General features: G+C 41.3%; 2 protein-coding genes and 1 long non-coding RNA gene across 8 annotated transcripts; 2 read left to right on the top strand and 1 right to left on the bottom strand.

Moving 5' to 3' along the window:
- Nucleotides 1-8,674: 8,674 nt before the first annotated feature.
- On the top strand, nt 8,675-31,413 carry dnm3b (dynamin 3b). Of its 4 annotated transcripts, none has more exons than XM_080293331.1 (22): nt 8,675-9,012; nt 9,531-9,857; nt 11,715-11,788; nt 12,081-12,230; nt 13,200-13,403; nt 15,520-15,618; nt 15,846-16,006; nt 16,386-16,528; nt 16,675-16,810; nt 17,443-17,510; nt 18,151-18,289; nt 18,438-18,524; nt 19,666-19,736; nt 19,929-19,983; nt 20,776-20,805; nt 21,557-21,670; nt 25,524-25,633; nt 27,065-27,179; nt 27,779-27,943; nt 28,093-28,328; nt 28,430-28,603; nt 29,716-31,413. In XM_080293331.1, exons 2-22 carry the CDS (start codon nt 9,697-9,699, stop codon nt 29,756-29,758), a joined length of 2,535 nt encoding a protein of 844 aa, XP_080149457.1. In that variant the 5' UTR covers nt 8,675-9,012; nt 9,531-9,696; the 3' UTR covers nt 29,759-31,413. The 4 variants fall into 4 exon arrangements, with proteins under 4 accessions (XP_080149457.1, XP_080149459.1, XP_026005195.1 ...); XM_080293333.1 differs by having other exon boundaries at nt 29,743-29,961; XM_080293332.1 differs by having other exon boundaries at nt 8,886-9,012; nt 9,692-9,857.
- LOC145422062 (uncharacterized) lies at nt 18,521-24,781 on the bottom strand. The gene is made up of 3 exons (XR_013903440.1): nt 24,615-24,781; nt 19,854-20,063; nt 18,521-18,977 (listed from the first exon to the last, which is right to left on the bottom strand). It is a non-coding gene; the product is annotated as an uncharacterized LOC145422062 (long non-coding RNA).
- Nucleotides 31,414-34,134: 2,721 nt separating the features above from the next.
- Nucleotides 34,135-48,385, top strand: LOC113010863 (SUN domain-containing ossification factor). Of its 3 annotated transcripts, none has more exons than XM_026150105.2 (24): nt 34,135-34,377; nt 37,485-37,590; nt 37,852-37,971; nt 38,270-38,490; nt 38,575-38,676; nt 38,799-38,940; nt 39,028-39,145; nt 39,263-39,387; nt 39,499-39,566; nt 39,672-39,779; nt 39,972-40,077; nt 40,483-40,503; nt 40,925-40,980; nt 42,102-42,184; nt 42,457-42,510; nt 42,617-42,682; nt 43,400-43,487; nt 43,967-45,307; nt 45,436-45,523; nt 46,344-46,448; nt 46,725-46,882; nt 47,088-47,182; nt 47,286-47,341; nt 47,690-48,385. In XM_026150105.2, the coding sequence occupies exons 1-24, from the start codon at nt 34,319-34,321 to the stop codon at nt 48,140-48,142; spliced, it is 3,939 nt and encodes a 1,312-aa protein (XP_026005890.1). In that variant the 5' UTR covers nt 34,135-34,318; the 3' UTR covers nt 48,143-48,385. The 3 variants fall into 3 exon arrangements, with proteins under 3 accessions (XP_026005890.1, XP_026005891.1, XP_026005892.1); XM_026150106.2 differs by having other exon boundaries at nt 47,091-47,182; XM_026150107.2 differs by lacking the exon at nt 40,483-40,503.
- Nucleotides 48,386-71,492: the final 23,107 nt, after the last annotated feature.

Genomic DNA, 71,492 nt, shown 5'->3' on the forward strand with positions numbered 1-71,492 from the left:
AGTGTGACAGCTTTAAATTGCTAAAATCAACGGTCACATCTTTAGTGTTTCTTAGCTAAAGTGTTCCTTTATCTGAGTTTCCTTAGATTTTGGAGGAATGAGTTAAAAAAAATAATTAAGTAACAGTTCAGTAACAGTTGAAGTAACAGTTCACAGGTTGGCTTGTAACAATGCTGAAACTGAAACATCTGCAATATTAAGTTGCGTTTCCATCTTACCATACTGTGACACCCACGTGAAGCTGCTGATGAGCAGTTAAAGCATGCTGGTCTGGTGAAAGTTGGAATCGTTGTACATCGTTCATGTAACATAAACTGGAAATACATACATCAGAATAATGGAGTTTTGTTCGTGACACAATCATGATCACGTGATCAGGCCTGTGGTACAAACAGTTTGTTTTCCTGTTTTTATTTTTTACTTTTATTTGTTGTTAATACCAAATATTGAAGCACCAACAAATGCCGTGGCCCCAGCGTCAATGTATTAACCAAACTATGATTTTGGAGAACTGTTACACCCCTAATATCCACTGTCTGAAATATAAAAGTATATTTTAAGTGAACGAGTGATACTTCATTGTGGATATTATGTGCAAACAGGGCATGCACACTGAAAGTTAAAGTGTATATATATATATGTATATATATATGCATACATTTTAATTTCATCTTCAGCAGTTAAATGTTTTACATACACTCAAGTTTTACAAACAGTTAACTAGGCTTTTCTTGCTCCAAAGCACATTGATATACACTCACAGGGAGCTACGCTGGTGTGGTGCTGTTAATTACAAGGTTTCCACAAGAGAAGATTTGCCTTAGAAATCCTTGTTATAACTGCAAAATTTTATTTTCAGACAGATAAATTCAAAAACTTTACTGAGATCAACAATAGCTAGTTGTCATTAGTTGTCTCAGAACTCAGAAATCCTTGCTATAATGCTTTGAAAACAGCTGCTGTATGCGTGTTTAGCCAGAAAGGACCAGAAAGAAAGCATGCATAACCAAAGTGCATATTACAGTTTATGTTATTCATGCATCGCTTTCTTCAGATTGCTATAACCCAGCTCACAGATGTTATGTCATCTCCACAACACTCCCCTTTGAAACATATCCCCACAGTTACGACTATAGGTCATAAGTTTGCATTATGAATTGGTAGCATTTCATTTCTCCTCTACTTTCATTTGGATATTTCACTAATTGCTTCCACAATTGTTGCAAAATATTGTTTATGATTAATAAATAAAGAACCTGTTTTTTCAGCAATAGAGACTTGAAATGCACATCTGTATTTAGTTCCACAAGATCAATTTGCTGTTACTCTTTTTGTACTGTGGAAAGTCACCAGTATTCCACAGTGTCCACTGCTGAGGTGTGTTTTTCTTATGTAACATAATGACTCAAGCATCCTGTACAAAGCGAGCGCCAGCTCCTTGGTTGTCCTCAAAGAGAAGAGAGGATCACATGGAATACGTAACTTTTTCCACAGGTTTGTAAGTTTTTTATGGCCCACTATCCTTTACAACATTGCTTCAATTCATTGAGGATTGTGGACACCCTCTTAAGGCCTTTCCACAGCATTTCAATCAGGTTGAAGGTTTGAACTTTGTCTGGACCACTGCAGTCACCTGATACTTTTTTGGGTCATTCTGTTGTAGATTTGCTTCTGTGTTTGTGATTATTGACCTGCTGCATGACCTAATTTGGGCCAAAGTTTAGCTGTCAGGCTTCAGGTTTGACTTTAGAATATTTTGGTATACAGACGAGTCCATGTTCAACTCAGTGACTGCAAGATGCCCAGGTCCTGTGCCTGCAAAGCAAGTCGTCACCCCTCCCTCTTTTTGGAGGGGTTGTTTGTGCTGATTTGCTAAATTTGTTTTTTGCTAAATGCAGCGATGGACATTACGGCAGAACATCTCCACTTTGGTCTTGACTGTCTAGTTTCAGAAGTCTTGTGGTTTATTCAAGTGCAGCTTTGTAGCCATGCTGTGATGTTCTCTTTACAGGAGAGGACAGGATTTCTTCCAGGAACCCTGTCAAACAAGTCAAACTTAGCCAGTGTTTATTTAATTGTACTGTCATGAACATTGAACATGCTTTTTATTCAGTTTCTGACCATATGATGAATTTCCTGGGATCTATCTCACTGTAGAATGATGCACTTTCTGGCAATCGAGTGCTCCAGAACAGCAAACTGCCAAAACTGCTTTTATTGAGGTGCTCACACTTCCTGATGATCAGCTCATAAAGTGCATTTAAGTAGCAGCACTTGGCTGATACTTACTTACCTTCTTAAATAGTAAGGGGGGACTTTTTGACACACTGCATGTCGACTTAGTTTTTGTTAAATAAATGACAACACAGTACAATATGCCATGCATTGTTGTTTATCTGAGGGTGTATTTACCAAATTTTAGGAGCTGATATAAGAAGATATAATTATAATATGTTTAGCTTCACTTAGGAAACAGCTAGTGTAATTCTGTCCATAAATAACAACATAAAAACTCCCCCCTTCAGCTCCACCAACACTGACTGAAGTGCACATCCTGTTTTTAATCTGCATAACTAAAGTGAGAATGACAGTTTTACAGCTGATATGTGCAGGACTGTGTTCCTCTCAGATGTGCAGACTGTTCTTACAAAAATGTTATCAGCTTTTCCATTGAATAAGAATCGAAAATGTAGATGAATAAAAAAAAAAGAGCAATGAAAATCAGATGGAAAAGTTAGTAGTTAAGACCCATTGAAAATGCAATCCCAGAATCCTTTGGCATTCAGCAGGATTTCCATTATTCAACTTTGAGGGGACGGTTTAAGGGCTGTATTTGTTTGAACATGAATTATATAATATTATGCAACAGGGGGAAAAAGGGGGAGTAATGATGGGGCTGATGACATTAGCATGACACAAGAAGAAAGAGAGAAAAAAAAGAAGAGAAACGAATGTCAAAAGGCAGGGAAAATAAAATACACTCCATCAGACTCTAATGTGCAGTTTGAATATCGAGTTCTGCGAGCGGGAAAGCTTGAAAACAAATTACCGGTACGGGCCTGCTTTTCTCGCACGGCACCAAAACAAAGATGCATCACTTTTCCAGTGGTCGCTGAAAAGCAAATCGAGAAACACCCACACAGAGCTTTCATTGGCTCTGCATAGTTGCACTCACAGGTGTGAAGTGTTGCACAATGTGCGTTTACATGGGAAGCTGTCTTCGTTTGGCTCGCTGACTTACAGTGTAAAGCAGACATAAAGCAAGCAGTCGCCCGAGGGCTGGTGAGTGCTCCGTGGTTTAACACCTGCAACCTCCCCCCTCATTGTGTCGGGCACATTTGAACAAAGTGCCTCAGTGCTTTGACTGCAACTGTGACTGGAAACGCGAGCTTCGGAGAGGAAAGTGAGAAAGTCTGGACACTTCACACGTGGTGCGATCCAAGCTCAAATGACTCAAGCATATTTGACTTGTTGCAAGCATTGCTGGGGTATGATTAAAAACTGCAGTTCTGCACTTTGGGGTTCACGGCACAGATCCAAGGGGGAAGTCACCGTGAGGTGTTTTTAAGAAAAGCATTACAAATGTCTTGCTGTCTGCTATGAATGTGAGGATATAATCACAGTGGACCGCGTGCCTGCACACCTGAAATCTAACAGCAGAGCAGTAGGTGTTGTTTAGCGTCACAGGTGTTACACCAGACATTCTTATTACCCAGAGAGGCAGACTGGCATGGCGCCAGTGTCTCCTTTGCGAAAACACAGTTGCAAACACAAGGATTTAAAATTCAAATGGCATAACACAGTAGTGACGCAACTTAGTTAACTCTAAAAGAGCCCTCTGCATCATGGGTAGTGATGCATTTCTGCACGCCATGACAAGGCAGGAGACAGGGAGCGATGAGTCTGTCTGGAGCATTAATTGCTGGGTAGATGATAGATCACTCACATCTCATAGAGAGTCCTCCCTATCAGTTATTTTGTTAGTGAGCTCTTTAACTCTCTAAAGTTAGAAACATGAAATAACCATAAAATTACAACATTTTTGAAAGTTTATAGTTGAACCTTCAGACCAATTTTAAAAAAGCAATTTACATCCATAAATTTTAATATGTACCATTTTTGCTACATCGGCATCTTTGTGCAAATTATTGCTTAAATATCACCAACACGTCAGTATCAGCAGCATGGGTCATTGCACATAACATTAAACACGTGTTTTAGATTTGTGCTATTTTATGCAGCATTTTTAAACCCTCATAACTTATTATGTACAAGAGATTGCTGCGCGGAAATTTCAAGGGTGAAAATATATTTTGGGTCTGACAGGAACTGCTGCCAAAACACCCACATAGTGTGTCACAGCCTTAAACCGAAATCTTTTTTTAGTTTAATTTTTCCTACTATTCTCATTTTAATTGTTGGTGTTAAAATCAGACTTTATAGAAAATGATTTTTACACAGAAGAAATCAGCTAGAACACAGGCGTCCTGCAGGTTTTAGATGTGTCCTTGATCAAACACAGCTGATTAAAATGGCTAAATGACCTCCCCAATATGTCCTGAAGTTCTCCAGAGGCCTGGTAATGAACTAATCATTTGATTCAGGTGTGTTGACCCAGGGTAATATCTAAAACCTGCAGGACACCGGCCCTTGAGGCCTGGAGTTCGACACCCCTGAGCTAGAAGATGAGGCTAGCGTCAAAATTGCTATGATTTTTAAGCAGTCACGTGATCCATGTAGAGATGTGGGATTTGAAAGTTTTCAGTTTAAAGTTTTATCCAGGGAATTATCGGGAAATATGTAAAACACAGTCCAAAAAAAAATTCCCCCTACTGACTTTAAGTAGTTTAATTCCATGTAAATTCCCTATGTAATTTTGTTGCATAAGTACAATGTAAAACATTAAATTTAATGCAGTCTGTTCAAATGAAATGTACTTGATTGGTATAGATTCAGTTTATAACAAAGATTTTCCATATTTTGAATAAATAAAAAAAAAATTAAATGGGGACATGGGGCTTCAACAAGTCAGACAAATAAACAGGTTCCAGACCATTTAGAGATTTAAAAACCAATAAAAGGACTTTAAAACAGATTCTAAATTCAATTGGAAGCCGGTGTAGAGAGGCCAAAATCGGAGTGATGTGAAAATTATTTGAATAAATAAACTTTTTTTTAAAAATATCTCTGATGCACTTTACTCAGAATTATTGCTTCATGTTTATGAGATCAAAGAACAAACTGTTTCTCTTTTTCTACGTCACAGACTTTAGCTTGTTGCTTATATATATGTTATATCTCATGATACTGATGCTCAAAGTTGATTACAGAAAACAAAGGATAAAAGTGAGATTTCTGAGGGCCTGTAACTGTGAACACTGTCAAATTATGAAGAAAAAAAAGCTAGAAGATATGAAACTGCTCATGTGAAAGAAAAAAAAAGCTGGAAAAAAATCTGCACTGTTAGAAATCATAACCTTACCTAAACTTTTGTTCTGTTTATTGGTGCTTCCAAGTTGCCCGTGGGTGTGATTATGGATCTGAATGGCTGTCTGTCTCTGTGTTAAAGACTCGTGACCTGACCAGGGTGCACTCCAGCTGGGACAGGCTCCAGCATCCTACAGTCTTATATTGAATAAGTGGTTAAGAAAACAGAGATGGCTGGAATAACAAGCCATGCTACTTGGTCTGTAGGTAGATTATACTTTGATCTTAGTATAAGTTAAAATTACCCAATAATCCTAATTAGGAAGAGTTTGGAATTTTGACCACTGTACATTTAATCTCAAAGGGATGTGAATCTCCAGAACCTACCCAAGACCTCTGGAGATATTTCAGTCTATAGTTGCAATGATAATGTTTTAAGAAAGATCCCAAAGGTTAAGGTTTCAAATATGACACCATACTTTTCAGAATTGCCTTGTAACCTGCCCACAGCTAATAGCAGTGTCTTTTGTGGCATTACCTCACATACTGTAAATACACAGCATGAAAATTATGGAATTTCTGTTCACTGCAATTCTAATAGTAGCTCCTGATGCAGTGTCACCCTACAGATGTGTTGTTTTTAACGTATTTGTTTACAGGACTTCAGTTCCTCTAACGTGTACATTCAACACTTTCAGTAAATTCTTCTTTTCCTCACTATAAAACCAGCCCTCATTCCATCTGTGATCTGGACAGCATGTGGCTGTTTAAAGATGTGTTATGTAAGAGGGCCACTATTTCCCCCGAAATAATGACATTTTAACAACAGCCTCCTTCCCCTTTGGAACATAATTCAAACTGCCCCGAATGAGGAAAATTAAGAAAATCTCTGAAAGATTTTCCCTGATTTAGTTGAATAGTTTGCAACTTTCCCAAGTACAGACCCTGATTTAGTTTCATCTTGAATAACAGAATATCTTTGGCTCGTCTCACTGGGCCGTGCAGTCTCGTGCTAGAGAGAATGAAAGGACAAGGAATTCCTTAGAAACACATTTAATGCGGCATCAGACTGAACATGTGCGCTGCTGTCTTTGGCTTCTTCTTGGACTTTGCTGTACAGCACTTTGCATTCTGGTACGTCTTAAACCGGATACAGTAGGGCCCAGATTTATGAGCTTAGATATGGTAAGCAGATGCCACCGTCCTGTCCAAACGCTGTTTGCAGTCAAGCATGGGTAATCGATGATTCAAGGCCATGATGGAGTGGCTCATGGAGACCGGCATGCTGATAACTCCTTTCCCCGGCCTCTCTTTGACCTGAAGCCAATAATATGTTCTCCACCAGCTCTTGACCATCTGCCTCTCATTCAAAGTGCGCATATAATTACAAGCAAATACACACGTCCACACAGGCACACTGTGGAGGACTGAAAGTGCCATAACAAAATTTAAAAATGGATCCAATTTAGTCAAATAAACAATCAGTCAATAAATAAACATCTCATCAAATGTGCCAAACATGTTAGAAATTAATTTCTGAATTAATGTATTTATAAGCTTGGCAATAAATTCATTCTGCCTTGCCTAGATAACCAAGTACCTAAGTTATCGTGGGTTGACAGGACACAGCCGTTTGATGTCTGATTTATAGTTCTGCACTAATCAGTGTAGAAAGAGGCTGAAGCTCAATATTGGGGTATGAAGAGCAGCTTTATTGCTTGACCAACCTGTGGCCTTCATCAGAGTCATCCTGATCCTGACCTGATGATTAAATAACACCTGAAGGCAGATGTATTCAGACTGATTATGTAATTATTATCTATAGTATGAACACAGTTAAATATTTTGGATACATTTCCAAAAAATTATTTAAAAGTCCATACTGCTCTCCACAAACTTTAATATATATTCATTTTTATCTATTTCAAATACTCTGCGGCATCCCTGATGTTGATGTTACCAGGAAGTGGTGCCATGTTTTCCTATTAACACAAACATTTAGAAGGTTGTGTTCTTTTAGTGTTGTAGCTATTTTATATTTATGTTTTATTTTTTTTAAGATAATCAGTAAATATCAACCTGGTGGCCCAGAGCCACAATAACTAATCTCCAATAAATCATCCAGCACCTCATTTTTAAGGTGGCCCTGCTGACCAGCAAGTACTGAAGCATGTATTAAGGTAGCTGCCAGGTCTTGATCTAAAAACAGGCCCACCTGCATTATTGAGGCTTACATACTGACCTGGAGACCAGCTCTGGCCTTGCCCCAGATTTATCGGGACACACGAGCTTTGGCAGGGGATGAAAGCAACGGCGAGAGAGAAGTGTTGGATTGATGTTGTTACTGGACAGCCCTTTTCATGGGTAAGCTCACACTGTTCACATAGTCACACTGTCAGCATCCCTCTTAAAGACAACTCCTTTAATGCAGTGACTTGATAGTACTTCCTCCACTTTCTGTAATTGTCCCGATATTTTTTGTTTTTCAATGAAATAGCCCGTTTTAATTTTCTCAACGATAAGGCCAGTAAGCATTGGTCGTTACTGCCCTCTAGTGCTCACTACAGCGTGACGTTACGAGTGGACCCGGCTTGAAAGGCTTGGCCATAATGAAAAGGGGAAATGCCGACTAACCCCTGAGCTTTTACTATAATTTAAATAAATGGAAGGCTCCACTGTGGCCTCCATTTATGAGCCAGCACTTTACTCTTTAACCTCTCGGCTCAGGGCTCTTGAAAGCAAACCAGTTTTCTCCTTAAAGACTATTTCTGATGACAGCAGATGTCACCCGGCGCTACCAGGCACAGATGCCGTCCTGCTTGAGGTTAAGGCAGGATGGCACCGTCCTTTCCGCATGACCGCTTCCACCAGTCAGGAGGCCAGGCCTCACACGTCTGTGCCTGCTCAAGAGCAAACCCCATACGCTCTTTACATCACCGAGCGTGGTTTGAGTGCCATACAGGATCATATTCTATCGCGCATAAAAGCAAGGTGTCATAAAACGACCGTGCCACGTCTGAAAGCGGTAGAAATTTACGACAGCTGCTTTCGGCTGCTACTGCGGGGATCTGCAGGAGCGCATTCACCTCTTCTGTTGCAGCGATGCGCAGCCGTGCCGCATGAGTCACAGCGGCAGAAACTGCACGGATGTAAACAGGGGGCGGGCTCAGGTAGGCCTAACCTGTACTCGCCCAGCCAATAGGGAGCCGCGTTTCTCTGCCTCGGCTTCAATCTCGAGATTTCTATTGGTCCTCCGAAGCGTCGATAGCCTCTGACAGCTTCGCAATTACACCGCGGAAAAAAAGAGGAGCGAGAGAGCGAGGGGAAAATGATTAATCTGTCAAAGGCAAATTTGGGATCGGGATGAGAGCTCTGACATCCAGCCGAGCGTAACGCCAGCCCCCGCAGGCGAGCACCATTAATGCACAGGAGTTTCACGCTAAGCCGATGCACCGCCATAGCAGGTGGTGCTCGTATAATCATCCGAGGGTCTTGTGTCACTCGTCTCTGCTGCCTGATCTGCGCCTCGTTTCAGCACTGGACAGCGACCGGGCACTGAAAACACCGAGGGAATCCTGAGGCGGGGTAAATGTCACAGCCGCACAATAGTTTACCACAATCTTGGCATCAATCCCGTGCTGCATTTTTTTTTTCTACTGGTAGCTGTTTTCTATTGCGATATCACCGTATGCGTGTGTGTCCTCTCGCCGCGAAGGATGCTTTGTTGTGCCGTTTGTTAAAGCGTGATTCGTGTTTGATTTGTCAAGCCTCCCGGAGCACGGGACTGCGCACGGTGGCGATATGGAGCTCACCGAATGCCCTTGAAAGTGTAGCCTTCATGTGTGTGTGTGTCGCTGTGATTGTGTGTTTTTGTGTCAAAGGGAAATAGAAATAGAGAGAAATAGTGGGGGGAAGAGAAAAGGAGAGAGGGGAGGGGGGCTGTGGTGGTTGGAAGCAACTGCGCAATTGTCTCAATTGTCTGTCCCTATCTGTTCACATCTCCTCTCTGCGCCTCTCTCTCTCTCTCTCGCTCTTTTTCCCGCTGTATGTTTCCTTCTTGGCCTCTCTCTTGTCCGCTCTCTCTCTCTCCGCTGCTTCCACAGTCGGTCCGACCCTCGCTTGGCTCGGGGCAATGCGCGCCTAGATGACTTCACTACATCAACAAGCACCGCGGTAGTCCTGGACTAATATAGCAGAGCCACATCTTTTCCCCCTCATCTCTCCTCCTCCTCCTGCTCTCTCTCTCAATTCCTTCCGTCTAAAGGCACCATGGGAAACCGTGGCATGGAGGAGCTGATCCCGCTGGTCAACAAGCTGCAGGATGCCTTCAGCTCCATCGGCCAGGCCTGCAACCTAGACCTGCCGCAGATCGCAGTGGTCGGAGGCCAGAGTGCAGGAAAGAGCTCTGTGCTGGAGAACTTTGTAGGCAGGTAAAATTGACAAACAGAAATAGGATAATCCCTTCTCACTTTAACCTTGAGGATGACATAAGAGATTGGCCCCATAGAGTTCAGACCATCTTTCCCCTGCTTTAAGTCACAGTTGAAGCACCTTAAGGCGAGCAGATTCAGTCACTTTCTGTGCTGCTGTTTTATTTTCTCTTTTTTTTGGTACCACATATCCATATCTTGTGACCGCCAACAGGGGATGGAGGCTTTATTTGGGTTACAGCAGCACCTTTGGGGATTTTGGCCCAATCAGCACCAGCTGCAGGAGGCCACCTCACAACCCTAAAAATAATAACCGCTGCTTTTCCGTGAACCATGTACTGATGGCGTTATGTTCGGATGTTGTGTAAAATGCAGATTGCTGCATGTAACCTTTATAAAAGCACCATCCTACTGTTCATGCAGAGGTGTCAGCTCCCACTTCTCCAAACACATGAATATTCATAATTTTTTCACCCTTGATTTATATATCTGGGTTGTTGTTGTTTTTTCCAACTCCATAAGCAGCAAGCAGTGAATCTGAAAATGAGAAATACATCCAGGCTCCACAATGACATTTTTTCCTGCTGTCCAGTAGCTACTAGTGTGTTATCTGCTACAAGAATCTCACTATTCTCAGACAATAATGTGTTGCCATGGTTTCTTTATAACCATGCATTTTAAAGAGATTGGGGACCTTTTAATTGACAGCTAATTATAGCGTCCCTCAGTTGTCTATTAATAGAGAGACGTACTAATCGTATATTCTCTAAATTTGATGAGAACTTTGCTTTTTAAATCGATTAGGGATCCCGTCACGTGTCCGTTTTAAGGGGAGAAGTCCACTGCTCTGTCTGCAAAACAAGCTGTTGGCCGTGATGATTTCTGTGTCTCTGGAAAGAATACCAGCGGGGTTATTGGAGCTATGCTCAGATTCCAGACACTCGAAAGCATACATTACAGCATATAGTGTCGACATTTACTTTTAGATGAGAATATTTTACATGCAGGGAGGGTCTATTAAAAGATGCCATTTCATTACTACTGTTTTTGAAGCTTGAACCACACTACATACTTGAAAGTCAGTCGTTATCTGCTGCACCCATTCTGGCCACTCTTTTAAAGCCTGCCTGTCAGTGTTTATGGAGGTGCACAACTAAAATGCCATTAGCTTGAATGTCTTTGTAACCACATATTGCATGTTCTTACAAGCACGCAGTTCCAGATGGATGCATTGATTTAGTTCTGTTTCAGCCCTCATTTAGAGTCGTGATGCTGAGTAACGGTCCATCTGTCCAGCACTGGCTCTGCACAGCGCTGAATGGACAAGTAGTGGGCTTTTAAAAAAAGGAAAAACAACTCACCCACTTTAGGGACTTCTGAGGGTCAATATGTGTTAATAAGGTTCTTGAAACAGACCTTAAAGCATAAGAGGCAGGCTGATAGGTGTGTGGCATGCCTGCATGTGCAAGTCACTATTTTAAACTGGGAGAGCTCGCCGTCAGCGATGCAGCTCTCTATTCTGACCTGTTGTTTATCGGGTCAGGTTGTTCTTTACTGTTAGAGTTATTGTGTTGCAGTAGCAGCAGCTGAAAGCCACAGGACATGTTTTAAAATGGCCCCTTTTCCCCCACTTGTTTTGAAATGGCCTACAGCAGACTACACGAATGACACTGAAAGCTTTACGCTACCTGTCATGCCATCGTAACTGGTGTAATTATAAGAAATTTGCCTTCCAAGGCTTCAAAAGTAGAAGCTGTAAATAACATTATCATTATGCTATCTATAGCCTTTCTTGGAAAGAGGTTTACATTTGCTGCGGTTTGATGTAATGAGTTTTGATTGACTGTCTGTCCTCAGGGACTTTCTGCCCCGTGGATCTGGCATTGTCACCCGCAGGCCCCTGGTTCTGCAGCTTATCAACTCTTCTGCAGGTGGGTGCACACAGCCACACACCCACACTTGCTAGCATGCAAACACACATGCTCTTACACACACACACACACACACACACACACACACACACACACACACACACACACACACACACACACACGAAACACACAAATGCAGCCTCCTCCTCTCTCCTTTTAAAATGGTACTGCTTTTTTTTCCCTCTCTCTCTGGCTTTTATTCCCTCCCGCTCTGGCATTATTTTCCACTCAGACACATGCAGCACAGCCATTACTAATCTCTGTTATATGCTCTCCATTTTCATCCTCTCAGAATGGGCTGAATTCCTCCACTGCAAAGGGAAAAAGTTCACAGACTTCGACGAGGTTCGCCAGGAGATCGAGGGAGAGACGGACCGTGTCACGGGGGCCAACAAAGGCATATCTCCCGTCCCCATCAACCTGCGGGTTTACTCCCCTAATGGTGCGAAAGGAATAACTCACCTTTTTCCTCTTTTTACTGCCAAGTGCCAGTATGCAGTAACACTTTTGAATCAAACTAGAACGTGAAAAGCTGTGAGTCATCATACTCTCGCTCCTCGTTTGAACAGTTGGCAGATAGACTCTTTAAAAACTGGGTCATTAGAAACAAAGAAGATAGTTTTGCTTGTGAAGTTATTGTGCTGGATATGAATGAGTTTTGATGATGTGAAAGGCAGGCAGGCAACCAGATCATTTAAAGGCTCTGTGTTGATATGGTTGCATAGCATATTCCGTTGTGCTGCCCTCAGATTGTTTGTGCTATTAAGAAGAGGCATTTTTTATAGCCATATAAGTCACAGAATTAAAGGGATATGAAATAATAGACTAGCCAATTCAGCTTCCCACCTTCTGTGACCTTCTGTCAAACTGATAATGTGGATTGTCTTTCATTTTAAAAGCTAATAGCATCATCTACCTGCCTTGAAATGCTGAGAGATGGCTGGCTTACCGACTAAGACTTTTATTTCATAGCACTTTATTTACCTGTTTAGTCGTCAATGGAAGTTGTTCTCCCACTGTATCTGCTTCACAGAACTTTATTGCTGCAAAAATGACTACTCGTATTATTATAAAGCTTTAACCACAGATGATACACTTTAAAAAAAGCTAATTTTAAGCTGGAAATGTGAAACTGGTGATAACTTATGAGGTAAAACTAGCTTGCAGTTAGTAAAAGCGTGCATAGCTGTGTATTTACTCATTTAACCTTTAGCTGTTTGCTCTAATTTGCTGATTTAAATTATGGTATCTCAGAGCCGCCTACATATTTATGCACTGTTGAACAGTTGAACAGACAGAATCTAGCCAAATGTTCTAGTTATCAACCACCATAGTTAAATGAATGTTGGACTAGCTGCACATCACAGAAATGTCAAACCAGTTCTTACATTGCATTCCTCTGATTGTGCAGTATTGAACCTGACTCTCATCGACCTTCCGGGGATCACTAAGGTGCCAGTCGGAGACCAGCCCGCGGACATCGAGCAACAGATCAGGGATATGATCATGCAGTTCATCACCAGAGAGAGCTGCTTGATCCTGGCCGTCACTCCGGCCAACACTGACCTGGCCAACTCTGATGCCCTGAAACTGGCGAAGGATGTGGACCCCCAGGGTAAGGCAAGGATGCTGGGGTAAGCACCAGATATTGGGAATAAAAGAGGCTGTAGCAAGGATGTAGAATGAGAAACTGAAGGAAATGAAGTCAGTACACAGTGGCTTTGTGGTTACTGGGCCAGCCTCAGTAAGACTTTCAATCTCTGTCAGCTGCAGGGTGGGTGCTCAGTGTCTGACCTTGTGCTTTGACTGCTCTGAATGTGGAAGCAGAATTTCCCTGTAGGGAATGATCAAGTGTCACATTTTTATTAGAAACGAGGGTCTGAGAGAAGAGGAGAGTGGAGATGAGGAATGCACAAATCAAATGATAAACAAGGAAAGGGAAAGAAAACGAATGTCTTAACTTGTGTGGAAATAAAGATAGGCAGATAAGTTGGGGGTAAGAAAAAGCTGCATGAGATGAATAGAAATGATAAGAAAAGAGAAAAGAATCCACCTAACTGAACAGTTTGACCTTCAGACAGGAGACGAAAATACACAAGTGGACAAGCGGGTGAAATAGCCAAAAAGAGGACTTGAACAAAATAACCTTGTGTGAAAGACGAATTATATCAGACAAGAAAAGTGAGGTGAAGGAATACAGGAGGTAAGCAGAAACAGAGAAAGGATGCTTTAGAATAGAGAAAAGAAGAACAAAGCGTGGAAAAAGGGAAGCAATAAAATACAGCAAGAGCTGGATGCAAAGCTGGATTAAGGCCCAGACCTTCATGAGCCCCAAATGGGAACATTTAGTATAATGGACAACAAACAATAAATGTGTAGTTAATTATAAAAGGAAGCAGATGTGTAATATAAGCTTTTTTGCTCAGTGTGAGGATTGTATAATTTTACACTGTAATAAATACAAAAAACAAAATACTCACTAGAGTGGATTTTAAATCAAACAATCTGTGTGTAATTGAAGTGCAAGCTGTGAGCATTAATCTGGTGAGTTTGAAAAAAAAAAAATGGCATTGACTGTTTAGTAATTACACCCATTTTTATACAAAGTTTCCCATTTTCAGAGGTTCAAAGGTTTCTTGGTTGACCGACAGCAGTTTCATGGCCATATGAAGTCTGTTCTGTTGTTGTTAGGTAAAATCTTTTGTATTTTATAGCTTTTCACTGACATTTTAAATATGGGGCCCAAAGAAATGTGAGTGCAAGTGAGGAAGGCCATCATTTTGCCTGAAAAACCTGAGAGATATCATAAACCGTTAATATTATCAAGGTTTACAATCTAGAAACACCTTAATTAATGGAAATACATGGTGCAAACCACGAGTTACACTCAAGAAGACCAGATTAGCCAGAAAACAGATCTGGAAAAAAGTTCTTTGGGCAGATGAGAGCAAGATTGCTTTGCACCAGAAAGATGAGAGGAGACAAACAGGAGAAGGAGAGCTCATGATCTGAAGGATACCACGTTATCTGTCAGACATGGTGATGGTAGCGTTATGACATGGACATGTATGGCTGTGGAACTGGGTCACTAGTGTTTATCGATCATGTGACTGCTGATAGAAGCAGCAGGATGACGTGTGAGGAGTGCTGTCGCTGCAAAACTGATCAGACAGTGGTTCACAGTGCAAATGGATAATGAGCCAAGCATACTGCAAAAGCAATTCAAAGACTTCTCAAGGAAAAGGAATATTCTTCAATGGCAAAATCGGATCCCATCCCAATAGAGCATGCGTTTCCGCTACTGAAGACAAAACTGAAGGCAGAGAGACCCACAAAAAAAGCCTAGATGGGCATCTTAAGGGGGTAAACATAGCATATGTTGACGTTTATGGGTTCTAGACTTCAGGCAGTGACTAAATGCGAAGGAGTTTCTTTCAAGTATAGAAAACAGTTCTTATATTTAAAATAATACAAGTATTTTATCAGAAATGGCTGGAATTCCTAAACGGTTAAAGCAAAATTTTTGTTAAACCCCTTGAATTAAAGTTGAAAGTCTGCACTTCAGTCGCATCCATACTGTTTGATTTAAAAGCAGGCAAAACTGCAAAAAATTTAATTCTAATCTAATTCTGTGCTTAAAAAGAGTAACCCAAAACCTTTAAAAGAAACTAGTGTTTCCTAATGACTATCACTTCCTTTCCCATTGTACGTCTTTTTGATGCCCTTTCCAGGTCTGAGGACTATTGGAGTGATCACCAAATTGGATTTGATGGATGAGGGCACAGACGCCCGTGATGTCCTGGAGAACAAATTGCTTCCACTTCGGAGAGGTGTGTGTTTGTTTTATTGCGATGTAGCCAGCTTCTATTTGGCTCTTGCCATTTCTCTTCTCCTACAGTTCCTCCGCTCTGAAAACTTCAATCTGTGTTCTTGTTCTCAGAGTCAAATGTCTGTCCAGGTTTTACCTGCTTTCACATCCATTCTCTCATTATTTTACTCGTGTAGTTGCTACTAAGATTCTCGTTTTTTTTTTATATTCGTCTTTGTTCGCTCCCAGGGTACATCGGAGTGGTGAATCGCAGTCAGAAGGATATTGATGGAAGGAAGGACATTAAGGCAGCTTTAGAAGCCGAGAGGAAGTTTTTTTTGTCCCACCCAGCATACAGGCACATGGCTGAGAAAATGGGCACTCCACGCCTGCAGAAAATGCTCAACCAGGTGATCACAGGTTCCCCACCAATGCTTCTCCACCATACACTTTACATAATTAATAAGAGGGCGGCCTACTTTTTTTTTATTGTTGGCTTCCATTATACAGCATATCAGTGTGGGTGATATAAGACTGTAAGTAGATGGAAAACACACTCACGCTTTCTAGCTCAGCTCCTAATAATTTATCATTTACTGGAGGAAACATTTCACATTTTCATTCTGCAGTGTAACTGAATGAGTGTTTGGCTAAATCCTCCTTGATTACAGTAAAATAAACAGTCCTGACTGTAATTATTCTGTATTGCAAAAAATGGCAAATATGTAAGAATTATCAATGAAACCATGATTTTAATGCGTTTCATATGGTGGCTTTGTGTCTCTAAAGCAACTTACCAACCACATCCGGGACACCCTGCCAGCTTTCCGCAGCAAGCTGCAGTCCCAGCTGTTGGCTCTGGATAAAGAGGCAGAGGAATACCGGGGATACCGACCCGATGACCCGTCTCGCAAAACCAAGCAGCTGCTGCAGTCAGTACCCCATTTTTCCCACGGACAAAGCATTCAGATTCGATTTTGCTGGCAGAAAATGTGTTTGCTGCAGAAATCCTACCATATATTGAATATGATGAATCATCGTTGATTTATTTTGAGGTTTTCCATTTTTCATGTTACAGGATGGTGCAGCAGTTCTCCGTGGACTTTGAGAAGAGAATTGAGGGTTCAGGGGACCAGGTGGACACAGTGGAGTTGTCTGGTGGAGCAAAAATCAACCGCATCTTTCATGAGCGTTTCCCCTTTGAGTTGGTCAAGGTGATATACTGAAGTTAAAACGAAATGCAATCACTGGGGTCACATTTAACACAGTCTCACAGCCAGGATTTTAAAATGACACAGATACTTAGATGAAAGCTTTAAAACAACATTATATGGCAGTTGTTTGATTAAATAGGATGGTGTATCTTTCTTTTTTTTTTAGCCCCAATCCTCCCTGTGCATTTTCAGATGAGGGCATGTCATAAGTTGTAGCTTTGGCCTATTTGTACATATTAGTACCTAATGACATAAAACTCCACCTTCTGTTGTTTCGTGAATCTGGAACAGCAGAAACAGTGACACCCCTCGTTTTTTTTCTTTCTCATTTTAACCAAATGTAAGTTTTGAAGAATGTATATGACTAAAGTACATCATTTCTTCCTTTGTTTTCCTCCTCTGCTTCCTCCCTATTCTTCATGCACACTGTAATTCCATCCTTTATTCTCTATTGTGATTTTCTTTTGAATGATCCTCAAATAGCCTCACCATTAGCGATGTTTCTTCACACTCCGAGTGCAGAATGTTCTTTCTCTTTAATCTTTCAGCATGAAGAGCTCTTGCAGTCTTCCCGCTGTCCCATCCATTACATTTGTTCAGTTCTTTCATTTCTTCCTCTCTGTTCTCCGCAGATGGAGTGTGATGAGAAGGAGATGCGTCGCGAGATCAGTTATGCCATCAAGAACATCCACGGTATCAGGTAGGGTTTTGTCTATCAGGTGAGAATATGATATTGCCTAAACTAGTCTTTGTTCCAACAATACCTTGTACAGGCCCACATCAACTTGCCAAAAGTAGTTCATGCCAGTTTTTCAAGCTCAAGCATCCAGTTCCTCAAACATTTTGAGCCTGTGCTCTGCTACTGCTCACAGCTTTCTGGCTGTGGCCACAGATATTCATTCTGGTATGGTGAGAAATTACCAGCATTGAGCTTGGTTTGTGAAAAGGCCTGAAAGTATAAAGTTTGTATGAGTATTTATGAACTGGGGTGGAGCAGGCCTTTTCTTTTATTATGTTCAGTTCTGACTATGTGTGTTTCTATATTGATTCACAGTGGTTAGCCACTGGAACCAAAAAAAATGCCACCCAAGCAAGAGAAAATCTGACATTTAAGACACCACCACATTTTGAGCCTGAATTCCTTCCAAAAACAAAAACAGGTCTGCAGTGACTCACGTCAGTAGAAGATGGTGATCTATTTATTTTCAGAACCACATGTGAAGGCTGTGGTTACATCTAGCTGAATCAAAACACAAATCAAAAGCAGGAATATATGTGGAACCAAAACATGTGTTACTAATGTTCATCATCTCTTTTCTTGCACTCTTCGTGGGATTCAGGACTGGACTTTTCACCCCAGACATGGCATTTGAAGCCATCGTGAAGAAGCAGGTCATAAAGCTGAAGGAGCCTTGTGTCAAGTGTGTGGACATGGTCATCCAGGAGCTGATTAACACCGTACGCCAGTGTTCTAACAAGGTAGCGCGTCTGCTCATTGGCTTTGTTGTACTGGAACAATATTACCAGACTGATGTTTCGGGTTTTCATCTAAAGTTTTTCATTATTTATGATATTATTTCACATTCATTATGTAGAAGGAGTCATAAGCTGTTTACTATGTTTTCAGCTGGAATGCTTCCCTATGCTGCGTGAGGAAACTGAGAGAATTGTCACGTCTCACATCCGAGACAGAGAGAGTCGGGCCAAGGATCAGGTTTGTTTTGTTACTGTTTAGTAACAACTCAAAGGCAACAAACAAAACAAATATAAAAAAATAGCAAAGATTATCTCACAATTTTTCCAAAACTTGTCACTTGTGTACAAATGGCACACTTTGGCTTTATGTTCTGGATAGCGCCAAGCTAGCTGTTTCTCTGTTTATATTCTTCATGCTAACATAGGCTAACCCGGCTACTGCTCAAGCTAGCGAGCATCAACGAGTCTTTTGAGGCACTTTAGTGCAAATATTTGACAATAATATGACAGATTATTAAGTGTTGCTTCACATGCTCTGGTTTTTAGTGAGTAAATTTTTAGCTGTCACTATATTAGTACACTATAATACTATGAGATTACTTAGCACTAATTAGCAAGTAGCTGTGTCTCTGTTGTGTCAATACAACCTACACCTTAGCACTCCATCTTTCCCCCCGAACATGGTCTTTTCCTGAGAAGAAAGAAACCAACATGGACAAATATTAAAATTTGACACTGCTAAACAAACAGAATAAAAGATGGGTGTAAGCTACCATTATCTCACTGCTTCTTTCTGAAGTTTTTGAGAGCTTCTACTGTCAACATCTTCAAAATAATTTAATGTAATATACAAAATAGATAAATAAAATAAATCAAATCTTTGCAAAATAATAGATATGACAATTTGACCTGTGAAACTGCATGTTCATAGGCTAATAACACATGATTGACACATTGTTAAGTCAATGACAGTGCAGTTTCATACAGATAATCTAATACTTTGAAACACAATGATAAAGATTCAATTTTGTTTTATTCAACATGAACCAAAATGAGTGACTGAGATCACAAACTGAACAGGTCAGTGTTTACATCAAAAAGCTGTTTCCCTATAGATTTCTATAGGATTGGAAGTTACTTGCAACCAGTGCAGGTTTAAGGCACTTCAGCATTGACTTCATTTTTCCAACCCAGAAGTCACATTTGTGTGTCATACTGTCTATGATTCATAACAGGGTTTCACAAACCAGTTGACACACTGGATATATGTCCATTTTTTTAAAGTACAGAAAAAAGTGAGGTCTTAATGCTGCTTGTCCAACTAAAGAAAGTCAATGCGAATATTTTACCCAAATTCACACATTGATTTTCATTTCCAGGTTCTGCTGTTGATTGACATCCAGCTCTCTTACATCAACACTAACCACGAAGACTTCATTGGATTTGCTAAGTAAAGAGTCAATCCCTCAACTTAGCTCTACTATGATGCATTCTTTAATACTGCTCATGTCAGGCTAGTAAAAACAAATGCTTAGAAACTCCTCTTTTACCCCATCATGTTTGTCACCTTCTATTTTCTCTGTGTTTGCCTCTCATCTCCGCATCGCCCTTCCATCTCTGTTTTGTTGCTTCTGGGCGGCAGCGCGCAGCAGAGGAGCAGTCAGACTAATAAGAGCCAGAGTTCAGCAGGCAATCAGGTGAGCATTTGTCACGTCTCGTGTGTCAAACAGTGGAGGTCGAGGGAGTACTGCACACCCACACAGCGGCAAGATGGCTACTGCAAAGAAAATACAAAGAGCTGAAATGAAAGAGATCTTGTGCAAAGCACTCTCTTTCATTTGAGTAAATCTTATGCATTGCACAAACATTATGTTATATGCATTTTACCTTTGCATTGTTTTTTTAGATTATGTTATTACTTATTTCTCCCTTTCGTCATGCATGTTGTATTATGTTTTAATTGGGCACCAACTTTGAACAGTGTGTTTTATTTTGATCTCTTTATTTCTTTATTTTTATTTGCTTCCAGTAGCCTTAGTGAAAGAATCTCTTGGGTTCTGTTACTTTTTGCCACCATCATCACTGGTGTTGTTGTTGTTGAGACATTTCCCTTTGTTTGAACCCCTCCTGTGTCATCAAGGTGCCACTTTGCATTTCATCCCCATCCCTTAGTGAGAATCTCAGCTGCCCTCTTAGCTGGGTGTCTGTTGGTGAGTATCGCTCATTGTGGGTTATGGTTTGCAATGTAATTTGTGCCTGCAGTAACAACTCAGCCCATTGTGTGGTGCTCTCCAGCACTGCTACATAAAAGAAAACATTTTCCCCTCATTTTCCACTCTGACAGGTAAAGAATGCTAATTGGCTGTGTACACTTCTGTTGGCCAGAGGCTCAACAGAGGGTCAACTTTAAAACAAGTTGCATTAGAAAATTTGCCTTTTTTTTTAGTGCCACATGGTGTCTAAAACCCCCACATCCCTTCCTGTTGTAGGCCTCCTCTCCTCCTGCATCAGGCCTGATCGTAAGAGTTTTCTTTAATAAATGTGTGCTTTCTAACACCGCCTACACCCACCAAGGCCCACAGACTACAGGGGGTTACCAGCTAAACATGTAATAGTGAAAATGTGCTTTTGGCATGGCTGTTAAAGTAAATCTCTAAGATAAGATAAGAAGCGTAAAAAAAAGATTTCTTTTTGGTGTCCTGGGATGCTTTCAGCTACAAAGCAGCTCTCTCATTTGGGCCTAAGACACAAAGGCTTTGTAATGATTCGGGTAACCTCCTTTGTGAGTCTTAGGCGGTGTAAGACTGACAGTTATCTAACCTAATAATCACTTGGCACTGTGCCCTCTGGCCTGTTTATGTAGGGCTTGTAGGGTTAATACACCACAGGAGACACACACACACACACTCTGTGTGCTTGAAGCACTAAACACGGCGGTCACTTAACCAGCTAACACGGGCCTCTGCTTGTGGCATTGTGAGCACAGTGAATGAGATCGCACTGACACACAGTCACACGCTCGGCTCTGCCGTGAGTCACAAAGACACACCTAACCTGACCTTCACACGCATTTCATCGCAAGTCATGCTTTGGGTGATTTGCACTAATTTGCGGTGTCCGTCTTGAAAGGCGGAGGAGTCGTTGATCATTAGGACCGTGTCGTTCGCTTTCTTTTACGTGTAGTTTATGTTTTTATTTACTTTTTTGGGGGCAGGGTTTGTCCGTAGATGTCTTCCTGACTTTCTGACCTCACCTCCTTCCACCTCACAGGTCATCCGCAAAGGCTGGCTGACTATTAACAATATCAGCATCATGAAGGGAGGAGCCAAGGAGTACTGGTTTGTCCTGACTGCTGAGAGTCTCTCCTGGTTCAAGGATGACGAGGTAGGTTTAAAGCGGCTATGATCAGTATTTTTATACAATGTTATTTCTGTGGCTCAAATGTGCTGTGTGAGGCGTTGGCTGTTGTGATGAGGAGGCCAGGATTTAAGTGTTTGGATTCAGTATCCACGCTTGTCTCCTTATAGTTAATTAGACTTTTTGACTTTGAATTTTTTGTTTCGTCCTGAAAATACTGATATTATGTCACACGTTTACTATACTGGGATAAAAATAACTAAAACTTAAAGACGCTATGCTGAAAGGAAGGAGCATTCAACTTTCTACATGGATACATGACTCAAATCACTGGTCAAAAAGAATTTTATTTATTTATTTATTTCAGTTATCCTTGAAAATATCAAGTACAGACCAACCAGCAGCAGCATACTGGTCTTGTAGCTGAGCACACCATCTGCACCACAAGCCTGCATGAACAGGATGAAGCATTCGGTCCATCCTCCTGGCTTAATCTTGGTGGGCTGATGTCTATCTGCCTGTCTGTGCCTGCTGTACAGGTTGGAGGATATTCTGCACAGCAAGTGTAGATAGGCAGACACACTGCAACTCCCTCAGCCAGTCGGTGTGGTCTCTGCTTGTTTATTGGGCCTCGTTTAGTCTCTTGCTGTGGTACGGCTCCAAAAAGGGGAATGCACAGAGACAATGGCCTTCTCTGCAGCCTTCATTACAACATATGTGCTTCCAATTGGCCGTTCTTTCGACTTATCCCCAGACCGGTCGACTGCTTTTTGTGCATTTTTCAGGCATTGCTGAGCAGCAGATCATCACCGTGATGGAGCAGTTTACTGTATGAGTCACCATTGCGAGGAGTTTTGGCCACATTTCTGTCATTCACTCAGTCTTTCCGTTCATCTTGTGTTTTGTCTCGAATCCCCCCTCAACCCCCCTCATATCTCTCTTTCTTCTCTCCCCACCTCTTTCCTTTGGGAGTTTAGGCATTTGCTTCTTCTTCTTCTTTTGCAAATTTGGAACAGGACCAAATCCCAACCAAATGTTCAATCGCAGACACCCAAAATATATGAAAGCACACTCAGCCCTGAGACCAGCACATGGGGCCGCGCAGCGCCGAGTCCAAAGATTGTCATTTGAGACGTCAGTGTGGTGGTGCAGGAAATTATAGACTCCGCTGGCTTCGCCTTGTATATTTCTGTTTTACACTCTGTGAACTTTCTATAGTCCCAATGCACGTGCACATGCGTGGATGCACATAGACACATCTGCACACTCACCCACTCTCTCCCTCTCTCTCTCTCCCTCTTAATGTGGCTGCCAGTTACTTTGGAACTGCTCGCATTCTTGGCAGGAAAATTATAAGTTTGTAATCCAAACATGAGCCTCCAGTGTTTGCGGTGAAGAGAAACCCCTCGACTCAATATCAGTGCCCTGCTCAACACCCCCCCCCCCCTTCCCGCAATTCGACCGACCTTCAACATCCTTACCAATCACTTCATGACAGTCATTTCCTTTAATCCTTCATATGTGTAATGCTTAAATGTGTCACAGTGTGCAAAAGAGCTCCAGCACAAGATCTCAACTTAATAGACGGAACAATCGCTCTTAGCTGAAGCCATATTTATGAGTATAGCTCTCTTTTGTTTTATTTGCGTTATCGCACTTTTCCTATCAGCCTTTAGCATTTAGCGTTCGACACCTTAGAAGTCTACTATAGCTCCTTTGTCCTGTGCCTCACAGTTTTCCAGTCCCATTCTGACCACCCACTGAAATAACTTCCCTGGAGGTGTCTGACTGTATTTTCAAACTCCACTTGATTGATTGGCCCTTCGTTCCTTTGGCTTGTGTTTGATGCTTTGCAGCCACATTCGCTCCTCCTCCTCCTCCTCCTCCCCAATCCCCCCACCCCCACTTCCACAGGACCACATCTTCATCAGAGGCACCAGGCTAGCAGCCTGCACATTTACTCATTCATGCCATAAATTATGCGAGCTTGTGGGTTAAAGCTTCTGATTGGACTGATTCTTTTTTTTTCTTCTTCTTCTTTTTTTTACACCCTGGTTTTTCAAAGCTGCACTTAGTGTTGGTGATGTTTGGTGATATATGTTTATTCCCCAAAAGAACCGAAAGGAAAGTGGTGAGCGTTAGAGGGCGCTTTGGACAAAATACAGATGATACGGAACAAATACAGACTGCAAAAAGATTCAAAATAGTGAAGAGTGAGGAAGAGGCAAAAGATGCAATAAAAACAAACCCACCCCACACACACACACATGTCAAAGACCTGATATAGAAACAGAGAGAGAGAAAGGGACACAGAAAGACAGACTGACAGAAGAGGGTCCATGCCCAGTCTAACCAATGTGCAGACTACTGTACACCAGTATGACAATGAACAGGTAGTCTGAACACTGGGTGGACGGAGCCGGAATTAGAGCCAGGCCTTGTGCGCTGGTTTTCCTGCTTCCCCAGATGCTTGCGGCTCCGTCGTCCGTGCCCTCCCTTCGCCTCCTCTCCATTTTGGCAGCAAAGGATCCAGCGTGTCGAAAACTTTTCAAAAAAGTTTCTGTCTCATCCGCATTCGTCTCTTTCCCCCCTTTTGGTTTTTGGGTCGCATCTCTCGCTTATTTGTTTTGGTGGGCGTTTAAGCTCGGGGTCCCCTCGCGGTCCGTTTTGGTCACGCCGGCCATGAGGAGTATCCAGCCTTGACGTGGCATATTCGCTCAGACGACCGGGACAGACTGGCTACACGTTCAGGGAGGGGATATTACAAAAAAGAGGGAAAGAGAGAGACGGAGGGTGGGGGGGAGGCAGAGGTGGGGGGAGTGAGTGAGTGAGTGAGAAAGGGAGAGGAAGAGGGAGGGGACCTGTGTGACCATATATGGGTTGTAGTGACCCCTTGGGGAATAGAACACAGAAGGGTCTGCAGAGTTTTCCTGCGTCTTCTTCTCCCGTCCTTATCTCCTTTAATTCTTACCTGCAAGCATCTAGCACCACGTTCCAGACCATCGCGCCAGATGTGGACTTTGTTCTGCAAATCTTTTGTAAATCCACTTCAGCACTCCTTCTTCTCGGTCTTTCTTCCTCCCTCCTTCAGCCGCCATCTCTTTAACTTCTCCCTCCTTCCCTGCTTCCCTGTGTGCTGCTAAGCACTACCAGATGTTGAGTTTTAACGCCAGGCTGTCATTTAATCTCTCTTGCTCCCTCTCTCTCTCCCTCATTCAAAAAAAAGAAAAAAGAAGAAGAAAAATCAGGCAGGAAGTGGGCCCCTCTGGAATGGGAAGGAAAAATATTGAAAAAATATTGAGGGGGAGGGATAAAAGGAAAAAAAAGACAGTTAAGAAAGATGAAGGCTGGGATGAAAAAAATAAAAGATCTGTCACAGCTCCTGCCAGAACCTGTGTGTCCTCCACATCAACACCACTGCTTGAGTGGTGTGTTATCTGGACCTCCTGTGCGATTATATCAGCGTTTTCTCCTTCTTAACCACGACCAGAGTTTCCCCGCCCGACAGCTACCAGCTCTCCACCAGCAAACGCACCGTGAAGAACGACTGTGTCTTGACCCACACTGTAATGACTTCCACATGTGCTCTCCTTCTCCCTTTTTCTTTCTGTTTCTCCCTTCCCACCTACTCACCCCACTGCCCCCCCACCCCTCCTACCCCCCCTCTTACCTCCCACTCTCATTTCTCCCCCATTCCTCCTCCCTCCTGTCCCTCCTCTTACTCTTTCAGCTCTTTTTCCTCTCTTACAAAAAACAAAAAAATGGATGTCACCTTTTCTCTTACCTATGTCACATAATGCTGTTCTTTGCATGGCAGATGAAAATGTTTCGGTTAAAAAAAGTGATTGCGGTACGTACCTTCTGCTTTCCTGGTCCGCAGGAGAAAGAGAAGAAGTACATGCTGCCCCTGGACAACCTGAAGGTGCGCGACGTGGAGAAGAGTTTTATGTCCAGCAAGCACATATTCTGCATCTTTAACACGGAGTCAAGGTCAGCTGAGAGATCTTCAAATATCTGCTTTTTTATTAACCTTTGTAATAGTCGGATTTATAGATGCCTAGAGGAACCAAGACTTATTAGAGCACACGCATGGAGAAGACGGAGGCCTGTGTGTTGAAGCAGAGGCTGAAATGTTTGGGATTATGTTTCTTATAGTGGAGTGTGAATACAGGTTAAGACAAGCTACAAAGATTTAGGTTCGATCCTTCTCAGTTTTTGAAGTTTGACAGTTACATTTGATGTACATTTGGTGCTACGACACACTATCTTTTAGACAGCGCATGTTATAGAAAATTGCCGCAACAAACTGAGGTCCTTGAAGGTCTTGATGTTGCAGTAGTGAGCTGATGTATGTGCAGAGTGCCAAAACACCATCTAGCAAATAAGCATATACATATGTTGATTTGTTCATATTTAAAAAGAGGCTTGGATGTGTCATTTGATTCTGTTCATCAACTGAGCACCACTAACTCTAATCAGAGGCATTCTCAAAGGAATAGATATGAAGAATGTAAAAAATAAAGAAAATGCAACACTGGCAGGCCTAATGCTGCAGAAAGAATTGTTACTTTGATCGTCACAAGCATGGAGAATAAAATAAATGAGTAAAATAAAGAGATTAACATATTTAAGTTACTGCTCAGTGTGTGCTCTCTGCCGCTGTTTATTTTTAACATGATAGCCTCACATTAGAGGTTTGAAACTTTAAACTGCACATTCTTAAATATTAAAGGTGACTCTGTGAGTTCGACTCAGACTCTGTTTCATAGCCTAAAAGGAGAAATGGAAATGACTTTAGTTTGTGGCCAGTTAAAGGTGAAGGGAAATTACTTTTATTGATCGAATAATTTTGGCGAGAGATCGCCTTCACATGTACCTGATCAGTTTTCTAAGTTTTGTTCTTGTTAACTTAAAAAATTAGACATTTTTTGCATCGTCATCTGAATTTGATTATGTGCAAATACAGTGACAATGCATAGGGGTGTCAAACAGAAGGCATGAGGGCCAGAATCGGTCTGCCAAATATTCTCATCTGGCCCACTGGACTGCTTTGGCAGATGGGTAGAAGGCATGAATTTTAGACTTTTAACTATAATTTTTATTGGTTTTACAGCTTTTCCAACTGATAAAGACGTCATTCATGACCATTCATATTGCATCAAAGTAAATAAGTAATAGACAAAGCATTAAATGCATTAAATTAAAGTTCCTCTCCCTTTTACTGTCTGCTATAGAAATGTATGATTTTTACAGTGGGTTCAACTTGGCCTTCTGTTTGATACTGTATCAGAAGCAGATTTCAAATTGAGAAATCCAGATTATTTGCTTAATTAAATACACTCTTCTGCTTTTTTTACATGGGATAGTACAGATTATGAGCTTTGTTCTCGCTTTGTCTCACACATGCTCTCCTGTCCTCAGGAATGTGTATAAGGACAATCGCACCCTGGAGTTGGCCTGCGACTCTCAGGATGATGTGGACAGCTGGAAATCGTCTCTCCTGCGTGCTGGGGTCTATCCTGAGAAGACAATTACGGTTGGAAAAAATTCCATTAATTTAGCTCCTTTCATTTAATTTTTATGTAGAGCCAGTTGCTGAGAGCATGAGGCTTAAGGCAGGTCAGGTTTAAGGTTAGAGTTAATCAAAACATATTTAAAGAAAACTTGAAGTGAACAAAAAGTGATGCAGTTGCAGCAACGAAAAAAATCCAGTAACCCAAATGAGGCAAATACAGAAAGCCAGCAGGAAAAGACACAAGACGGGGAGACAAGACTATGATCAAATATCACATGGATTATTTGCACAGACAAGGCACAGGTGAACTAAATAAAAAAAAAATAATGAGGGCAGGGTGAAGAACAAAGATGTGAAAGGTCACAGAAATCCACATAAGCAACTAACCTTTACAATAAAATGGGAAGGTTACAACTACATACAGGGCAACATGGGAAAAGGAAAACACTCGTGTACACATAACATACGGTGACTTGTGATCCCGCATACTATGCTTTAAAGTAAAAAACAAATCCAATATAAAATATACAGAACAAAGCAAAATTATAGAAAATCTGAAGTTAACATGCAAATGTACACTTGCCAGCATGGATCTAAATGCTGCCTTTCTACATCTGCAGGTTGAGAGTGAGAAGACCACTAGCACAGACAACTTCTCCATGGACCCTCAGCTTGAGCGTAAAGTGGAAACCATCCGTAACCTGGTGGACTCTTATATGGCTATAGTCAACAAGTGCATCAGGGACCTCATGCCCAAGACCATCATGCATCTCATGATCAACAATGTAAAAATAAATACTTAGATGTCTTCATTAAATAGGAAACAAAGACAAATTTTCTTTGGTTGTTACTGTATTAAAACAGCAGGACTGTGCTTTTTCTTCATTTTCACAATTATGATTTTCCATCTTCCACTACCTCTTTCTGCCACTAGGTGAAAGACTTCATCAACGCAGAGCTGTTGGCCCAGCTGTACTCTGCCGGTGACCAGAATGCCCTAATGGATGAGTCCCAGGAGCAGGCCCAGAGGAGAGACGAGGTACTGAGAACCCACCAGGCCTTGAAGGAGGCGCTGGCTATCATCGGTGATATCTCCACTTCTACCATTACTGTCCCACTGCCTCCACCTGTTGACACCTCCTGGGTGGGAGGATCTACTGGTGGTCGCAGGTAAAGTAAAATTACAGTACACATGGAGACTGTGGCCATTTGAAATAAAGGCATTTGGTGGTATGACGATATTCTGTTACCGCATATCTTGCCTTGTCCAGGTCTCCTCCTCCCAGCCCCACTGCTCCAAGGAGGATGTCTTCAGGCCAACGTCCAGCTCCCAGAGGGGCCCCGCCACCACCAAACCGCCCAGGACCCCTGGGGCCCTTCAATAACAGTGCTGATAGCCCTCAGGCTCCCAGCCGCCCAAATCGGGCCCCTCCTAGCATCCCAAGGTGAGTACAGTCCTCGCTTCCAGTTCTCTTTTCTTTGTATTAAGTACTCTATTCATTTACTGATTGAATAAAATATGGAATCACCTAGAAATGATCAAATTTGAGAAAAGTAAATCTAGAAACAGGTCTTTATGTGCTCTTTATGAGTTTTATATTTTTCAGCAGCAATCTGCTCTCCTGGGGCTTCTGTAGTAGTCAACTAACAATAGTTGAGCAGTGACCTGAAGTAAATGCCGTTTAATATTAATACAGATTCTTCTGTAAGTCACATGGTATACCTAAAAGTTCAAAAATACACAGATTTTGAAATAAAATGCAATATGAAACTAATTCTCAGGAGAAGGAGGTTTGAGCAAATGTGCATTAGCTTTATGGCAAACACCATGTGGAACGTCCCTCACACTGATCTCACTGGCATTTCTGTATTTTACTGTGAATATGTTAAATGCACTGGTTTCATATCTACTTGTGCGCTCAAAGCAGTTTATACAATATGGCTCATTCATTCATTGACACCCACTCCAACAAGCCCTTTTTTCAATGCTAAAGGGCTTTCTAGCTAACATTCACACACTTGACACAAAGCTACCACCATCCCCATTTACACAAGGCAGGAAACAGCTAGTACGTAAAGGTTACACAGTTAGCCAGTATAATGTAACACATTATATCTGCTCATATCTGTACAAAAAACCCCAAACTTATGCCAGATATTCTGACTGAGCCAACCAGGCTAGCTTATGCTAGGCTAAGCTAACTTACTGCTAGTAGTAGCTTAATATTTAGCTTACAGAAATGAGCACAGTATAATACAGACTTGTATTTCCCAAAATGACAAACTGCTTCAATAAATAATCTCTACATTCCTCAGATTTTATATTTATTTGGCTTTAGTGTGGAAGACAAAGTTTTTACTTTTTCTTGTTAATTTCCTATTTACATATCTTATTCACGATGTAAAGAAATATCTTTTAAATTTGTGTGAACACTAAAGGTTACCCTCTTATCTCATCTTCCCTTCTCTTCTTTTTTCTTCTCATCTTTTCAAAAATCACCTTATATTCCTGCTCTACGGCACCTCACACCACATAATTACCTATACTTTCCCTAAGTCGGCGGCCCCCTCCATCTCCTACAAGACAAGTCCCTCCATAATCATATAAAGGGATTCCCCATATCCTTATCTCCTTCCCTTATCCATTTCATCCCCCCACTCTTAGCCATGGCTCTGCTGTCCTGGTCTCTTCTTAGTGCTGACACTGAAGTCTTTGACCCCCTTTGACCCTCGATTTCCTGCCAGGTGACGATGTCCATATATTTATGTACAATATGGTACTTGTCTTGTGGTGTATGTGTACGTGTGCTTGTTGCTCGCCTGTGGTCCAGGTTTGCTTAGCAGGTCCACTACCCAGTATCGGTCCCTGGAACCTCTCCCCCGTCCACAAACCCTTTGCCAAGTCAACCACCGCCCCCACTTTGCTGCTTCTACATGAAAATACGCTCAGCAGTCGTACTGCCCTACTCATTCCAAAATGCAGCATGGCACATAAGCTGCTTTTATTGCATGGGAGTGTATGTGTGTAGAGTGCGTGCGTGTATGCGTGTTTTGTGCGTATGTATATGGGGGAGGGACTAATTTGCCTATATGTAGGCTGAGTTTGATTTAGTATTGTATTAATTTATTGTATAATGCCCCCTCCCCTCCTAAGTGTTAAATATCAGCTTGATGTTCTCTTAGGAACAGAAGTTGTAACTTAGTATATGTGTGAATATGCATTTTCGTGTGCGGATAACTATGTGTATGTGCGTGTGTATGGGCGTGCGGGAACACGTGAGCATGTGCCGTCTGTCTGCACGTTTGTTGGCGTTTCAGTTTCTATTTGTTTTCATGGTCAAAGCTGTTAATGATGAATCAAAAAACCCTCCGGGGTCAATTTTAATGTTGGACTTTTGTGAGTTGTTCCTGTGTTGTAGTAGCAGCCATACACACATAGCAAGGCTGAGGAGCACCTTCAGTATTCTCTCTATATAGAAAACAGCCTCAATACTGCATTTAACCTCGTCATAGGTGTCCACCTGTGCTGTAACAATGGTCAAATTGTGACCCTTGCAGCCTTAAGCTTCGATGCAGACGCTGACAGTAAGATGAAAAGAGAAAGAATACCTATTTTAACGTGGCAGAACACACGTTCATCCATTAACAAAGAAAGGACATGTTCTTACATGTTTCCATTTAGCCTTTTTCTCAGGTTCGAAACATGCGACTCCATGCATATCATGACTAGCATTCCTATTTTCAAACTCTTCTAGTCTCTTCCGTTTTACTCGCAATCACTTAAGCTGGCTGGTCAGCGTTTGTATCAGCGCTCAAGGTTGTATTGTCAACGTATAAGTGCTTCTCTGTCAGTTTGTTATTGTGTATGTGGGCCTAAACTGTGTTCTAATGTATATAAAGTAGGTAATGATAAGGAGATACTGTACCTGTGGACTATAAAGACCTCATCAAGGATCCTAGCGCTTTAATCGTTCTCTCTCGTGTCTCTACTCACTAAATGCTCCCTTCTCTCTAATTTAGACTGCCTTACCGGCATGAACTACAATTCTGTATTGCCAAAGCTAAATGTAGAAGGGGATAGGTAAAGGTAATTAAAAAAAGATAAATCTGCTGATGACCAACAGCAAAACGGTTCCATTTGTAGTGAAATTGCATTGTTTAGCAGAGGGCGTACTGTTAAATTGGGGAAATGCATCAGTTGTTATTTTCTGTGTCTCTGTATCTCTCCTCAATAAACTTCTCCCTCATAATGTCACACTTTGCCAGACTCTTTATTGTTTCATTCACAGGATTTTAGACTTGTATTTCTATGCAGGTTTAAAAATTAAATGTGATTATTGCTACAATTAGTATCTTATTATTACTTTAATTTCAAAAATATTTGATTCAAACTTTTTGGTTAGAAGATGACACTTTTAGTGAAAGAAGGACTTAAGAGAAGAGGTTCACCTGAAGAAACAGGATGAGCACACAACCGTAAAATGTACAGAAATGAAACTCCTGTTGTAAAGCTTTGTAAAATGTAAATAAAAGCACAAATTAATCACTTTCCAAAAGAGGAAAGGGACAAAAAAACTGAAAAAGTTGTATAATGCTAATAAACACACGGTGGAACATCTCAAAAGTAATAAAGTCAATTACCAAATGATCTAGCAAGTTCACCATCTATGGTACATAATATCATTAAATGGTTCAGAAAAATGAATCTTTGTATGTGAAGGATAAAACTTGTACTGAATGGCCACAAACTGTCCTGTTTGTTGACCAATAACTATTTATACATTTTGAAAATCTGATCTCAAGATACACTTATTTACTTCCAAAGCTAGCATCCATATTTCCATGGGATGGTGCACATGTGAACAATGTCGTGAACAATATGTGTATTTTTTGGAGCAACATGTAATCTCGACAAGCTATTTGGCACAGAAGGCCTTGCTTACATAAGCAAAGCAATGCCAAACCAAGTTCTGCAAGCATTAAATCTGCATGGTGTAGTGATTTGGCACTACATAAATAAAATTGAATAAAAAAAATGCTTTCAAAACTGCAGCCATTTCTCTCCTCAAAGGTTTTAAAGTCTTATTTATGTGCTATCTTGAAGCCCAGAGATGCTAGATTTACCTAAATGGTTATTGTTCTTTATGTAAAAAGTGTTTAAAAATGTTAAAAAAGTAGTCTTAGCATCAATTGCATTTATGTATTTAGAAGTTTCAGTTTGTGAGCATTACAAACTGAAACAGTACAAAAAGGTCACTCAGTGGCAATTTCCTCTGTTCACCCAGCCCAAACATCAATATGTGGACAGAGGACTGCACATCTCAGATTAACAACAATGATCTTGTCGTGTTTGCTGGGTCAGAGTGTTTTACACTGGTTATTTGCTTTCCTCAACTAAAACAAAGGTTTGTTACAGTTTCTATGCTTTTTTTGTGCAGACATTAAGCCTTCCATAATGTAGAAAATGTACTAAAATTCTGCATAGAGATGATGTGTGTAAGATATATATAATGAACCTTATTAACAGAAATTAATAGAACAGACATATGTAAACTATACCATCTGTCACATTTTGTGGCACTAACACAGTATTTAGTATGCGGGTTGCATATCCACTGCACAAGAAAAACCTCTTGATGTTAAAGTAATGTGATTTACTTGTAGCCACTTGGTGGCAGCAGAAGTCTAGGTTGGTCTGGTAGTAAAAGTTTATTTCAACTAGGGACAAAACAAAAAACTGTTCAGTACATGAATCCCCAAAATGTAGCGATGTTACATGATTTCTGATTTTCATGCATTGGTAAGAAATTAACTGCCAAACTCTACATTATGACCACACAATTTGAAATTGAGTGCAAAAGCACATTGAGTGCTCATTTAGTGTAGAAAAGCACTTTAAAAGAACCAGTCCATTTACCATTTACCAAAAGACCCAGAAAAAAGTGTTTCTTTTAGCACATTTCGTTCGTTAGTTATGAATGTAGTCCTGTAAAAAGATTTTTCTTAAAGCCAAGGACTCATTTTTGTCTAAGTCCAAATGTGCACTCAGTCATCCCCAAATCAGGATGTAGTATCTTTGTCCTCTCAAAGTCCAAGTGTGCTTTGTATTATGACTGGCCACATGCCCTGTAGTCACACTAAGCTAAAGTGCTGCTCAAGTGAGCTTGGAGCTCTATTCATGGAAGAGATGATTCTTTTCATTTAGCACTTTAGGCACATGATGGCTCTTGGGCTCATCACCCCGTGATTTGCTTATACCAAGGTGAGTTTCAAATGATCTCCTTAACGCCTATAGTTATGTTTCACAATTTGAAAACCCCGCAGGGTTGAGCAGAGGGCTCCCCCTAGTGGGTTTAATATAAAACAGCATTCACTGCTGTTTGCTGCAGTGCACGATATCTAATTGCAAATTGAACCTCACAGCCAAAAATAACACAGGACTCTTCGCATTCCTGATAATTGCGCTGACCTGTTGAGATACAGGCTGATACTTTTGTAAAACTGGTGCAAGAAACGCACCGATTTGCAATATTTGAGGTCAAGTTACATGTGATTGCACCAAAAAAAACAAAAACTAAAAAACATATACTATCTTTAGCACGCATGTAAGTTTCACGGTGTGGAATTTGGGGTTTATTATAAAGTTATTTAATGGGGTATACAGTGAGAGTTTAAGTTTATATGTTTTACGGAGCTTGTGTGAATTTCCATTAGCTGTCCACACCCCGCATGATCGTAACACTATAACACTGCGGGTATGTTTTGATTATCGCAAATGATAACGCTTGAAAGGCAAAATCCCACTCCCTTGACAAATTTAAAATACTTCACTTCAAGGAGCTCAATACAATACAATCGGGCGACCAGGCGCTACAAAACGAGCGCTCCCAACATACGCTCAGTTTGAACTGCGCCATGGCGTCGCTGTGTTTTCATTGGACAGTTTCGCGGTGACCCGGTAGCAAGTTGTGTGTGTATGTGTGTGTGGGGGGAGTTACAGCAGTTAGCATCACACTTCACCAGTGAAACCGCCAACGTCAGCTTTGTTAACAGGAAACAGCGGATCGGTTTATGTTATACACCGCTGTGAAAGACAGCGTAGCAAAAGGATACAACGTTTCTGTGAGCGCGGAGAGGATGTCTGTCCCGGCTGGAGAGGGATGAAGATGACACCACTGTTGTGGCGACTTGTGTCAGTGTGGCTAGCTGTTGTCTATTGGTGAGTTAGTTTAATTAGTCCCGTTTGAAAACAGTACTGTTGTTTCGCTGAAAAACACAAAATATTCAAACTGCCAAACAGCCCGAGTAAAGATTACCCCAAGGTTAACCTCTACATCGCTTTGTCTGGCTAGCTTGCGTAAACATTGTGGTGTGATGTGGCACCTGGCTGACTTCTGACTTGTTCGCAGACGAGTTAGCTTGAGTAGCTGACTACTAACCAGCTAACTTTAAAGCGGGCTTGGGAAGCGTTAGCTTTAAACGACCTCGCGATGTTGTTCACTTCATGAAAATGTTACGGTCTGGAAGCCAGAATATGATTTGAATGTTACCAGCCGCTTTAAGTTTGGCACCTGTGCGAAGTCTGTCTGAGCTCTAGCTTAACTGTTACCTTTCTAGAAGACACTGACCAAGACAGCCTGGTTTACATACACACACACACGCTAATCTGCTCCGTGTACATCAGTGACAACCCATGCCGTGGCGGATCAGACGTTACACAGGTTTGGTTCATCAGTTGCTGACAGGATTATGGGCCTTGCACGTCAGTCATGTCTGTCCTGTGGAAGCCTGAGTTTGCTGGGACTCTGTAATTCTGACACAGAACATAGAAACAGGGTTTAGGATGAATGTGGGTTATAGGCTTGATTTAATAGGATGGCAACAAACCATCAAACAAACTGCCTGCTGTGCTTCAGACAGAAGGGGAGGGAGGGACACGATGTAACATTTTATTAGGATCTATAGTGGTGATGTTGGCATGGCCTACTTTCAACAGCATCAGTTTAACTCTTATTTCAGACAGAAGCTTTACGTGATGCTGCTTTTGCCTTTTAATGTTTATCAGCTTTGTACCCCATGAAAAAGCCGTGGAATTTAATGAAGTTGTTGATGCCACTAGAGTATCATAGCAGGAAGAGTACAAAACTCCTTTTACCGTGTTAGAGAAACACTGATGTCATGGTATGATGTTTAACATGAGACCCATACATCTGATATACCAGGATTCAGTAGCTTTTTCTCAATATTTACATTTAGGGAGTGTAGCTGGCTGGTCGCAGCAGGTGGCTGCTCCTCCCTGAGCCTGGTTCTGTCAGAGGTTTCTTCCTGTTAAAAGGGAGTTTTTCTTATCCGCTGTCTACAAGTGGTTGCACATAGGGGATCATCTGATTGTTGGGGGCTTCTCTCTATTATTGAAGGTCTTTACTCTAAGTGTAAAGCACCTTTAGGTGACTGCTTTTGTGATTTGGTGCTATATAAATAAAACTGTATTTAACTAACTTTAATTACCGTATATCTAAAAAGCTGGTTCAGCATTTGTTTAAAAAAAAGTGTGTGATTTAATTTTTCTACCACTAATTTATTTCATTGACGTAATAAACCACCATACAGGTGAAATCATACTATGTGTCATTTTTTCCTATCAGAGTCACATATCAGACATGTTTCCCAAGGACAGTCTGACAAGAGTGAGCACACATACATGATCTTTGCACTTGTGGTAGACGTGTTTCATCTGCTGCAGCGGTCAGCACTTCACTTCCACATATTAAGGCTGCTCTTTAAGTCTTTTTTTCATGGTGTTGCATTGGCACTACTATCACTTAAAAACTTAATCCTGTGTTTTGCAAATCCTGCGTTTATACGACCCATTTCATTTCTCAAAGATAATAACATACTGTGTAATACAAACGTTTAATGCATTTGCGGTGAGACTGAGCACATCTTAGCTTTTTGAATGTGATGGTGAGTGTTTCAACCCTTTGTAATTGGGTAATGAATTATTTAGCTGGCTGTGGCTCAGCACCACTGTTGCTCCTTTGGCATCACACTGTGGTAGATGACTTTCAATTAGAAAACAAATGCTCTGTTGTTCATGGGTGTTTTTGACTAGTTGAGCCTCACGTCAGATCAACACAAAAGCGATGCCAGCCAGGCAGCCGGCCAAGTAAAATACCTGAGCTGGAATCCAGAATAAAATCCATGTCATGACCTGGGTTGTTGCCAAGTGACTGTTAGAGCGTGGCCTTTGAGGACACCAGTTTGACATTTTCGCAGCTATTTTAAGGCTTGTTACTGCTGTTTATTGTTGTTTTTCTGCCAAGGGGGCAGTCACTGTGACCCGGACCTTTTTCTTTTTGGGATTGTGTCACCCAACGGACTTGTAGGGTTCAAAATAAAGGCATATTTTAATATATAAGTGTATCCAAAATTCCAGCACCTCGAGACAAATGGTTTTTGAACTGCAGAGACGTGAGTACCCTAATTGATTCTTGCAGACTTCCACAGTCCTCTTGCCAGTTTCATCTGTTTCGAATGACATTTTAGACAAAGGAAATTGCAAGCTCTTCAGGCTTTTTATAGCTTTCACCTGCTTTGTGGGCATCAGTGAGCGTCATCTGTGTTAGCTGCATGGAGGCCAGCTTTGGAAATATCATCAGCTCACAGTCCTACTAGGAGCATTTGGCCATTTACAAGCCCTTATTAGTTAATTACATAAGGTTTTGACTCCTCTTCACTTGATAAGTGAAGAGGAGTCAAAACATTTGCAAATGCCACAATTAGGTTTTGTTCCAGTTTTTTAAGTTGATGAAAAAATATTGTACATAAACATTTAAAGACCCTTTTTAAAAAAATTTGGTTGTTATTCAGAAATATGCACAGTCATCCGAAGTAATCATCATTCCTCAAATACTTTCATCCGTCATCCCACAATTAAAACAATATTAGGATATGAATAACACATGAAAAGCAGGTCTCACAGACAGGTTGAGTAATGTGCAGTGTGCTTGAGGTGTGTCTTTTGGCTCTGAAAACATTCCCTGGCTCTGCATGCAGATAAGATAAACTGATTCCTTGGGGTACGGCCACGTGAACGCTCGGTGCGTCACACTGTGACACTGGGCTGCAGGTTTCTCCGTTCACGACTCACTGCCCTGAAATAAAAGTGTTGTTTTGTTCGCTTGTTGCAAGAGTTTTAAAAGTTCCTCACATCCTCAGAATCCGAGCTCTTTGTTTTCCACAAAATGAAGTGACCCTGCTTTTCAAAACCGACTCGGTGGTATTGTGGCACTGACCGTCTTTCACTCTGTCCCTTCGCTACCACAGTTGCTATGTTGGTTGCGCAGAGCTGCAAGGAGAGGCCCAGAGCCCCGTGTCCCCAAAGGAGGTCAGCTCGGAAGAAGAGCCTCAGGAACACTTCCATCGTCACGAGGTAGCATTGTGCAATACTGTACCAGAACTTACCTCATGGCTCAGAGCTTGTACAGGTCGATGTGATGAATAGCTTTTGTGACCAGACACTTCACTATGCACTCCTTTGTTTGTTTAACAGCTCTGGAAACGCCTTGCTGTGCTAGATTTGTAGCAGATTAACAACAACATCTGAATATTTGGACTGAGCAAAGTTTTTTAGCAGCTCACTCAAATTTGGGGGTGTAATAATATCAGTGAAATGTTATTGTGTCGTGACTAGGTCGAGGAAAGCTTGGTCGTACCTGCCCCGCCTTTCTCTGAAAATGAGCCACCAACAGAAGACGATCGTGTCAAAGAGGAGCAGATGCCACAAGAAGTGGGCCAAAAAGAATATGATATGGTATAGTATGACTGCAGCTTTCATTTATATTTAATATTGCAATCACTGTCTGCTATGTAAGAATGTCAAAAATGGATGTCAAAACATGTTTTAGCTAAGACTTCAAAAGGGTTTTACATCTTGTTTCCATCAGCATAAAACTTTCACCGCAAGAGAAGCAATCAAGGTCACGAACGTTCAGGGATATTCAGAGCTTTAAGTGTTTCATTGATCAGTCCAGCTCTGGTAAATGGGCCAAACAATACCACTGCACTCAACAGCGCAAATATCTTTATCCATCTTTGTCTTTATCCATCAGGCCTTTGAAGCAGACGAGTCTGCTGCTGAGGTAGAGCTGGAGGCAGACAAAGGAATATCACAACCTGAGCACAGCTCTGAAAGTCAGCATATAGAAATCTCTGTCACTCAAGATCAGGAGCATGCCTCCCCGCCGCCTTCCCCCGACTCTGTCGCTGCATTTTCTGCCGAAACTAACGACAGGCCCAGCAAAGTTAATCTTCAAGACAGCATCCCCAAGGGGCAAGTTACTGTTGTCAAATCTCACTGCTGATGTTTGTTTCATATAATGCTCCTGCTAAAATGTTTTTTCCCCTTTAATTTCAGAGTCCCGGGCGATGCCTTAGATGTAGCTGCTTCTGAGGTCAATGATTCTGACCTGCCTCCTGCTGAATGTGAAGAAGAGAACAATCCATATGACAGTGACAGGTAGGTACAGTTAACATTTCACCCTTTGAAAGATTTTAAAAACCTCTGGATGTAGTTAAATAAATAAATTCATTCTCGACTCTCTTTAAACGATGGCAACGATGCATTTTTCGTTACTACAGCAGCCCTCCAATTGTTCTGGAGAACACTTCCAATGTTCACACTGCAGGTACTAAAGTCCACACTGATGTTCCTCTGAGTTCTCCTGCTGGTCACGGTACGCAGCACCTGGAATCCAACGTCTCGCACACACTCAAGGAGGCGGTAAGGAGCGTGGATTCGATGTGAACTATTTTTCCTTTCACGCCAGAGGAGCTGTCCCAGCTCTCATTGTCTCATTATCTGTGACAGGACTTGAGCTCCCCTGGTACCACAGACACAGATTCAAGTGTGAGCACCAAAGACCCCGAGGACATCCCCACTTTTGATGAGTGGAAACGCAAGATGATGGAGGTGGAGAATGAAAAAAGTACGATCAGAATATGAATTTTGAAATTGCAACCATTTCTGTACTAGAATAAACTGCAAAAGTGTGAAAATATATATCTCTATATATCCCCCCCCCCATTTTTTTTTCTCACCATAGCTCAGTCTACTCACACTTCCGACAACGTGGGTTCTCATACAGTGAAGAAGGTCCAGAAGAACTTTAATAACTACGCCTCAGTGGAGTGTGGGGCCAAGATACTTGGCGCTAACCCCGAGGCTAAGGTATAAAATGATGCTTATGTTTTCCATTCACCATGAAATCATAAAATCTGCCTCTCCTGCTGGATGTTGACACAGTGACAAATTCAACTCATACTTCTTTGTTCAATGCAGAGCACTTCAGCCATATTGAAGGAGAATATGGATTTATACATGCTAAACCCCTGCAGTAATAAAATCTGGTATGTTGCATCCCTTTCCTTCTATCCACAAATGAGTCAATTCTCTTTTTCTCTCCTCTTAAACCCAGTTTTCTATTTTTTTTCCACCCTCTCTCTGATGCTCAGGTTCATTATTGAGCTCTGTGAGCCCATCCAGGTGAAGCAGTTGGTCATCGCCAACTTTGAACTCTTCTCGTCTACACCTAAAGACTTTCTTGTGTCCATTAGTAATAGGTATGCCCAGTGGCTATGCTGTCGGATCTGTCATGTCATCTTTTTAATATCTTCTAAAAGAAGATCGCATTTTCACTTATTTACATTTTCATTTGTCATCTTTTTTGTTTCTTGCTGGAATTTCCAGCGACACCAAGCTGCAGCTTCAGTCATCGACTAATCTGACTGTGCTGTATGAATGTACTTTTGCAGGTACCCAACAAATAAATGGCTGAAGCTGGGAACCTTTCACGCCCGGGATGAACGTACAGTTCAGAGCTTCCCACTGGATGAGCATCTTTATGCAAAATATGTAAAGGTGAGCACTATATTCTTTTTTTGTGTTGTTTGTTTGAATTATTTCGCTATATCTCCTTTATTCTCTGCTGAATGTGTGCAACAAATTGCTGTAATCTTTCAGTGTAATTACATTACGAACAGTTGTTTCGATCTGCAGCCGACTATTACCCAACTGTACTGTAGGAGTGTTTTTTTTCTTTGTCCCTGGTGTTGCTGATATTTCTCTTTGTATTCTTGGTAGATTTGTCAGCTTCGTGTCTTAAATGCATGTAATGTGGCTTTGCCATTTTGAAAAGTGTTAGAGATGCTGTTGCCATTTGCCCGAGTGACTCAGGTGAAGCCAGCATACTCTCTCTAGTCTCGTTTTTAATGCATGCTGACATCTCTTTTAATATTTCTCTTTTTCCCTTTTTTCTTGCTTCAGATGTTCACCAAGTACATAAAGGTTAGCTTGTCCTTCTTGTAGTGCTCTGTCGTTGGGTGAACTGAACAGTAAACGTGGAGGGGAGTGTGTTTTGTGTCTAACTGCTGCGATCCGAATGAAACAGAATCAGATCTAACTTGCTGTGCTGCCTGCAAACCATTGTAACGTCCATTGGCTGCTTTTCCAAAGTGTTTATTTCAGACATGTGAACATTTGATAATCCTCAGAATAATACCCATTATTATGTTTCTCAAATTTCTCTGATTTCCTGGTTACACAGTCTGTCAACCCATCATTTTTTTTTCATTACACTAATTGACTTTATAACAAAATCAATGCTTTGCTGTTAATTAATAACTCTGCTGATGATTTTATAAATCTGCAACACAAGATATGAAATAATCTGAATGAGTTTTGCATTTTTTTACATTTTTTGTTGTAGGTAGAGCTGGTCTCTCACTTTGGCTCTGAACATTTCTGTCCACTTAGTCTCATAAGGTACGTGATAGTGCTCCTAACGCACAGCATGCAGTGTGAAGCAAATCAAATCTATTTAAATAAGTCACAATCGGTATATTGCACAAGAAGCAAGAAGCCATAACACAGCATAAGCTAAGATAGCGTCTGATTTTTGGTACTACATCAAGGTTTTGGTTAGAAAAAGTGGAACTAACCTGTTGGCAGTTGTTTCCTGCTTCTGCAGAGTTTAAAGATGCATTTAAATCACAGTTTCAGAAACTGCTGACTAATAGTTTTTGAGGAAGTGAAAACTATTTGGTGACTTGGAGCAAACAAGAATTGGTTGTACAAGTTTGAATATATAAGTGTGCATACAGGCTCAAATATGTACACATCCCCCCCCATTAGTCTTTGTTAAATGTTCGTTATCAAGTTGCACCTCGACTAGATGATTTTGGTATTCATCAACAAGCTTCTGTCTTGATTTAACTACTTTTCTTGGTAGAGTTCATTTAAAATAGTTGGTTTCCTGACATGGACCTGGCTTTGAAGCATAGTCCACATATTTTCTACAAGGTTGGAGCTTAATGTTTATGCATTTATCCAGTCCTAGACCAGGTTTGATGTGTGTTTGAGATTATTAGCGTATCTGTAACTGGAAGGTCGTCGGTTCGATCCGTGGGCTCTCTGTCCTGGTCGTTGTGTCCTTGGTCAAGACACTTGACCCTACCGCCTACTGGTGTTGGCCAGAGGGGCCGATGGCGCCATATGGCAGCCTCGCTTCTGTCAGTCTGCCCCAGGGCAGCTGTGGCTACAACCGTAGCTTGCCTCCACCAGTGTGTGAATGTGAGAGTGAATGAATAGTGGCATTGTAAAGCGCTTTGGGTGCCTTGAAAAGCGCTATATAAATCCAATCCATTATTATTTCTTTCAGTTGTGTCCAAGTTGTAACTGTTTAGCTGTTGATTTGAAGTGAAGCTGAAGAATTTGAAATTGGTCTTCCTCCTTCATTATTTCATTAACTATGAGCAGTGAGGTTTCCTGGGTTGTTTAACATTTTCCTCTTATTTGAGTGTGACAGTTTGAAACTTCTGACCACAACTGTAAATTACTTTCAGTGTGACTGTGGTTATAGATTTGGATCCTTATTTTTATGACAGGGTGTTTGGTACAAGCATGGTGGAAGAATATGAGGAGATAGTTGATCCCTCAGAAAGGCCAGATGATCAGGACGACGACTTGGGTAAGAACAGAGGATGTTGTAGCTAAAATTACTGTAAACTGCTGTTAAAAGAAAAGAAAAATAGACTTGTTAAACTTGGTGTAAGTGCAGCTGTCAGTACAGTTTGAGAATAATAAATTAGTATTGAAATCATCCCTTTTGAATTTTTTTTTTTAAAGTTTTGTTTTGTGTAAAACTAAGCTAATGTCATAGTAGTTTACTTTACATTTATATTGGTTGGTGATTTTAATTTCTTACATATATATGAAAGCGTTTAATAACACTCCCTACAGATTATCCCTCTGGATCGGCACCTGGTGAGGCTGATCTAATTGGATCAGCAAAAGGCAAGTCTGATTTTAAACTCCTACAGCATGAAGATGAGTACATTTGTTCTCAAGCTCAGATTGTGTTTGTGTGAACTTGTGACTGATGTTATCATTTGCTCTTCAGATGCTATTTTAAACATGGTGAACAATATTGCTGTCAACGTTCTTGGAGGAGGCACAGAGATGAATGGTACGGACAACACGCCATATATGCATATAACACTCTACTGTTTTCTTATTTTACCTTGTCTAGAGTAAGCATAATAAAAGCTATCCAAATTTCCCAAAAAGTCAGGGTCCGGTGTAAATGTAAAATTAAAACAATCTGTGGGTTTAATTTGAACCCCTACCATGCAAATATAAAAAATATACTAAGCCGTTTGGAAATTTGTAAGTCATTTAACCTGCAATCCAACCTGATTCCTTGATGTTAGGGGATGTGTTAGTGTACACGACATAAGGAGAGGCCTTGATTAACTCAGCCAGACGAAACCAAACCAGTTAAAATCTCATATTAATCAACAAGGAAAATAATATTTGGCTTCTAAAACTACAAAAACACAGCTTGACTACAATGTGTTACTGATAGAAAATAAAAAGTACATTCATTAACTGTAATAGAAATATATAACATTCAAGAGAAAGATATTTGAATTTCAGCATTTTATGCTGCACGTTGTTCTAGTTTTATATAAATACAGCTTTTAAATCATTTGTTTTTAATTTCTGTTTCACACACTTTTCTGACACTTTTTTTGGTAAAGTTTTCAGTCTTATACAACGTTCAGGATTGACAAGCTTATTTTTGTTTAGTTTTTTCCTTTAATCAAAAATGTTGAAGTTGACTAAACTGTACTTTTGAAACATTTGTTGTTGATTTAAATTTTTCTGATTTTCTTTTTTTCAGGCAGCCTTTCAACCCAAGAAGTGAACATAACTGAGCCATCGCAGCCCCTTGAATCCACCACTGAAACTACTATCACTACTACTTCAGTGTGAGTACCTGTCAGATGTACCACAGGCTCACTATTTTACTCCCTTTGATTACCTGTGTTATCTATAGTGTTTTTCATTTTTTAATAGTTAGTAGATTTTGCACGTCCCTCTGAGCCTCTTCACACAAATGCAATAGTGCTCCCTGTGACCTATGGCGTGGCGTTTTCGATGTGTAAAAGTGAGAGATGGTTTTAAACTGACCACAGGCAAACTTTCAACAAATGCTGGTATTGTTTTCAGAGCTGGAAAAAAGCATTTTAGAAATTTCAGCAAACCAAATTGTATTTTTATTATCAGAATTGAAAAGTGATGAATAATGCCGCAGGTCATGGAGCACTGCTGTGTTTCACTAAAATACATAAAGGATAAGCTGCGGTTTTAATTTCTGTACGTGTGTAGACGACACTGGTTAAGGCTATAAGTCTTTTACAGTTTTTGCTCTTCTCTGCATTTAATATTTACAACATCGTTTCTCCAGTCCAGACTCTGAAGACGTGCAGATTTCACAAGACACTGATATCCCTGAAACTGTGGAAAACTCTGCCCTAGAGACGTCAACCACATCTGAAGGTGTCAAACAAGAGCTCCCACCCATGGAGGAAAAAATAGTTCTTCCTTTAGACAAGGATGAGGAAGAACCTATCAGCTCTACAATCATCCTTCTGGATAAGGAGGATGACTTGGAAGAAGAGAAAAAGGATCATCATGAGAGACAACAGGAAAGCTTAAAGTACTGCCCTCCAGTTCCTTCACTTTCTTCTCCATGCTCCTGTGCAGCTTCTCTTCTGGAGTATTTCCAGCAGCAGTGTTCTGCCTCACTATCCAAACACAGGGAATGCCAAACAGCAGAAAGACAGCAAATAATTCCTTCTACCCAAACACCATCTTGGCACCCACCTACGCACTCATCTGCCCACCCCGAACCTCAGCAGCACCCGAGTGAGCTGCATCAGCTCCAAGACAAAGAACAAGCTTCTGAGCAGGAGCCAGAGAGTGAAGCTGTAGAATCGGAGGTATCACAGCCTGCTGGGAACACAGAAGAATCTGCATCTGGATCGCCTCTCCGGGAGCCCAGTCAAACCATGACGCTCCCCAAATCCAGCGATGCTGATTCATCTGCAGCCAAACCTACCCATATTGTGGAAACGCCACAGCTGTCCACCTTGGAACCGGCAAAGGAGCCAGGGCTGGAGAACAGCCAGGATGTGCTGGAGGTAGAAGAGCACATCGAGCCTTCGGCTTCTCTCAGTAGCTCTGTCCCTGTAAAACCAAGCACCAGTGCCACAGCAGACGACATATCGGTGGCACCCCCAGAGGAGAAGCTGGAGATTGATGTCACTCAAGTAGAAACAAATGTCCTCATTCAAACCCAAGACAAAACAGATCCATCTCCAGTCCCTGCACCCACAGGCTCCCCTCATTTAGAGCAGCAGCCTGACTCAGCTGTTGTACCCGAAAGCAGCACTGCTTCTTCTGAAGTATCCCCCCCTGCTCCAGAACCTGCTGCAGAACCTGAGCCTTCTGGCGGTCACGCAGCCATCGCAGATGCTAAAATGGAGGATTTTGCAGACGACATTTCAGCATCTTCAAGTGGCAACGGTCAGCTGCCTCGCCCATCCTCCCCAACTCCTTCTTCACCCACCTCACCGTCCCTCTCGGACATCTATGCAGAGCCCCCTAATGGCACAGAGCAGAACGGGAACCCGGTGCACAGCTCGAGCCAGAAAGAGTCGGTCTTCATGAGACTCAACAACCGCATTAAGGCCCTGGAGATGAACATGTCACTGAGCGGACGCTACCTGGAGCAGCTTAGCCAGAGGTGAGGATGGTGGAAGGACATGAGGAGTGAGGAAAACAAAAATACAAAGGTTGTTTTTGTTAATGAGCTGAGGTTACAGTGATCCTTTTTAAAAAAATAAATAAATAAATCTTCTTCTTCTTCTTAAGGTATCGAAAGCAGATGGAAGAGATGCAAAAGGCTTTCAACAAAACCATCATTAAACTGCAGAACACTTCCAGAATTGCAGAGGAGCAGGTAAACAACAACACAGTTTTCATGCAGAGCTCTTTGTCTGACTTTGAGATGGCTGCTTCTTTCCAAAATCTTTTCTTGCTGTTTGTTTGGACTGTAGAACAGCCACATGATGTAGCAGCTGCCTCCAAGGGTCAGATGTGTTTTCCCTCAAAGCTCTTGGGATCCAAATTGCGCTAATCAATATTTTCTATTAGCGATGGCTCAAACACCTACCCTTAACTGGCTTTGCAATTCTTCGCAACTCAACGTGGAGTTCAACTCATTGTTTTGTTTTTATGGTCCATTAACGCACCGTTTACTCTAAGTTAGAAAGAGGGCGAATAGACCTATTGGAGAGTTGTCAGGTGGGCAGGAGCTCAACTGCACATGAATGCTAATGTTGCTCCATATTTTTGTGGTGCAGTCAGTAAAATAGTCACGTTTCAGTTTCATGTAGCTCATTGTTTTAGCTTATGACCACAGTAGATTTGTTTTGGTCCACTACAGAATACATAAATAATAGACTGGATATCAGCAGCAAATAACGATATCAGATTTGACCATATTTTAAACACACTGGAAAAAAAGAGAGTAGCAAAAATAATTTCAAGTTGGTCCCATTTTGCACTTTTGTTTCAAGTGTTGCAATGAAAAGTCAACAACACAAAATTGTGTTTGGAAGAGAAATTTCAAAGGGAAATGCCTCTGTGTTTGTTTACAAGTGAACAGAGCAAGCACTTATTATACCCCAAAATACTTACTCATCATACCTTTGCATATCATTTCAGTGACGTGAACCTGTGCGGTTGGTTGCTAATGTGTTGCCTTTTTACGCCCATAGGACCAACGTCAGACTGAATCCATCCAGTTTCTGCAGGGTCAACTGGAGAACGTGACTCAGCTGGTTCTCAACTTGTCTGTCAGAGTCAGCCAACTGCAGAATGAGGTGTGTGCAACACTCCGGGCACAAAGCTGTCATCTGCAGTCCTGTTTTTTTTCCTGCCTTTTCCCAAATGGAGTAAATTGAGTCTTCTCACTCAGTCATTAGGGTGCGCTGGTGCTCTTGCTCATTAGGTGCTTTTGCATGAGGAGAAGCTGCTAATATTTAACCAACTTTATAAAAACCCCTCACAGTGTATTTATAACGCTTTTTGTCAGAGTACTTTCTGTCCTCATCATCAACATATCACATGTTACTTAAAATCACTTTCCTGCGTTCCAGGTATCAGACAGGCAGAATTACCTGCTGCTGTCTCTCTTCTTGTGTCTGTCTCTCGGCCTTCTACTGTGTGCCAACCACTGTCGCCTCTCCACTGTACCTCCAACCACAGAACCAGAGCCACCCTCGCCTAAGAGCTACACCTACTGCTGTCCTGAAAGGTACAAACACAACTTCTGCCACCTGAAGCCATAAGTAGAAAGAGAGCACTTCAAATGGGCTCTTAGGAGTTGTGAGGAGAAGTTGCAGTGCAATGAGTGATTTTTACTCATTAGGACAATTTGAGTTGTTCATCAAGATATCTTGATAAAGGTGGTGTGTGCTGTCTTCTCCACTAACCATTAATACACTGAATGTTATCCTTAGCAGACAGTTCTCCTGCTGTGATGAACTGGGTTTGAAGAGGAGTGCGTCCTATCCACTCATAAACTCTGACTCATTCCAGTTAGCCACCACTGAAGGTAAAGTTGCACCACATAACACAGAAAGTTTTAAGAATCTGCTTTTTATTTAGCTAAAAATCGCTAATCAGCTTGTAGAAATTAACCTTTTTTTCTGTAACAGGCCCAGAATGCATGCATGCAGAGGGAACAGAGAGTCTTTATCCAGCAAACAGAAAGGTGTGTAACGCTTTTAGTAGCGTGGTTTGTGGGGGAAGGGGGGGCTTGGTCAGTATATCACGATGTGTGTTGAGTTTCAAAACTGTCAAAAAAAAGAACTTGCAAGGAGATGCAATATTGAGTATTGCGCAGCATGGAAACCCCACCAGTGGGGAGTTTTTACTGAGTTCAGTAAGCTGTGAACCATTATAAATTTGCAACTAGTAAACTGAACGTTGGGGTTTAGCACAATGCACTGGTGTTGTATTGTCACAGTGTAATATCAGGAAGTTATTAACCCTTTTACCAGGGTATCGTGATTAAAATGCATCTCATGTTTCTGCCTTGTCCGATTCTTTTCTTATACAGAGGAGACGCCGTAAGATGAAACCCCTAGAAAAGGTGGAGACTCTGAAACCCTCCTTACGGTCTTCTCCTGAGCTGACCAATGGAGTATGCAACGGAGTGCCTGTCACCACAAACCCCATCCCCCTTACAAAAAATTTACTTCACCCTACCTTTAGAGACTCACCGTCAGAGGGGAGCTCGGAGGGATCTTCTCATTCAGACGACCCCTCTTTCTGTGGCCTCACCACAGCCTGCTCTCGAATCTGTGACGGCCTCCCTCCACCCAAGAGCCGGGCAGAGAAACGGGCATGGCGACGCAGGCGTCCTAAGCCCAGCTGCACGGTGGTGGATTTTCTTCACGCTCCTCGGAGGGACGAAAGTGAACCGTTGCCCATTTCGACCATAGAAGACATCATGAGGAGGAAATCAGAGCCAAGCACTAAGACATTTGTGGCGCTCTCAGGTCCCGTCTAACTCAAACAGTGACAAAAACCTCCCCTTCACCCACTGCTCAACTCTTTCTAAAAGAGGACATCTGTTTACTTTTGTGGACAAAGGCAGCTTTAAGTTTCACCGCGAGACAATCTGTTCGCTCTTAAAGTTCATTTTATTTTCATCGTCACTGTTCAGTTCTTATCATTTGCATTTGTTTTACTTCAAATCAAAAAAATGTCTTCCCAGCTTTCCATTAAAGCTTTTTCCTCTTTTGGTTGTGAATAGTGAACGTGATTATTGACCCAACAGGTCTCAAGATGTGAACGTCTTATTTTTGTTGTTGTTGAAGGAATTTCCACTTTCAAAACACAAATCCGAATATCATGTGACCAGGAATCAAGAACTGAAACAATTATTTGCTGTGGCTAATCTCTCTTTCAAAATAAAAGCTGCTATGTTACTTCAGGTAACACGTGCCCCCCTCAACAAAGAATGGGTTAAATAGCTTATTACTGGTACTGGGTTGGACTTCAAACATCAACATCAAAGAAACATTTTGGTCCATATTTACATCCAAGTTGTGTTTATGATTGAATCTCCTATTAGTGGTGAGTGGATTGAAATCTAGTGACTGTGGAGGCTGTTTGAGTGCAGTGAACTCATTTTTATGTTCACATAGTTTGAACTGTGTTATCCAGATGGAAGCAGCCAGCAGAAGACAGACACAGTTGACATAAAAGGATGGACATGCTAAGCAACAATACTGTGGTAGGTTATGGTGTTCTAAGAGGCCCAAAGTCTGCCAATATAATACCCCCCCCCACACACACACACACTATTACATAGCTAATCACCAGCCTTCATGTTCATGCCGAGTTCTGAACCTGGACAGGCACCTTTTTTTTCCACTCGGTGTGGCGATTTGCTGCTGTAGCCCATCTGTTGTGCGTTCAGAGATGCTATTCTTCGTACTTTGGTTGTAACAGGATGTTATTTGACTTGCTGTTTTCTTCCTATCAGGGTGCTCAAAGCATTCTCCTCTAACATCTGTCATCAACAGGGTTTTTTTGGGGGGGGGGGGTTGGCCTACAGAGCTGTTGCTCACTGGATATTTCCTCTTTTTCAGACTATTCTCTGTAAACACTACAGACAGTTGTGTGGTAAAACCCCAGTACAACGACACTTTCTGAGACACTCAATCCAGCCAGTCACCAACAACCACGTTACAATCAAAGCCACTTATATCACCTTTTTCCCCTCATGCTAATGCTCACTTTAACTTCAGCTGGTCCTCTTGACCACGCCTATATGCACTGCCATGCGATTGGCTCATTACAGGTTTGTGTTAACGAGGAGTTGAACAGGTGTACCTAATGAAGTGGCCGTTTTTACCTTCAGTCTTTGATGTGTTTTAGCTTTTAAATGTTAAATTCTCCCCTTTCAGCTTGCTGCATTGGCTTAAGATGTTTTCCTCTATTTTCTTTGGACGGTGATTAATTTTATGAGGTCTCGCAGCTTTTTAAAAGGCGATTATGTACTTGAGATGAAGCTTATGGGGCTGGGAGAGATGCGCAGGTGGACGTTATAAGTCATATAAATAAGCACAGTAAGTCCGTACACTTCACATTAAATCAGACTGTGTCACTTTTTTTTGAGCACAGCAGTTTTAATAGAAATACCAAAAATTTCACCCAGGTCTGCAAGTAATATAAAGGTGAACTGCAGTAACCTCCATTATGTAAGAAATGATTCACGACGTCCAGCAGGGGGCAGTCCAGCATTATCATAAACTTCTGCTGGGGGATTGTTTTTCTGTTTGATCTACCATCACCATCCATGTGATGAGTCATCACTCAGGATAGAAGTAAATTAGCTCAAGGGCTAATAGGCTGCTGCTCTCCACAGTACGAACTCATTTGCTTGTGCCTCTATAAAGCCAATGAAAGTGCCGTCCCTTTTATCGTGTTTGTGTTCCGTTATTAAATGCACTCGTTAGACTCTCCAGTGAGAAATGCTCATCTAAACGTGCTCCCTGTTTTTGTCCTGCACGGCTGAAGTGCCTTTTAGAAAAGAAAAACACCCCACAGAGCGTGGAGTGAAAATGTGCGTTTGAAGAAATCTTTTGATGTGAAACCACGAACCAAAACCACATTGTTATAGCTCCAGCTAGTTTTTTTTAAAGTAAAACAAACAAACAAACAAACAAACAAACAAACAAACAAACAGGATTATTTACTTTCCCTCACACTGTCTTTTGCTTACGGTGGTCACGCGTAAGCAAAGCCAACCACGTTGGACGTGAGAAATTGGGTTAAAACCTCTTTATTCATCTGACCTGGTTGGGTAGCGAGAGCCTTTCAGAGATAAGCGTGACGCTTATACCCCCCCTTTCCATTTTGTTAAACAGAATTCCTAGTTTTCTCTTTGCCCTGCCTCGTCCCAAAGATTATCTGCAAATGCAGGGCTGCAATCCTCTTTTCCCAGGCACTTTGCTTTCATCCGAGGTCTGTCATGGATGGGATATTCTCAGTCTGCTGTTGTATATGTAGGCTTTTATTTTGGTCTACAGGTGTCTGCTCTGTGCCTCTCCTGGCAGAATTTCTTTACACGCTATAAATACTAATAAATTCAAGAAGCTATCCGGTCATGAGAGCTACCACATAACCCGTGAAACACTCCAAAGCTGGCGTTAGCAGTCTTATGTACATTTGTACACATAGTTCTGTTTAATCTCGAGCTCATTCGGGCATTTCTGTTGTGATGCTATTTCCTCAAGTCATTTTTTAAGTAGCTGTAGATTTATAAAGCCCCAGCCCGAGGGTTGTTTTTTTAGTCGTTCTTATAGACTGCATATGAAAGATGGGCAAAGATGGGCATAGTCCCTCATCAGGTTGTCAAATCCCTCTGTTTTAGCATTTTGGCCATTTCAGTATTTTTTTTAAAGCAAGCTTAGTTATAAAGGTGTTTGGGTATGGGTGTATCACACACACGTAAACACCTGCTAATTAAAACACAACTTCACATACCAAAGCTGGAGCACGGACCTCTTTGACTGTCAGTGGTGTAAGCAATCAAAGAACAAAGTCACTTTATTCATCAGATATTTCATGGGAAGTGTTCTAAAATGACCTCAAAACACAAACACTGTGTGCAAGCGCATGGAGTCCAATGGACTTTAATTCAGACCTTTTGAGCTAAAGTCTCCCCTTCACTGAAGTACTTTGAGCAGGTTGATGAGCCCCTTCTCCCGGCCTCAGGAGATGATGTGAGGAGAGTAATACTACCTTTGCAATCCCAGTGACACAGAATTTCCCCGGTGAGATAACAAAAGGTTCAGCTAGCAGCCCGTGATTGCTGACTAGTGGTAAAGATGGATAATAAGAGGTCCGGTTGAGTGCATTGAGTCACGGTGTAATATAATTATACAGTCACACAATTAAAGAGGTGGGGAAAATGTAAAAAAAAAGAAAAAAAAAAAAGACACCCCTTGAAAATATGGGTCAAATTAGACATTTGACACCAGAGAGGTTTAAAGGTGAGTTCACTTGCTTCTTAGGAGGTTGCCACCTCCTGTGTGACTTCTGAACTATATTGTGTAGTTTGACTGTTGCCCTTTTTTAACCCAACTCGAAAAAAGATGGCTTTGCATCAACATTCTAGTTCAGTTTTTCTACATGATTAAAAAAAAATGCTGCTGCAGTAAATGGAAGAAATCCATCACTATCGCTGAATGCCTAGACTGTCCCATAAATATAAAATATCAAGCTTTTGTTAATTTTTCCATGGGCAAAACAGGAACTTTTCTGTCATTTAATTGTTTATCTATTCCTTAATTAACTTGCAGTATATGAATGGCTGTGGGGGAGGGCTTTATCAGTATGAAACCTATAAAACGTCCAAGTTTTGCCCTCCTTCATATTTTCCAAAGCCTTAAAACAAAGCTTTTGCTGGGCCAATTCTGGCCCCCAGGCCTTATGTTTGACACCCCTATTCTAAAGTATCTGGATATCTGAGCTGGACAAAATGCGTGCTAATCCAAGCCCTAAGTGCAGCATAAAGTATTGAGATCATAATCTAATCAGCTCTACCTGACTCCTACTTGCTGTACTCGATTAATATTGATCACACTGCAATATGAGCAGCCAGAGGGTAAATGCAGTATGATCACATTCTTAAACAATAATAACACCCAGTGAGTTAAAACTCTATTACTGTATGTTGTATTAGCAGAAAATAACAGCAAAGTGTAAATGTTTTGGATGATGTAAGACATCATCTAATTTCAGCCAACTGTGTGTGTGTGGAAGACTTATTTAAGTGCCTGTCCTCAGAGACCCTAAGTGCTCCCTTGTCCTTTAAAGGGCAAACACTCTAACCCTCTCTCTCCATCTTCCCATTACCTGATTTGCCTGTCTCCGTGTCAGGTTACATCTCAGTATTGACCGACTCACACTTCTAGCTTTATTTTCTTCCCCGCTGCTCCCACTCCTCTGCTCCCTCCGCCCCTGTTCTTTTGCTTTCACCATGCAATGCTTCTCATTCTCAGCGTGGGAGGGGGGGTCTGTTAGTGAGGAGTGGCGAGATCCCGTCAGAGTGAATGTATGCGATTGGAGGAGAGTAATCCTCTGTGTGCTTTTCTTTCTGAGATTTTTTTTTTGAGATGGAGGTTGGGGGTGGGGGGGTCTTTGATGTTCTGTGGATACTATTTGAGACTGAGGCATTAAATGCAGATTTACAATTTCTGCCATAGATACTCTCATCCCTTATTTCCTTTCCAGTCTTTAAGTTGCACATCTATTATTTAATGTATCCCTTCTTTTCAGTTGTTGACAAAAATAAACACATTTATAGTTGTGATTTAAGGAGCAGTTATGCCTTCTTCGTGCTCGGACTATAATGGCATTCTGACATGACCGTTTAGCGGGGTGCTTAGCAAGAGGCCGATAAAACAGTCTCCTCCAGGGGAGCTTCTGCCTAACGTTTCACGGACTTACTTCATCTGTGCCTTTCTGTCATCTGAGATTTGCTGCTGTCTGATGTGACACACTGAAGCATTAGGTGCTCCTTGAGATCAGCTGACACAGAGACCGGAGATTTTCTGAGGGGTAATAACGGATACGCTCTCGTATGCACAACATGAGCGCAGACGTGGATATACAATACTGACTCAACGCTCACTGTGTTCTCACGCAAACCCCACACGGGCGAGACACAGCTGAGACACACTTGCGCGGAGATGAGATGTGACATGTTGACTAAATACATGATTGGATGCACACTGTTCAGCCTGGAGTAACGAATGATCACGCGTGACGTGCACTTTCACAGAAACATCCAGCCTAACCTTTCCTCCGCTGATGAATGAGTCACAACCCGGACGCCAAAGGTGACCTTACATGGTGTGTGCCTCTCACTGTTGTCAGTGTCTATACTTTTGAAATCATATCTCATATGTCATATCTTGTGGTTTTATTCCATTTAGGAACTCACGAAGATCACTGCACGAAGAGTATAGGTGACAACAGCTGCATACTGGAAATTTTGGTATCAATCCAATACCAAATAAATACAGGGCCAGTATTGCTGATACCAATACAGACACTGATGCTGTTAATCTATGAAGACGGCTTATTTAGGACAGAGGAGTGTGTCATGATTTATGAGATGAATTAAAATGATGCAAAATTTGAACACATTGTAATGACCTCACTGTGGAATTTATTTTCCAAAATAATTAGGTAGCACAACAAAACACGCCTTTTAAATGCGCCCGTCGCTAAAGATGTTTAAAGTGCTAGAGGCTTGAAATAAAAGACGTGACAGTCAAAACAATTCAGTGAGCTGAGTCGATCCAAAATGTGACGTCAACAGACTGCATGCTACCAATTGGCCAGTCAGTGGCATCACTTGACGACTTCACAAAAATCAAAACTGCTCATTTTTAACTCAGCAATGAGGGAAATGGCCGCACAAAAAACGACACCATGGTCCCCGAGTCTGAAAAAAGCTATACACCGATACACCGAGCAGAGGTTACACCATCCCCTCGACGTCCTCCATTGTTGTGTTGTGTTTGTGTCCCATGCAAATGCTGTCACAGGACTTTGGGCCACATTGCTGTACCAACCCCATGAGGTGGCAGTCAGTTGAGAATAGAGTTGAGGTGAGTTGAATCGATCCTATCGCACTAGTACTACATTGGTATCAATATTTGGATTGATATGCCTACTTCTATGGTTTACCTCAATGAAATGATTTTGATAAAGGCAAGCATACAAGTTGAAGACATTACTGACACATTGTGACCAATTGCCACACAGTAGTGTTGATGTATTACTTTATCATAATAAAGCAAATAGCTTTTGTCTTTTGATAGTCCAGGTAAGATGTTAAAATATAAAGTTAATTAAATCTTAAAACTATGACGTAACTCTACTTAATTTGATGTGGCGGGAAAATGCACAACATCCACAGATGTTCTTCTTACCTTTCAATCTTGGCCAGTGAGCCACTCCTGGAACACATGTCTGTGGAAATAATACTGCATATCTTTTTGGCCGATCTCTGCAGGGGTCACCACAGTGGATAATCTGCCTCCATCTCACTCTGTCACAAGCATCCGCTTCTTGCCCTTTCTCCCCCTCTTCTGTCTTTGGCCAACAGTAGCACAGTTTCCACCGACACCCTGCTGGTCAGCAGCACTGGTGGTCATTGTTAACCCAGGCCCTGACCGATGTGATGTGAAAATCTTACTGAGGATCTGCATGTTTGATTTGGCAATGATTTTACGCCGGATGTCCTTCCTGTCAGAAGTCTCCCATTTACCAAGCTTGGGACTGGCACTAGGAGTAGATTCGTTTATGGAGCCCTGTGGTTGGGTTAGAAATGATACTGTGTACTGTGTAATTCATGCGTTTATGGCTAATACTGTGTACTGCCCAAGTATTTTACTTTTATCCTTTAGCAGTACTATTCATTGAAACTTAAGCCTCATTGCATTGTACTGAATTGAAGTGATACTGGAAAGGATCAATGAACTTTCATGCCTCTCTCATGTTGTTTGAGGATTTAAAGCCCAATTTATAGCACTGCATTGAGTCTCCGTGGTATATTTGTATTCCTCTGCCATCATGACTAAATGTGCTCATGCTAGACTTGGAGCTAATAAATCTTGGCGAGCAGTTAGTTTTATTGAAAAACAGGAAAGTGAGCAGACTTGACAACATGATCTGAGTCCATATATGGACTGTCAGAGCTATGAAAATGAGGAAAAACAGAGTTTGTTTATATTGTCAGAATACTAGCCATTTTATCAGCATGCTAGGCAAAGTTAATTCACCTAGGTTATCTTCTAAAGAGGTATTATCCTTGTGGTTAATTAATATACTGTGTTCAGAACTTCAAGACATGTTGAGGAGGTAATTTAGCCATTTAAATCAGCTGTGTTGGATCAAGGACACATCTAAAACCTGCAGGACACCGGCCATTGAGTTGCCCACCCCTGGCTTACAGTAACTGTCCTGCAAAAAGGTAAACGTCATTCGACACACAATGAAGGTACAGAACACTGATCTCAGACCTGATGTGTTCCTGTGACGTGTTAGTGTTTTTACTATTTTAACTTTCTTGAAGCTTGCCATTTGTTGTCTATTCTCTTTCATTTCTACTGCCTACTGAGATATACAGCTAAGCTGCCATGTTAAAAGCCTCTAGTTGGCTTGCTGATATTTGTTGAGTTGGAAATATATTTAAAATTAACTACTGCTTCATAAAAAAGTAACTCAGTTTATGCTTGCTCTGTTCGTTTAGCTATATACTGCTGATAAATGCTGCAAGTTCATCAACATGCACATGCATGAACACATGAAAGTGACAAGGACGGAAACAGGGTGCATGCTAAGTGGTAATGTGCTCATAATATTTCTACTTCTTGATGCATCTTGACAGCATTGGCTGGGAGGGATGCCAGGCTGAGGCACAGATGTATTTATTTAATTAAGGGTACCAAAACGCTGTTCGTGGTTGTTTCACAACCTTTATATCTGTTTCCAACCAAGCTTTACGTTGTAACTGATTCAAAAATGTCCCTAAATCATTTTTTTTTAAATTCCCAGTGCTGAACTGCTGCATATTAGTTACTTTTTTCTGTAGCTTAATTGCGCTCTTAGTTTGTTAGCGAACTGGAAGCACTAGAATATTATAGTTTTGTAGTTTCTAATTGTTTTTTTTTTAAATTTCATTTTGACTTTTTATTTTTAATTCAGTTTAGTTTTACTTAGTTTCCAGAGTGGATTTTCTTAATTCAGTTTATTTATTGTTAGAATATTTAATGTTTAAAAATGTTTAATTTTGGTTTAGTTTTCATTATTTTCACTCTTGGTATTCTTAATTATTATTGTATGCAGTGTTGGAGAGTAACAGAACACATGTTGCGTATTTAAAATACAAAATATGAGTAACTGTATTCCATTGCAGTTGCCGCTTAAATAGTTGATAATTAGAATACAGTTACTTTGTTGAAATAAATGGATTGCACAGCGGTCTTTTCCTGTTTCATATGTTAGGCTATTCCCTCTCTAGTTTTGGTAATTCCACGCATTATTGGAAACCCAAACAAAACACGCATTAAGAGGCTCTGACCGGAAATCTGACCATGCAATGCAAACTCTGTTTGCCAGCAGCCAGCATCAAAAGACTCCACCTACACCCTAAAGAAACATCTGGATAAGTTCTTTTTAAAAAAACTAACGTTAGCTACTGCAACTACCTTGTTTTAGTCGTGGTAGCTACCTGGGTTATGTACCACTTCAGTATGCTCGATGTACTATTGCTGTGTGATTTATTTAGAGTCCTCTGTTTTTTGCATTTGTTGACTTATATAAGACATTTTTTATTTTACCAAACATTAACCGGACAGAGAAGGCATCGTTTAAATATGTTAAAGTTTTCTTTAAGCAAACAGTATTATTAAAGTTCTTCATGACTGGGCCAAGTGTCCTCTTTTTTGGAAATCAAAATATGGTCACCCTAGGTTTATTACTATTAATGAAGGCTGCATTACAACCTGCTAGCTGCTAATAATCTTGTGCAGTTCTGAAAGCAGACAGAAAGAAAACATATTACTGATACAGAAATCGTTTTCTACACGAGATCACTGCAAAAAGTGCAGCCTTATCTAATGTCTGCCCTGTTACTCATTTTATATTAAGATTTAAAAATCTAGTTGGTGTTGCTTTCAGAACTGCACATGATTATTTGCAGCTAGCAGGTTGTTAATGCTGTCCATCAAGTCTAACAGTCTGTGGTCTATGAACTAACCTCAGCTAACGCCAGCTAACAACGTTAGCTTGGTGGTGAGTAGCCTTCAGTAATAGTAATAAAACACACAGCAATAGCACATTCATGTAGTTGTAAAAAGCATGACAATATATCAAGTAATCTAAAGTAATATGTTACTCACACTGAATAACTTAATGGAATACATTACAAACTACATTTTGGGCCATGTAATCTGTAATCTGTAGTGGAATACATTTTAAAAGTAACCTTCCCAACACTGATTGAATGGAGGGCATGTGTCAAAGGTGAAATCTAAGAAAATCAGCACAGGTGTCACAATAAAAACACAGAAACTTTTGAAAGCAGTTGACTCGGCCTTGTAGACAACCGGATTCTCAATAAACATATTCATCAGTGCCACATTAGGCATATTGTAAAATAGTTAACTGTTTTTGCCTGTTCCCACTGTTTTAGTTAACTATAATAACCTTAGAAAGACCTAACCTAAAGTTCGTCCCTGGTCCCTGACAGAGTATTGGTTACAGTTAATAAGGAAAACCACTTATTACTATTATGTCTGGCAAGGAGGTCATAGTTTTGGTATCATTTGCATACTTGTCATTCTGTCTATAAACACAATAGGATTTTACGTCTGTCTTTCTTTCAAGTTGATCCCAAAAAGTGTGACATCTTTAAAAAAAACAAAGACAATGAGCTGCCTAGCTAAGATAAATTGAAAAAGTGAGGCATAAGTACTTAAAAATGTATGTCCCTTATATGTTGATATTTTACGTTATGTGATGTCCGACCTCCAATCATAGAAAAGGTGGGGTATTTTTTACCCCAATAAGAGATGCCTTGACAGAATGCTACGTCTCCATGCCCAGTCTCTACTGCACAGGCTGTGTTTTCAGTATGACTGAGGTTGTTGGTGCCGATTGCTTGTATGTTCACTAGCAAAAGTATGGAAACACTGCAAGTTATAAGTTCATGATCTTGGAGGAAAGGATCACTTTCTTTAAAACTGTAATATATGGCAGTTGGCCTTGGCAGAGGGCCGCTGAAGTTAAATAATTAAGTTAACAGCAGGAAGGAAGCAGAGGCCATTTCCGTGGTATTCTTGGCTTCACTTCTGGAGACCTGTCATGTCGTCCATCTAGAGTGCTGCTCAGTTGACTGACCACAGCTTGGTTCCTTCATTCATGGTAAGCATGGACACCCTGTTTTGTTCATGAACAGTTGCAGGAACGGAAGCACCATGCGGGCCGTAATGTGGCAGCTCAACAGTGAAAGCCATTTCCGTCACTCAGATTCTTGTAAACTGTCCAAACTGCACCATTCGAGGAATCATCTGATCATCTTGGAGGCTCTGTTGATGTTAAAAAAACAAACCAATCCAAATGCACTGGCAATGAATGCATGGCCCTGTGTGTCTCTGTAATGTGCTAATTACTGTTTAAATCTTGTGTCACTACCTTGGTGATGATTCACAGCACAAAAAACAGTGTGTGTTCAACACACAGTCTTATTGATTAAGAAGTTGTTTTCATTGCACAGTTGTGTAGATGTGCAGTTTGAAGGCCACCGCACTGACCCTGACATTGCACCAACCTTGAGGGCGAGCAGCTCCAATCTCCCTTTGATTGTCGCCATGGCTACACACAGTGGGAGTCCTGCAAATGAAAATGTGATGATAATGGTGATAGTGATGGTGTCGGTTGTCATACTTTGCCCCCAGGGCTTATACTTTCGCATCAGACCCACTATCCTCTGCCCATGACCTCTGTCACCTACCCCGGGGAGACACTTGCCAGGTGAGAAAAGCACGCAACAGGAATTAGAAGGACTAGGTCGACTGTATGTCCAGTCCCTAGAGCAAGGTTGTTTTTGACTGTCCTTTTTTTTTTATACACACATAATAGGGTTATTTTCTTTTCAAACTAATTTGGGAGCGGAGATGCATTTGGTGATATAATGAGAAGAGTGGTGTTGCCCTTAATGAGATTTCACTTTCTAATCATACTGAGTTAGCGTCAACTTTGGAGCCATTACAGTGTTTAAACATGCAAGGAAAAAATAATGCTTCGGGAGGAGAAGGTCGTCCTTGTTCTAATAAGTGAATCAGACACTTTTTATGCAGTTTACAAGGGCACGTGCAAACTCGTCAAAGAAATACTGACTATGACTCCTGATTTACCATTTGTTTGGAAGATGCTGTGTTTGTTTCCAAGTGCTTTATCTGTCATTTTGTGCTTGAGTGTTGTATCCCATGGTGTATATGCAAATGAAAATGAATAAGTTAAAAGAGGTTTGATCTTTTTTCTCATTAAAAAAATTCTGTTCACAATTAAAGGTTGGGAATGTAGCCCAGGATTTGCAGGTTTGTTTTTTTTCCACTTCGTTTCCATCCTTTTATTTTAGCTTTAATTCACTGGATAGGTTGAGGCTCCAATTCTTCTCTGGTGTGCAGTATCTATTCAGCTTAGTAGGCAAAGCTGGGAGCCTTTGTTTGGCAGTTTTTGTTATACACATCTCGTTTTCAATTGTTATCCACACAGGTCTGGTCTCTCATTACACCAATTGCATCTCTCTTAGGCCAAACTTAGAGGCTGGTCATCATCACCCTGGCAACCTCCAGTCACTAGGGAAAAACGTGATTTCCCCAACCAGCAAGTGGTTGCTGGCAGTCACTGGGTGAAATTGTGTGTTTAGAGGATGCTGTATCAAAAACCTCCCTGTTATTGGTTTTCCCACTAGCAGATTGCAGTTGTCACCTGTAAATTGCATGAAAGACCCTGACTTGTCTTGAAAAAGTACCATCCAAACAGGAAACACAGAACGTTTTCCTTCACAGTAAGTCACCCCTATCCTGTTGCAACAGCACATTTAACGGTGCAATTTTTACTTTTCTCCTTTGTCCAGTTTGCATTGCACATTTCAGTTTCTCTATCGTTCAGCAAGTAGTTTACAAGTGTTTGCAGACGAGTTGCCACCTTCCGTACAACTACGGGCTACCACAGCACTCTGCTACTGACCAAATCAATAGAAGGTAGGTTTTCAGTGCAGCACAATACACCTCTTTGTGATCACACTAGTGGCTGCCAGCAACCTTCAGCACCCACTTGGCAAAGTTGCAAAATGCACACTTTTCCCTAGTGACCAGTGGTTGCCAGATGGTTGCAGACTGTTCTCTAGGCCGGTGTGATTAAAGTCTTAACTGTTTAAACATCCTCACGAACTTTCCTGATTTTGGCTTCTTTGATGGTCCTGTACAAGCAAGTAGTAAAACAAAAAAATAGTTAATGAAACTTGGACAAAAACTGGTGCCACCCTTTCAGATCTAGAGTTTAATTTAATTGCAACTGTATAGTTGCCCAGGAAGTCACCTTGAAATACTGATGTTTCATATCCACTCTGGCAATCTCATATATCCCATCAGTGGAACATCTCCAAACCTTTCCTGTGACCGCATCATCACAATTTTGTCTCTTCTTCTTTCTTTTTATTAATTTTATCTTTAAGTGAGAGATACTAATGTACCAGAAAATATCCCAAGATCACAAAACATGTCCCAAGCAAAACCTTTTTTGTCACTGCAGGTGATAGGTAGGGAGAAATTGTATTCCGGAGCAGCAGCCTGACTAAAAAAGCCTTAATTGGTATGTATCTGGGGTGAACAGAGCTCCACAGTGCTCTCTGAAACCATCTTAATTAAACCCCTCTCTCCTTCTTTAGTTTTGGCTTATGCAGGAGGATGTTGTTAGTCCAGTACATATCCACTTTTAATGAAGGATTGTTCTTTTGGTTTGAGGCTACAAGCAGGTTGTAGATGAGAATATGTTCCTTGCAGGTTTTCCAAATGGGCAAACACAATCATGTACTCTTTATTATAGTTATTATAATCACACAGCAATTCCAATTTATTGTATAATTAGACATATAAACTAGTTTGCTAGTCCCCTGACTTTTTCCTAACACTAATGTAAGACTGACATACTTTTCAGTCATGTCTCAGCATAAGGTTGATCTGTGGTCATTAAATTAGGTAAATAAAATTTCTTTTCTAATAACTGCAACCACATAGTGGAAACCAAAGAGATTTAATGTCTAATCACTCTTACAATGCTGATATGCTATAGTATGATATTGAATGAGGTTTAGTTGGTAAACATTGACCAAAAACCAAAAGCTGATAATTATCATAGACTGTCTATGAAGATGGATGTAGCCACCAAGATGTCACCAGTGTGTATACTCAGTATTTAAGCTTTAATGTTAGCATTTTAGTAGCCAACATTTTAGTTTTTTATTATTATTTAGATAAGAGGATGAAATATTGCACTAGAGAACTTGAGAATTTTAGGCTATGTCCACACGTACCCGGGTATTTTTGAAAACGCAGATTTTTCTGTGTGTTTGCACCGTTCGTCCACATGTAAACTGCGTTTTCGGTCACTGAAAACTGAGATTTTTAAAAACGCCTGCAAGGGTGGAGATTTTCGAAAACTCAGTTTTTGCATTTACGCGTGGACGAGGAAAACGGAGAAAACGCAGCGTCAAAGTTGTGCGCCTTTTTTGACGTCACACTGTGCGCTACGTTATTGTTTCGGTGAAATGGATTTTTACAATGGCGGACTTAGACAAAATACTGTTACTGTTAATTTTACTCTGTGCAGTGTTTACATGCTTACATATACAACACAGTTTCTGTCCTTCCACACATAGGACTCAGTTCTGCTTCTATGTGCCATCTTTGTTTACTCTTTCCCACCCAGGCTTCTAGACTTCTGATTGGCCAACATTTCTATACGGTTAGGAATATATCGCCACCTGTTGCTTTGGCATGTTCCTAGCAGCGTTTTCCTTCGTTTTTGCCTGGGGTAGACTGACAGAAGCAAGGCTGCCATATCGCGCCATCGGCCCCTCTGGCCAACACCAGTAGGCGGTAGGGTAAAGTGTCTTGCCCAAGGACACAACGACCAGGAAAGAGAGCTCGGGGATCAAACCGGCAACCTTCCGGTTACAGATGAGCTTCCCAACCCCCTGAGCCACGGTTGCCCCACGTTTAAGGTATGTGCTAACTAAAAATAAAGACAAGATGATAGTTTATCAAGCTTTTAATGAAATTTGCAGATTGTGTCAGTGGAGTAGACCCATCCTTCAAATCTGGGGACAAGGAGGACGCATTTTTTGGCCGCACTTGGAGGAGTCTTCGAATTTGGACAGCCTTCGTCGCGTTGCTGTGACTTAATCGGCCTACAAATGTGGCCTCCGAAAGATGCGGCCCCTGAATTTGGACACAGCTATGATTCCGGAGACTGCTTCTTCTTCTTTGATGTTTAATGGCAGCTGGCATCCTTGTATATGCAGTGCTGCCATCTTCTGTTTTAGTCCGTTATTACACTCTTAAATCCTACTACTTATTCCCGCGTCTTTCAGGATCTTGCAAAGCTTCAAATGACGCGCCAACTATTAAATTAGTTGTCAACGATTTTGATAGTCGACATAATCATGACTAGTCGACTAATTGTGGCAGCCCTACTGTAGGCATGTATTTTAATAGCGCAAAGTTGGGCATTTTAACATTGAAGTCTATGGGGGTTCACTCATTTTTGGAGTTAGCCTCAAGTGGCGACTAGAAGAACTGCAGTTTTTGGCATTTACCTCTGGCTTCATTTTTCAGCTCTGAATGTTTCTGCTTGATATAACCTACTAAATATCCACTTAAGAATTATCATTATAGTCTCTAAAGGCTGTTAACTCTGATTTGTACCCTCTGAGGTCAAGATTAAACAACGTAATAACCATGTTGTTTCCTATTTGTACGTCTTAACATCCACAGTAAATGGCAGAGTAAAATGTTGACCATCATGTAGCAGGGGAAGAGGTCTCCTTTTTCTTTTAGGGGTCGCCACAGTGGATCCACCTCACACTATCTCCATGAATCTTCTGAGGTCTTCCTCTTTTCCTTCTGCCTGGCAGCTCCTTATTTGACATGTTCGATATCTTCATACCTCCACAGGTGTATCATCTGGACAACCTTCACACTCTGCATAGCTGCCCTCACTCTCTCCTTACTAAATTTCTTCACTTCCTGATTTACTAACTGTCCTCCATCCGTCTTCTTTTCTTTTTCTTCATTCACACTACATCTTTTCAGCACACCCCCTTCCCTTGTCAGTACATTTCCCTCTCTATTCTTGGTCACATTAACCTGCTGTACATCCTTTTCTACTCTGTCTTTCTGTCTACGGGAAAAAGATGGGGGAGAGGCGTTGTTAACATTCAAGCAAGCACTCTGTTATGGAAACATTCATGCTATTATAGTCAAGAAAAACAGCTTTTTACTCAATTTGCAGTTCAGCTATTTGCCTATGACTAACTAATATTTCTGACTGAGCTATTAATGGTCCCATAGATGGCCTTGCATAATGCTGAGTCCCTGTGTGTGCTTTTGGAAAACAATAGACCATGCCATCCAGTGGATAAAGCTTTTTTTTACTGACTCTTAAGGCCACTCAGAAGCCTTGGATGGAAGGAAATGCAAGATTAATCAAAGACTACAATAGCGGAGATGGGCAGTTTATGCTGCACAGCCATCAGCAGAATTGGGTTACTCCTCGCTAAAGCACCTACAATACCAGCAGACTCCCATGCAGACATCGCCCATAAGCACTTTAATTCCTCCAGAGTTACTTTGTGCTACCATCCTATCCACTTGAGAGCCTTGACATCATTAATCCATTAAACTTTAAATTCCAGAGGATTTCTAGCCCTCCTGCTCCCAGATTAGCAGTTCAGTGCGTTTTTGTGTCAGTTCACTGGGTTGAAATTAATTTCTCGACTAATTTAGTAATTGCATGCCAAGCTTTTTTTTTATCTGTGCGAAGCATAAGTTGCATCACATTGCCACTACACTAGAGGCAGGTTAGATTTCTCGGGAACTGTGTTCATATTCAATCTGCACCCCGAGCTTATTATTACAATTTTGTATTTTTTTTATTTTGAATCAGTAGTCTACTCTTAACACCTCATACACAGGCAAAATCTGACTAACCCAATAAAAGCCGGATGAAAACAGATTTCCTATTAAATATGTGAAACACGCATAGTGGAACGGTGCGTGCTGTGATCTGTCACTGAAAGAAGGCCTACATCAGGATGTAGACAGTGAAACATGCTAATTGGCACAAGCTTTTAACCACTTTCTCTGAATGTCTGCTCTCACTGTGAGTACGGTATTACACAGGATGGTTGCTCTGGGTAAGTGCTTCACTGCTACCGCCTGTTTTGCCCATTAAGCTCCTCTGACACACTGATGTAGAGGCTACTTCTTTCATACTCTATCACACGCGAGTGTGTGAGCATACTCTTAGTAGTGTGGGTGGCACTGGCTGTAATGAGGGAGGGAAATGATGTAGTGTGTGATGACGAGTGACTCTCAGTCTTTCTCTCTCCTCCCTCGGTCCCCTTCCAGTGCACAGGGTGAGTCACGGTGTGTCCCATGGCGCCCCTTCCCCCAGTTCGTTCTCCAAAGAAGACGGAGACGCGCACCAATAACAGTTTTGTGCTGGCACGGGACGTCTGGACACTGTCCCCGCTGATCGCCGACCACATTTGCCATCTCTGCCTCTCAGTGTGACTCAAGTTCGCAGGGGGTCTGGTTTTGTCATGAGAAGGCATCAGCCAAAGAAAAACAAAAAAACCCTGTGGTGTCTCATCACCCGTGTATCTGCTTTCTCGCTGCCTCTGAAAAACATGACAGCGTTTCAAAAGCACATGAGCGCTGTTGTGACACTGACTAGAATTACAGTAAATTACCACATTGCACAGAGGTGTAATAACAGCATTTCTACTCAGCGTTCCCATGACGCCGGCTGCCGCCGCTCCGCCACCATGGGGGCCCAGCTGCCGACAGAGATGTTCAGCTCTGCCTTACAAGGCGCGCACGAACACAAGGTGCACCCTGTTATCACGGCTCCCTCGCACATATGCATTCTTGCCCGAGGTGTGAGAGTTGTGATAATGGTGTGTCTTGCAAAACCCAGTCATCACGTGTCACTTCTGACAGCCACCGCTCGCCTCCTCTGGGCACACACCCACAGTCACAAATGCTGTGATTGTTGTCACACAGGTATGATGAACAGAGAGAAGGGGCTGGCAGGTTATGCATCCAATCCAGACATTCAGGAATACATCCAACGTAATAAAACCGTATTGAAGAGCGGGTCTCGCCCCATCTTCAAACCATATACCGCATCCTTTTTAGAGAAAAAAATACTATCATCTCTTGACGATAACATCATTGTGGTATGATCTCAGGTCTTCCAAGCATCTTTCCAGGCTGGCAATAAACGGAGCCGGTTGCTTGTGTGCAGTTGGTTAGAACTGTGTTCTCTCTGCCATCATCCCTAGTCATCCGTAATCCTGTGACTGCAGCTGTACACACAATGGGTAATCCCATCATGACTCAATTGTGTGTGGAAATAAAGACACACGTTGGCTGTGAAGAAGAGAGTTATTTGTTAAAGCTCAAAGGGGGCAGGGGTCTGTTGTTGTGTGTTCGCTGGGGAGGAGTGAATGGCATTAAACGTTCACCTGCCAATACGTCTCAGCTTGGACCGGGTCCAGCGTTGCTCCTGCTGTCACCACAGAAGTAAAGGAGGAGGTATTTTATTTTTTTCCACCCGTGAATGAAGGTCTCACTCTTTTCAGTTACTGGAGTTGCTGGATAACGTGCACGGTGTATTTTTAACAATGCGTCGAATCGCAAACACCAGCTTTCCTCGGGGTGAAAAAGCTTTTTATCTGGTCTAGGCCTTTTGCAATCTATTATTCAAGAGACAGGCAAACATGAATTAGAATATGGTCGCTCGCAGGTTTTGTGCTCATGGAAAAGAGGAGGGGGGAAGAGCCCCAACTGTAGTCGGTAATTGCAACTCTATAACTGGCAATTTCACAGAGGGATTTCCTATTTACAGAGGGAAACCATGCGCAGCTTGAATGCTCGGCATCACCACAGGCTGGCTTGCGTTGATGCCCATTTGCGGTTTACGAAGCTACTGACCATGCTAGTGTGTGTCAGTCTGCCGTGGCCTCTATTCCTGCTCCTGCTTCACTGAATTTTGTGCACTGGCTCAGATAATGAACAGCTCAGCCCAAGGGGGACAATTAACTTCTTAATGTGTCTGATCTGATCGACGTTTGCTCTGGCGAGTGGAAATCCTGTGGAGGAGCGAGCGGCGCCGCGCTAAGGCCATTGGAGCCTACGAGGCTGTTACTGTGACACAGAAAGGATCAAACATGAAACATAAGCCTTCTGTCTGGCACTGCCGCGTTTCGCAGTTGTACAAGGAACACGAAGCCCTCTATGCATTTGGGATTTGCTGTCTGAACATTTATTTTTTTTTTTGCACAGTTCATCCTCCAGATTCCCGCTGCTCTTAACACTCGAAGTCAGCAATTGCCTCAAGGAGCCGAATCCGGTACCTTTGTCTGGAAACTCTCTTGACACTTCAATCAGGCAGGGAGGCAGGGCAGACGCTTGGAATTTTAATCAAAAAGAGAATAATGAATTTGTAGAATTTGAAAATGTGCCTCTCAAACAAAATGCTCCCAACCCTCTTTGATATGGAAAAGCTACCACTCCCCTCTCCCTCCTTCATGAATGAAATTATTTTTCCTGCCTACAGTCGGCTAGCCCAGGGCACTATGACCCTTATTACATGAGCTGTACATGTGAGAGAAAACCCTCCACGTCTCTTTATTTGCCCTCCCATTTTTTTTCTATTTACTTTCCCCTGAGACCCGACTCTACAATGGCTCTCCAGCTGAGCGGTGACCCGGTGGTGCTCGGTGCCGACAAGGTGTTAAATAGGTTGTGGGGAGGTCTGGAGGTTATATGAAATTGACAGCTGGGGGTAGTTAATCACTATAGTGTGTGTAGTCCTGTTATGCACTTAAATCCCCGAAAGTAAAAGAAAAACCCCACTTGCTCTGTTGGAAGTTAACATCGTACCAGAAACATTTGCTTTAGAAGTCAGAGAAATAAAATCTTGCTTGCTGTTTGATCTTAACGACTTTCTGTTCCTGAGTGCCTTAAGACAATTTAAAATTCTTTTTTCTGCGCCAATAAGTTTTTAAAAAGTAATGAAGTGTTTGAAATTTTTGTCCAACTTTTGTATTTTAGTGCACTGGTGGTTTTAAATTTTGTATTATTAAAAAATAACTATTCTCCACTAAATATATTAAAGGATGACTGTGCAGCTGAACCACCAGAAACTCCATGTATTTAAAAAGCTTGACAATGTTAAATGTGCACTGGTTTGCCTGATTTGTGCTGTTTGACCAATCACAATGTAACAGTGAGGGCAAACAAGTTTACTTAGTCTGAAGCTTAACTCTGATAAGCTGATAAAACTGGTATAACTAAAGTGCTAATTGTTGAATTTCCACCTTTGCTGCCGTTAGTCTTCTGACCACAACTTTCATCCTTACAGTGAAAATTAAAAAATGATTTATAAATCAGTAATATCTTCCACTGGTTTCCACTCCATGGAAGCCTACTTCTGCGTCAGTTCTAAGTCGTCACTTGCGCCATAACATGAACCCATTTTAACTATGCCTCAGCCTTTATGTAACCTCGCATGCACCTCCACGAGACGTAACTACACACTGGGTGAACATATATGACGACAACTTGAATGCTGTGGAAGGTTGCGGTGTAGGGATAAAAGGAGTTTCCCATTACTACTCAAGATAGGGTGTAGGTTTCCCACAGAAGTCTAAATCAAGCTTAAAGTTTAGCATGATGGTTGCTGCTGTAGCCAGAATTAACTGTATCTGCACAAGTCCAAACCATCGCAGCCTTTTCCTCTTTAAGTCCAAACTGCTCAAACTGAGCTGTTCCCCCCATAGCTCAAAACATTGAGCTATGACCACAATTATATAAACAGAGTTACAACAAACATGAACAAAACTGCCAAACGCAGAGGAAAACTTTAACCTGCAAGAAATAATTTGTTCCCATGATACAAAATATCGATTAGAACAGAAGGACATAGCTGTTAACTGTCAAAAATACTGCATCCATTTATACAATTATAAAGGGAAAAAAGAAGAAATTGCAGGTGGCCTTTACACACAATTTGCTTTTATTGCACAGAATGATGCATGTTCAGAGAAACTCTAGAAGACAGTTTTCAAATTCATCCACTGACAGTCTGAGCTTGTTTCAAGTCAAAGTTTAAAGTGTGTAGCTGCAAGCAGGATTTGTGACATTGCAACTAATCTGGGAGCCAATCCCGCTCCAGTAGCCGTGTGACACAAAGTGATGAGAAAACTTGAAGCTTAGACAACTGCAGCACTAAGACGATGTGTTCTGCTGGAGACGGGAAACAGAGACATGAAAAATACTAACTTGCTCAAATCTTGAATTTTAGGTGTGATAGTCATAGATTTGGCTTTCTGACTTTCTAAACATGTGCTTTAAATGTTGCAATGATGAAAAAGAAATGTTGCATTTTTATGGATTTTAATACATTTTTATGTCAAAAATGTTGAAATATTCCAGCTTGAAAATGCAATTGGAACATATATGTCTTATATTATTGGACTGCTATCTATTAATTTTAGAATGAATCTCAGTATTTTCCCTTACTTTGAGGCTAAACATATCTTACCCCCATGCTTTTGCTAACGCCTTTTCCCCCTCAAGGTTCCTGTGAGTCTCACCCGAAACCTTTTTTTTCTCTTTCCTTAATCGAGAATAAAGATTAAAGGTGACTGGTGCTTTGCTGTCAGGGCCCCTGTGGGCTACTTCGCCTGAGAAGCCGAGGCTGCCAGTGAAAATCTTTTCTGTCAAATCACTCCCTAATATTGTGTTTTATTTGGACGACTTTTTCAGTCCTCCTTGTTTTACTTGGATTTATTGGTTTTCTTGCATTCTGCTCCTACGTACTCAGTTTTAGTCTATTTGATATAGTTTTGTCTTTTATATTTACTTTTTATCTTTATGTAACAGAAAAACTGATGAATGAATGAATGACGTGGTGCAGTCATGTCTATGTTTTATAAAAATGCAATATGGCTCACATTAAATTCATATTAGATAAAGGAGATCCAAGGGATTTTATGGTTTCGATAAGGGGAGCATAAGGATCTAATTTGTTTTAGTTCTGCTCTAACAGATACAGTAAGTCAGATGCTCCAGGTTGTGACACTCTGGAGTTACTGTTAGCTACAGCATATGGCAGACTCCTACTCCGGTTCGTGAGCCCTTTAATTAGCGCAGCGATCCAAATGAGGTTACTGCATTGAAGGGGAAAAAAATCGAATCAAAAAGAGCAGGGAAGCAAGAGAGATTGTGTCTGTGAGAGAGTGTGTGTGTGTGTGTAAATGGGATGATGGTGGGCAACAGTAAGGTTGGGTATGAAAGCACAAAATGTTATGTAATTCAGTGTCTGATTATGTAAGTGCTCAATAGTAGGTATGGGCTGTGAGGGGACTCAGTTCCCCACTATCCGCATGAGCACATGCTAATCATTGTTCTCCTCTGAAGTTCACAGCTAATTGTTTCTCAGGAGAGGAGCCTGGCATCCTCTTCTGCTCCTGCTGTGGAAGCAGAGATGGTGTTGCATGCTGTGTTGTCAGACGTGCACAGCTTTATTAGGCAGGTTTAGCCCAGTGCCATTTAACATTAAAGACATGGGTCATAGGGAATTTTCTAAAGTGACTTGCTAAAGTACTTTGAACTTAAATTGCATATTTACATACATACATCATGTCTTGTGCTCCGGTCTATATTTATATTAGTGCTGTCAATAGATAAAAAAAAAAAACTAACTAATTAATCTCACAATTTTCTGTCATTAATCGCGATTAATCGCAATTGATCGATAGCCTGGCTGCAATTACACTTTTCCAAGCTTGTAACAGACATTTATGCGATATAATGAAGTGAATTGAGAATAAACACAAAGAATGTGTGTTTAAATTCAAAGAGAATTTGAATAATTTTCTTCAATCTTTTAGCACAGGTTCTCTCCTGTGAAATACAACTTTTTAAAAACCTATATACTAATAGGTAACCGGTATAATATATATTAGTGCTGTCAAACAATTGCAATTTTTAATCAGATTCATCACAGCCTTACTGTGGATTAATTTCGATTAATTACAATTAAATATCATTCATTTTTATTCTATATTAATCGCATTTCATTTTGCATGAGCAAACAGACTTGAGAAAAAAGGGAAAATATATGCACTTAACATGTTTAATGAACATCTTGCATATTCATGTTAACAAGTAACTCCGTAAACATTTATCCACTCTCTCTGTCACTCTTGGAGAATCACTTCAAATCCTTGAAACGAGGAACCAAAGCTATGTAAAGCGCGTGTTCTAAAATACATTAACAGGTCTGCAGTTTGTTGCAATCCACTTGGCAATTGTGTCAGTCAATATTTCCGAGGTAGACTTGCTGAGTCCCCGATACTCCATGAGTAGTTTGTCCCAAGCTGGGTGATCCGTTAACCAAAGTCCTAGCAGTATTCCCGACTAACGTATGCTTTTCGTCAATGTGATATTTTAAGCTGGAGGTGGAGAAAATTCCTTCTTGCACAATGTACATAATATGTCGGTCGACTGTTCCGTCTTGTTATTTTTTTAATACTCAAATTTCCCATCGAGAGGACAAATTTGTGTTTATCATTTGACTGGTTCAGCTGCCTGTCACTACCAGATCAACTGCCCATTTGCGCATGTGCGAAGGTCACTATGCTTGGACAAACTGCCTGAAATGCATTGACATTAAGTTTTCAGGGATTTTGAGTCATTATTGAAAGTGTGACTATATGGGTGTGACATTAGGAAATGCAGTTCAATTCAATCCAATTTTATCTATATACTGCCAAAAAGCAAACCCCAGCTCAGGGAGGGGCGGCCCTCTGAATGAATAGATTGAGAGAAAGACAGGATAAAGACACGCCTTGAAAGAGAGCCAGACACCGGCTTCATGGACAGATAAAGTTGGTTGTCATCTGCTTAGAAGTGAAAATATATGCTTTGCCTTCTAATTATACTACCTAAGGAAGGCATGTATAATGT

The sequence above is a fragment of the Astatotilapia calliptera genome, chromosome 18, assembly GCF_964374335.1.
Source record: "Astatotilapia calliptera chromosome 18, fAstCal68.1, whole genome shotgun sequence".
NCBI classification, from domain to species: Eukaryota; Metazoa; Chordata; class Actinopteri; order Cichliformes; family Cichlidae; genus Astatotilapia; species Astatotilapia calliptera.

Excerpts from the sequence above, each read along its gene's own strand:
- dnm3b (XM_080293331.1), top strand. The coding sequence starts at position 9,697 with ATGGGAAACCGTGGCATGGAGGAGCTGATCCCGCTGGTCAACAAGCTG. Across the intron at positions 16,007-16,385 it reads TGCAGAAAATGCTCAACCAG|CAACTTACCAACCACATCCG; the intron begins GTGATCACAGGT and ends GTGTCTCTAAAG. Across the intron at positions 27,180-27,778 it reads ATCCTGAGAAGACAATTACG|GTTGAGAGTGAGAAGACCAC; the intron begins GTTGGAAAAAAT and ends CTACATCTGCAG.
- LOC113010863 (XM_026150105.2), top strand. The coding sequence starts at position 34,319 with ATGAAGATGACACCACTGTTGTGGCGACTTGTGTCAGTGTGGCTAGCT. Across the intron at positions 47,183-47,285 it reads CCAGTTAGCCACCACTGAAG|GCCCAGAATGCATGCATGCA; the intron begins GTAAAGTTGCAC and ends TTTCTGTAACAG. Across the intron at positions 47,342-47,689 it reads TTTATCCAGCAAACAGAAAG|AGGAGACGCCGTAAGATGAA; the intron begins GTGTGTAACGCT and ends TTTCTTATACAG.